A 72,089-nucleotide genomic window follows, 5' to 3' on the forward strand; every position below is an offset into this window, starting at 1 on the left:
GACCTTTTTTATCTAGGTAGAATATTTATATTGGTTTTTATCAAATTGCAAGCTCTTGAGACTATTTTGAATTTTAAGTTTGCTTTCTATCACAATATGTAATACTCACAATTTAATGGCATTTTCAGATTTGTTAAGCACTTATTCTAAATCTATATCCAAGTCATTAGTAAAAATGTTGGCCAACATAGCTCAAGGCATAATCCTTATGGGCTCTTTTATAACCCCTGTTCAGTATAATATGTGTGTGTGTGTGTGCATGTGTGTGTGTATACATATATATCAACCAAATTTTTGATATATATATATATATATATATATATATATATATATATATATATATGTAAAGTTACTTTTTGACTACAATTTCTCTTTGCCAAGTGGGCATATGACTCAGCAGCATAAAGACTCTGCCAAAGATTAAACATGCGAATTTAGAGCAGTATTGCTCAAAATGAAATGCTAAGGAAAGAGGGTCAGCATTGATTCTGGGGTATGGGAGAAACAAGATGGAAGACTAGACATTTTTCTCTGATACACAGAACCCCCCAAAACACCATAAAATAGAAATATATGCTAAAGATAAAGTAATATCATTTATTTTCTTCATCTGAGACACCAAGAATTCAAACAAATAGAAATATCAATTATTTATCAAATTTGAACTTATTTAGCATCCCTTCTACATTACCCACAGTGAGGCTTCACTAATAGAACCAAAGACACAACACAAACTTTCAAAGTCCACCCTTACCCCTGTTTCCTTTCCCTCTTTCCAGTGTTGTAGAGATCACTGGTTCTGGATTATTGAAATTTCCTTGGATCTCAACTGCCCTTCAGCTGTGGTCTCAGTTCTTTAGCAGCAAAACCCTACTGGGAGCTGCAACCAGGAAGCACCAATGCTGTAAAACTGCCTATAACTCTAAACCTCTAATATGGGAAATGCAATCCCTGAATTGCTAATCTTGAGCCAGAGGACTAAGAAACAGAGAGAATGAGATTGCTGAACAAGCTAGGACACTATGCATTATGCAACACAACCCAATTTGAAAGAAGAGCAAAACATATAGCTGGGGTCAGTTTTGAACATCCAAAAGTCATTTAAGAAAGAGATCCAGGTTGATGAATTGTGAATTTCCCAGTGTGGGGATATGCTGAGGCTTTTTGAGATTTAGTTTCCAAGGAAACCACAATTTTAGGGTAGGGATTCAAAAGTGAGTTATAAGCAAATAGGAAGAAAAAGAAGAATAAAAAAGTATCAATGATTCCAGAAGAAAAAAGTCCAAATAGATAAATCATTGAGAAAATCAATAACAGCAAAAAGGAACATGGACTCTAGATCTAGTAAATTAATTCTGACATCTATGAATAAATTCTTCAAAATGAAGTGAAATTATCAAACCCATGATAAAATAAGAAACTCTGCATAATTTGAGAACAACATGGAATCATACTGTTTCTGAATAGTTTTAAAGAGAAATGAGGATTATAGGAGCAGAAGCTATGGGCTGTAGAGCAAACTTGAATCTATAATGGCACATTTCATCAAAGAAATAAAAGACAATGATAGATTAAGATTTCAAACAAATAGAAGTGAAAGACAATAGAGAAGAAGAACAAGTACAAAGCAAAGCATTAAAATAAAACATGAAAGATATAAAAGCAAAATATGTGGCTCTTGAAGACAAGATGTATCGAGACAACCTAAATATCATATTTGTCCATCCCACAATGTGGCAGAAAAAAAAGCCTTAAGACCATATTAAAGGAAAAAATAGAAAAGAACTGCCTAGAACTTTTGAATCTGGAGAATGAAGTTCCATTTGATATAATCTACAAATATCTTCCAGAAAAAAAATAAATAAACAAACAAACAAACCAAAAACAAGGCTGCAAACCCCAAGAAAAACATTAGTTAAAATATAACATTTCAATCCAGACGCAACAAATTCTGTAAGCCATCAAAGAGAAAGACTTTCAAATACATAAGATTTTTATACCTACTAGAAGAAGGAGGAGGGAATGGAATGTTCCAAGGTCCATTGAATCCTAGGATGTAGTTCATTGTGATCTATCCCACTAAGCCTAAGCATATGGACAAAATATGGATGTTCAAAGATTAAGAAGAATGTGGAAAAAATTTTAGAAAAGAAACCAAAACAGAAGTGATAATTTACACCTTCACAACACTAGCCAAAAGAAATATACCACTGTGAATAATTGCAGACACAAGCAACAACAGTCTCAACAAAATGATAACCAAGTAGAGATAAATATGGATATCTGGGAGAAATGACAATGAAAATGTAGATAATTATAGAGACAGATCCTGGTATCACCTTATATATGGATGAATGTTGCTTTTGTCAAACTATGTAATAACTTGGGAAGATACATAAAAGGAAGGGAGGGAAGAAGAAAGATAAGGTGGAGGGAAAGATATCCTGAAATCAAGTCAAAGGCTATTATCAAGGGAATGATGACCTCTATGATCTAAGAAAGAGAAAAAACAACAAGAGAAAAGATGAGGAGGAAGAGGGAATGTTTGAAATGGGGAAGAAAGGACTGTAGTATTACTTTGGAGATGGGAGGTGGAAATGACTGCTCCAAGGTTGGAAGGGAAATGAGGACCTACACAGGATAAAGAATGAGGATGCCGGTAAAATCTGCATGTTTTCACTGGAAGGGAACTTGGAAACCCTGAAGGCAACTGAAACTTGGAGAATTAAGGAAGCAAGGATGTAGGGAGGAGATTTCTAAGCAAATGTGAGAGAGGGAAAGTCAGAGGAAAGTCAGTAAAAGAAGGTATAAATAAATGAGGAGGGAAGTGCTCTACCATGGAATAATGTCCTATTTGACACTTGAAATAATTAGGCTTTTTTTTTTTTTTTTTTCTGAAAGTGAGACACAATGGAAAAGGGGAAGTGATGAGATAAGGTTTACAGGGCAGTGGTAGAAAATACTTAGAGGATAGAGCTTAAAATTCATTATTTGGAAGTTTTGAATGAGGAATGTAGAGGAAAAAATGATTATTTGGGTCATGAATTTGATAATGAGGATCCAGAATAAACAGAAAGAAAACAAATGGACGATGAAGAGAGTGCAACTAATCATTTCGGGAACTCTGGTTTGAATCCTTTTTCAGACTTAGGTTAAGTAGGAGGAATTTAAACAAAAGATTGGATGGGAATGAGGAAAAGGACTAAATATTTAGATTGGATGGGTGCTAAAGGAAAGATCAAAAATAACTTCAACATTTTAATTCTATATGGCTGATGATGAATTCCATTAATAAAAACTCTATTTTCTGTCATTTTGAGCTGAAATAGGTTAAAGCTAAGCAATCAGATTAAAAGATAGTAAATCAATAAGGAAGCCAATGGGTGTGTGTGTGTGTGTGTGTGTGTGTGTGTGTACATATCCACACCCACTCAACTCACACATATGCATATGCAGAGGTAGAAAAACAAAGTAGGATTTAGGTAGGATCAAATGTCAAAGTTAGAAAAATTATATTTAGTGAAGACTTAAAGGTCTTTGAGGATGAAGGAAAGTTCCACAGGAACTGTTGCTAAAATGGGGAAGAGTTGATCATTTTATTTGGGGCAACTCAGGGCTATTTGGTCAACCCCATATCTTGCAGAGCACTTGAAATTCAGCATCATTATGATGATTTCATCTTTTTATAGCTTTTTATTTACAAGATATATGCATGGGTCATTTTTAAGCATTGACAATTGCAAAACCTTTTGTTCCAATTTTTCCCCTCCTTTCTCCCACCTCTCCCCCAGATAGCAGGTAGACCAATACATGTTAAATATATTAAAGTATAAGTTAAATGCAATATATGTATACATGTCCATATAGTTATTTTGCTGTACAAACAGAATTGAACTTTGAAATAGTGTACAATTAACCTGTGAAGGAAATAAAAAATGCAGGCAGACAAAAACAAAGGGACTGGAAATGCTATATAGTGATTCACACTCATTTCCCAGAGTTCTTTTGCTGAGTGTAGCTGGTTCTATTCATTATTGAACAAATAGAACTAATTTGGTTCATCTCATTGTTGGAGAGAGCCACGTCCATCAGATTTGATCATCATATGGTATTGTTGTTGAAGTATACAATGATCTCCTGATATGCTCATTTCACTCAGCATCGGTTCATGTAAGTCTCTCCAGGCCTTTCTGAAATCATCCTGCTAGTCATTTCTTACTGAACAATAATATTCCATAACATACCACAATTTATTCAGCCATTCTCCAATTGATGGACATCCACTCAGTTTCCAGTTTCTGGCCCACTACAAAGAGGGCTGCCTCAAACATTTTTGAACATACAGGTTCCTTTTTCTTCTTTAAGGTTTCTTTGGGAAACCTTTTTTTTGCCCACGTTTGCCCAGTAGTAACACTGCTGGGTCAAAGGGTATGCACAGTTTGATAACTTTTTGAGCATAGTTCCAAATTGTTCTCCAGAATGGCTGGATGAATTCACAATTCCACCAACAATGTATCAGTGTACCAGTTTTCCCACATCCCCTCCAACATTCAGCATTATCTTTTGCTGTCATCCTAGCCAATCTGAGAGGTTGATGATTTCATCTTGATCAGGAAGAAATAGAGAGAAACTTGTCTCCTCCAGAGGAAAACAGAAGAACTTGGCATTACCAAAAATTCACAGATTAATTTGTAATATCTTTCAGACTGAAAGAGCAATAAAGGTACATGTTTTCTTTTCAATAACTATTGATAGCTAATTCCTCCTTGTTCCTTAGAGCTACCCAACTCCTTAAGTGATTTATAAGTTTCTTGACTAAGAGAAGATATTTAAATACTTAAATTTTGTTCAAGAATTTTGAATGATTCTAAGGAGAAACTAGCCCTGATTTTCATTTTTCTTTGTCTCCTTGAAGTTCAATGTTATTTTCAACCTTGGGATAAGCATCTTTCTCTATGAATGAGAATGGTGCATAGAATAAAGTTTAATAAAAAGACAGTTCATCCAAAGTAAATGAGATGTCATAAAGCAATGAACAGGCTAAATAAAGATCTCTAGTAGAAATTGAGGAAAAATCCATAATGGGAAGAAATCAGGGTGATTAAATAAAGAATCATTTTCACATCATTAAACCTGTCCAACTCTCATGTTAATGGTAAAAAACAAAGGAAAATAGTTTGAAATTATTTGAAAAAATATAATATAAGCAAATTACAGGGTCCTTGCTATTACGGTATTTTCCATGCAATAGAATCTGATAGATGATCTAACTTGTCTTAGAAATTATTTTGAGAAATGTTAGATATAATGTGGATTTTTATTTTCCCCATTTTTTCTTAAACTGCCTCAACTTTAGTTTGAAGTAAAAGATTCATTGCAATTGGCTGTGTTTGCAGGAAGACACTTCTGGATCAAAATGTAGAAGTATGTGGCAAAATGTTCTTGGTTCAAAAACATTTCTCAAGATAATTTTGGTTTCTAGAAGCAATGAGAAAACTGGCAAATTCATCAAAAAGTTTCTCACTTTCTTCCTGTGATACTTGAATTTGTATGTAGCCAGTCTAACTACTCTTTTATCCAAGGCAACCTCCCAATTAGCTTATCTGAATTCAGCTCCTTCTCATTGTTCAAAACATCCAAAATAAAAGAATTGACAATTCTATTCCTTTGTGTGTGTGTGTGTGTGTGTGTGTGTGTGTGTGTGTGTGTGTGTGTATCCCCAAAGTTAATAACTGCTCCCTCCTCTCTTTCCTCTAAAAAGATTTGATATATATTAAAGTATTCAGGGAAACCTATATGTAAGCAAACAACTATAAGTAGATGCCCATCAATTAATGAAAAATTGCAAAATTTATAGCATATCATGACTATAATGAAATATAGTGAAGCAAGTAATGATGAATATAAGAAATTTAGAGAACTATGGAAAGATTTGCATATGTTAATGAGGAGTAAAATATGCAGAACTAAAAGAATCAAATTGCACGTCTACAAGAGAAAAAGGAATACGTTAATAAAAGAAAATTTAACTGTTTAACAAACTCATAAAGATACTACAAAATGGAGAACAAAACACATTCCCATACCTTTGTACAAAAAGAATATTTTATATACAGTCAGACAAAGATTCTGTATCATGTGCTTTTGTCTAATTGATTTTTTTTTTATCCTAAGTAAAAATCCGATTTAAAGCAATGTTGACTGATGTAAAACAAAAGGTGTCAATGAAATATCTTTTTAGGAAAACTACAAGAGTAAAAGATTAACTTGTCTTGAACATGTAAAAAAATGAAAATCTATTCATACAATTGAATATTTCAGGAGTCCTTACCCCCCTACAAATAGTAAAATATATGCTCTTTCCCAGATAAAACAACATTAAAAAAGAAATATATAATATTCTTGTAAATGTTTATAAAATTTCAAAATTTGCACCATCTGAAGTATCAAAAAGGTTTAAAAATGTATCTTCTCCACATAAAATTAAATCTCTCATCAGGAGATCTGAATATACCTGGATTTAATATAACGCAACTTGGCCATTATCTGGAAAGGAGAGTGTTGAAGTAGTTTAGTTTCAAGAATCCTTCCAGTTCAAAATGTCTAATTCTGTTATATCTAGTTTTTCCCTTAAGCAAGGGAAGGCTTTAACATTCAGACTCCTCTCATCCTCAAATATTGGGTTCTGTTCCTATTCCAAGGTTAACTGGCTTTTTTATATCCTTGGAGTAGCATGGTATTTTATAGTTTTCTCCTGTATATTTCAAATCACATATACCCAAATTAGTTTAGGAAACTGGAAAAAAATGAAAATTAAGACTTGAATGTTTCCCAAAAGGAGATGAAGAGAAACAGTAGCATTTGAATTAAGCAAATATAACCAAACAACTTCCTGAGAGTGTGAAATTCCATGTAGACTCTAATTTATATCCATTAATTCAGTAAAAAAATTATAAAAATCTATACAGAAATATATATTTTAGATGAAAACTTTGATTTCTTTGTCATAGGCCTTCTAATGAATAAACTTTATTAAAACTGATCAACACTAAATTTCTTTTTTTTAATTAAAGATTTTTATTTTCAAAACTTATACATATAGTTTTTCAACATTGACCCTTGCAAAACTTTGTGTTTCAATTTCTTCCCTCTCCCCTTACTCTTTTCCCTAGATGGCAAGTAGTTCATGGTAAAACATATATTCAACACTTAATTTCAATTGTTTTAGGAAGTTGACTGAATCACTGAAAAGTTATATGATTTACCAAGTCATCCAGTTAGCATGTTTCTTAGGCAGAACTTGAAATCCAGAGAATTCTGACTTTGAAGCTAGCTCTCTCCCATTATGCCACATATTACTATCCATATAACACATTATTCCCCCTTTTATTATTGTTATGAAAGAAATATATTTTTATATATAGGCTGACTATGCTTATATCCACAAGAAATTGGATTTCTGTAACAAAACTCACCTTTTATGTTGCTTTAATTCTTAAAATATAATTTTTCATATTAATCTTGTGAACTGCAACAATTTTCCATCGTTTTACTGATCAAGAAACTGGGGATCAGAAAGGTTAAGGAACTTATTTAATGATAGTCACATAGGCAGTAAGTTTCATAGTGATGAATGCAGTTACTAACCATGCTTCCAGTGTTCTAACAATTACCCATACTGCTTATATTTTTGTGTGAACAGTTTTATTTTAATAAGAAAATCAATTTAATCTATCATTAACCTGTTAAAGCCTTGGTTCCTCTTTGTTTATTGCTCACTTTCTAAACTTCTCTGAAATATAACTTTATTTTGTTTTAAAGGATAAAAGACTAAGTTTAGTTCAATACAAAAGAAAACCAAATCATATCAACTGTGATGGACTTGACTCTTCCCAACAATGTGATGATTAAGGCAATTCCAATAAATTTGCGACAGAAAATGACAATCACATCCAGACATAGAATAAGGAGATTGAATGTGGATGGAAGCATACTATTTTCACCATTTTTGTTTGTTTGTTTTTCTTTTTTGTGTTTTTTTTTCCCTTCTGACTTTTTTTTGGTGTAACATGACAAATATAGAAATATGTTTTAAAGGATTGAATATATTTAACCTATACCAGATTGCTTGCTGTCTTGGGGAGGCAGAAGGTAAGAGAGGAAGGGAGAAAAATTTAGAACACAAAGTTTTACAAAAAATGAATGTCACAAACTATTTTATATGTATTTGGAAAAATAAAATAGTATTGGAAAAAAAAGAGAATCATAGCTTTGAAAGTGGGAAAGATTTTATAGTGGCAGTTAGGTGACACAGAGGATAGAACAATCTATTTGAAATCAGGAAGACTCATCTTCATGGAATTCAAATTAAGCCTCCAAGGAAGCTGTGTGAACCTGGGCAAGCTTTTAATTTTGATTGTTTCATTGTCCTCATCTGTAAAATAATCTGGAGAAGATAATGGCAACTCATTCAGTATTTTTGTCAAGAAAATCATAAATGGATTAACAGAGCCAGATAGGACCAAAATGACTTAAAAGGTTACCTAGTTCACATCCCTCTGATTTATAAATGAAGAAATTGATGAACAAGGGGATGATTTTATCAAAGTCATCCAGGGGTCTAGAGAAAGAGTCAGAATTTTAAATCCTGGTTTTAGGCATAATGCTTGTCATACTTCAATATGCCATAAAGAATGTTTTTTTTTTTTTTTTTTTTTTAATTTTTTTTATTATATATATATATTTTATAATATTATCCCTTGTATTCATTTTTCCAAATTACCCCCCCTCCCTTATTCCTCCCCCGACGACAGGCAATACCATACATTTTACATGTGTTACAATATAGTCTAAGTACAATACATGTGTGTGAATATCATTTTCTTGTTGCACAATAAACATTAGAATCCAAAGGTACATGCAACCTGGGCAGACAGATATTAGTGCTAACAATGTTCATTCCCCTCCCAGTGTTTCTTCTCTGGGTGTATCTACCTCTGTCCATCATTGATCAACTGGAAGTGAGTTGGATCTTCTTTATGTTGAAGATTTCCACTTCCATCAGAATACATCCTCATACAGTATCGTTGTTGAAGTGTACAGTGATCTTCTGGTTCTGCTCATTTCACTCAGCATCAGTTGATTTAAGTCTCTCCAACCCTCTCTGTATTCCTCCTGCTGGTCATTTCTTACTGAGCAATAATATTCCATAACTTTCATATACCACAATTTACCCAACCATTCTCCAACTGATGGACATCCATTCATCTTCCAGTTTCTAGCTACAACAAAAAGAGCTGCCACAAACATTTTGGCACATATATGTCTCTTTCCGCTCTTTAGTATTTCTTTGGGATATAATCCCAGTAGTAGCGCTGCTGGGTCAAAGGGTATGCACAGTTTGATAACTTTTTGGGCATAATTCCAGATTGCTCTCCAGAATGGCTGGATTCTTTCACAACTCCACCAGCAATGTATTAGTGTCCCAATTTCCCCACATCCCCTCCAACATTTGTCATTATTTGTTCCTGTCATCTTAGCCAATCTGACAGGTGTGTAGTGGTATCTCAGAGTGGTCTTAATTTGCATTTCTCTGATCAGTAGTGATTTGGAACACTCTTTCATGTGAGTGGATATAGTTTCAATTTCTTCCTCTGAGAATTGTCTGTTCATATCCTTTGACCATTTATCAATTGGAGAATGGTTTGGTTTCTTATAAATTATGGTCAGTTCTCTATATATTTTGGAAATGAGACCTTTGTCAGAACCTTTGTTTTTAAAAATATTTTCCCAATTTGTTACTTCCCTTCTAATCTTGTTTGCATTAGTATTATTTGTACAGAAACTTTTTAGTTTGATGTAATCAAAATCTTCTATTTTGTGATCAATAATGATCTCTAGTTCTCCTCTGGTCATAAATTCCTTCCTCCTCCACAAGTCTGAGAGGTAGATTATCCTCTGTTCCTCTAATCTATTTATTATCTCCCTCTTTATGCCTAAATCATGGACCCATTTTGATCTTATCTTGGTATATGGTGTTAAGTGTGGATCCATATCTAATTTCTGCCATACTAATTTCCAGTTTTCCCAACAGTTTTTTCCGAATAATGAATTTTTATCCCTAATGTTGGAATCTTTGGGTTTGTCAAAGATTAGATTGCTATAGATGTACCCTTTTTTGTCCTTTGTATCTAATCTGTTCCACTGATCTACCGGTCTATTTCTTAGCCAATACCAAATGGTTTTGGTGACTGCTGCTATATAATATAGCTTTAGATCAGGTACACTTAGACCACCTTCCTCTGAGTTTTTTTTCATTAGTTCCCTTGCAATTCTTGACCTTTTATTCTTCCATATGAATTTTGTTGTTATTTTTTCTAGGTCATTAAAATAGTTTCTTGGGAGTCTGATTGGTATAGCACTAAATAAATAGATTAGTTTGGGGAGTATTGTCATCTTTATTATATTCGCTCGGCCTATCCAAGAGCACTGAATGTCTTTCCAATTATTTAAATCTGATTTTATTTTTGTGGCAAGTGTTTTGTAATTTTTCTCATATAATTCCTGACTTTTCTTTGGTAGATGGATTCCCAAATATTTTATACTATCAACATTTGTTTGGAATGGAATTTCTCTTTGTATCTCTTGCTGTTGCATTTTGTTAGTGATATATAAAAATGCCGAGGATTTATGTGGATTTATTTTGTATCCTGTCACTTTGCTGAAATTTTGAATTATTTCTAGTAGCTTTTTAGCAGAGTCTTTGGGGTTCTCTAAGTATACCATCATGTCATCTGCAAAAAGTGATAGTTTAATTTCCTCATTTCCTACTCTAATTCCTTGAATCTCTTTCTCGGCTCTTATTGCCGAGGCTAGCGTTTCTAGTACTATATTGAATAGTAATGGTGATAGTGGGCAACCTTGTTTCACTCCTGATCTTACTGGAAAGGTTGCAGTTTATTTCTATTGCATATTATGCTTACTGACGGTCTTAAATATATACTCCTGATTATTCTAAGGAATAATCCATTTATTCCTATACTCTCAAGAGTTTTTAGTAGGAATGGATGTTGGATTTTGTCAAATGCTTTTTCTGCATCTATTGAGATGATCATATGGTTCTTATTAATTTGATTATTAATATGGTCAATTATATTAATAGTTTTCCTAATATTAAACCAGCCCTGCATTCCTGGAATAAATCCTACTTGATCATAGTGTATTATCTTGGAGATGATTTTCTGAAGTCTTTTTGCTAATATCTTATTTAAGATTTTAGCATCAATATTCATTAAGGAGATTGGTCTATAATTTTCTTTCTCAGTTTTCGATCTACCAGGTTTAGGTATCAGTACCATGTCTGTGTCATAAAAGGAATTTGGTAGGACTCCTTCATCCCCTATTTTTTCAAATAATTTATATAACATTGGGGCTAATTGTTCTTTAAATGTTTGGTAGAATTCACATGTGAATCCATCTGGCCCTGGGGATTTTTTCCTGGGGAGTTGATTAATAGCTTGTTCTATTTCTTTTTCTGAAATGGGACTATTTAAGCAATTTATCTCCTCCTCTGTTAATCTAGGGAGCCTATATTTTTGGAGGAAGTCATCCATTTCACTTAAGTTATCAAATTTATTGGCATAAAGTTGGGCAAAGTAACTCCTTATTATTTCTCTAATTTCCTCTTCATTGGTGGAAAGATCCCCCTTTTCATTTGTAAGACTATCAATTTGATTTTCCTCTTTCTTTTTTTTGATCAAATTTACCAAAGGTTTATCTATTTTATTGGCTTTTTCATAAAACCAACTCTTGGTTTTATTTATTAATTCAATAGTTTTTTTACTTTCAATTTTATTGATTTCTCCTTTTAATTTTTGTATTTCGAGTTTAATTTTTGGTTGGGGGTTTATAATTTGGTCTTTTTCTAGCCTTTTAAGTTGTAAGCCCAATTCGTTAATCTTCTCTTTCTCAATTTTCTTCAAATAAGCCTCTAAAGATATAAAATTTCCCCTTATTACCGCTTTAGCTGCATCCCAAAGATTTTGATATGATGTCTCATCATTATCATTATCTTGGGTGAAATTGTTAATTGTTTCTATAATTTGCTCTTTCACCCAGTCATTCTTTAAGATGAGATTATTCAGTTTCCAATTACTTTTTGGTCTATTTACCCCTAACTTTTTACTGAATGTAGCTTTTATTGCATTGTGATCTGAGAAGAAGGCATTTATTATTTCTGCCTTCCTACATTTAATTTTGAGATCTTTATGTCCTAGTATATGGTCAATTTTTGTATAGGATCCATGAACTGCTGAGAAGAAAGTATATTCCTTCCTATTGCCATTCAGTTTTCTCCAAAGGTCTATCATACCTAGTTTTTCTAATGTTCTATTTACTTTTTTAATTTCTTTCTTGTTTGTTTTGTGGTTTGATTTGTCTAAATCTGAGAGTGCAAGGTTGAGATCTCCCACTATTATAGTTTTACTGTCTATTTCTTCTTGCAGTTCTCTTAACTTTTCCTTTAGAAAGTTAGATGCTATACCACTTGGTGCATATATGTTTAGTATTGATATGGCTTCATTATTTATGCTACCTTTCAGCAGGATATAGTTTCCTTCCTTATCTTTTTTAACGAGATCTACTTCTGCTTTTGCTTGATCTGAGATAAGGATAGCTACCCCTGCTTTTTTGGCTTTACCTGAAGCATAATAGGCTCTGTTCCAACCTTTTACCTTTACTCTGTATGTATCTCCCTGCTTTAAGTGTGTTTCCTGTAGGCAACATATTGTAGGGTTCTGCTTTTTGATCCAATCTACTATCCGTCTCCGTTTGATGGGATCGTTCATCCCATTTACATTTACAGTTAAAATTACTAATTCTGTATTTCCTGCCATCGTATTATCCCCAGATTATGCTTTTTTCCCTTGACCCCCCTGATCCCCCTCCCCGATATTTAATTTACAGACCCCCCTTGTGACGCGCAACCCTCCCTCTTTTTTTTTTTTTTTTTTTTTAGGATCCCTCCCCCCTCCCTCCAAGTCCCTTCACTTATTCCCCTTTTCCTTTTCCCTTTTCCTCTCCCCCCTTTTAATGAGGTGAGAGAAAATTCTCTGAAAAACAAATATGTTAATTATTTACTCTTTGAGCCTCTTCTGATGAGAGTAAGATTCACACAATGATTCTCCCCCTCACTAAGTTCCCTCAGATATGGTGTATTTTCTATGTCTCTTCCTGGGATGTAGTTTCCCTCTTTTTATCACTTCTTCCCCTTTTTCTGAACCGACCTCCTTCCCTTTACTACACCCCCCTTTTTTTCTTTTATATCAGTAAAATCAAATTATCCTTGAGTATTTTTTATATACCCACAACAGAGTTACAGTTCTCAAGGGTTCTGTGTACCTTTTTCTGTTTCTCTTCAGTCTTGTGGATGTAGATCAAATTTTTTGTTTAAGTCTGGTTTTTTTCTTAGAAACATATAGAATTCCTCTGTTTCACTGAATGACCATCTTCTTCCGTGGAAAAAGATGCTAAACTTAGCTGGGTAGTTCATTCTTGGTTGCAGTCCTTGATCTTTTGCCTTACGGAATATCAGGTTCCAGGCCCTTCTATCTTTTAATGTGGAGGCAGCCAGATCTTGGGTGACCCTTATTGTGGCACCTTGGTATTTAAATTGTTTTTTTCTAGCTGCTTGCAGGATTTTCTCCTTTGTGTGGTAATTCTGCAGCTTAGCTACAATATTCCGTGGTGTTCTTTTTTTAGGGTCTATTTCAGAAGGAGTTCGATGAATTCTTTCCACATCTACTTTCCCTTCTGTTTCTATTATCTCTGGACAGTTCTCTTTGATAATTTCCTGTAAAATAGAATCTAGGCTCTTTTTTTGGTCATAGTTTTCTGGAAGTCCAATAATCCGCAGATTATCTCTCCTAGATCTATTTTCCAGGTCTATAGATTTTCCCAGTAAGTATTTGACGTTGTTCTCCAGCTTCTCATTTTTTTTGTTTTGTTTGACTGATTCTTGGGTTCTCTGTGAATCATTCATTTCTATTTGTTCCATCCTGACTTTTAAGGAGTTATTTTCTTCTTTCACAGTTTTTAGTTCTTTTTGTAAATGCCCAATTTCGTTTTTAAATGAATTGTTTTGCTCTATTGAATTTTTTTCCATTTCCCTAATTTTTTTTTTTTGAGAATTATTTTCTTTTTCCAATTCAGAAATTCTATTTTCTTGAGACTTTTTTATCTTTTCCAATTCAGAAATCCTACTTTCCTGTGTTTTTTTAACCTTTTCTAATTCACTAATTTTGTTTCCCTGCATCTCCTGTGAATTCTTTATTTTTTCCAACTCCAATTTCAGGACGTTGTTATTCTCTATCATAACTTCCCTTTCCTTGCCCCATTTTTCTTCGATCTCCCTCAATTTCTTAAGAGCTTCTTCTAGGAGAGAGTTATGTGATGGGGGGCAGGAATCGTTCCCCTTTAGGTTGTTATCTTCTGAATCTTTGCTGTTAACTTCCTCGGGGTTGGATACCCGCTCTTTCTCTGTATAGAAGGAATCTATAGTTTTTCTAGCTTTTTTGCTCATACTTAAAAAATGTTTTGGGGTCTGTCCCTGGGGTAGGAAATTATTTACTTCTTTACCAGCTTCCTCCCAGACCGGATGGATGCAGCGGCCCCCGCGCCCGCGCTAAGAGAGAGCTCTGGGAGAGAGTTCCCCACCCCCTCCCTGGAAGTGCCTCAGAGGTGATTAGCACTGCTGTGCTTTGAGGGCGTAGAACAGTGAAGACAGCAAGAAGCTCAGCCTATGTGTCCGGGTGGGGAGTGGATGTCTGCAGCAGGTGACGTGAGAAGCCCCTGCGCTCAAACTGGAAGTGTCTGCCAGAAACCGCGGTCCCTAGTTCAAAGGTTCCGCTTCTCTGGGACTTCCTGGAGCTGAGTTCCACTCCCTCCAGCTAAGCTAGGCAGTGTGTGTTGCCTTGGGCCGTATCCACCCACTTGTCAGTCTCTTAACTATTCTCAGGAGGTAGCTGAGGCCACACCCCCTGGTGCTGAGTCTGCCGAGTCACCCCCAGGGTGGGTGGGTGGGGGGGAAATCTAATCTGAGTTTTAAAATATTTTGGCTTTCTCTTCTGAACTGCTAAATAATTAGCAGAGAAGAGCTAACAGCCTGTGCCAGATTCCTTTACCTCAGTGGCTTCTCTGATCCCAGAGCCCCTCCCAGCGCAATGGGCGCAGTGTGCCCCTACCCCACCGTCTGTGCTGGTCTTTCTTATTCCTCCCCTGAGAACTGACCTTTCCTGTTGAAACTCCAGATTCTCTTCAGCTGGTAAGTCGTGCTTCCAGTCCTTGTGGTATCTATCAGTCCTGAGCTAATTTTGAGACTTAATTTATCTAATTGGTTGTGAGGGAGTGAGGACGTTCACTGAGTCGTGTGTTTCTTCTCCGCCATCTTAAGAATGTTTTTTTTTAGGTAAAAAATGGATTAGATGAGAGGAAGGACAGAACTAAACAAGAAGCTATTAATTTTTACATCATTCTAGAGATTCTGTTATGCCTTAAAATATTAATTTGATCTTTAGAATAATTATAGGAAGTATAAACTATTTTTCCTATTTTACACTTGAGGAAATTTAGTCATACTGGCATTCCCAAAATCACAGAGCTAAGACATCTGAAAATATGAACATAGGTCTTCCTGATTCTAAAACCAATGCTCTATCCACTACACTAGCAAGCTGTCTTTAGAGATCCTTGCCAACTCTCATATGCCATGCCAACTCTTAGTTGTAGAAACTATATCAAGCTATTAATTATACCTAAAGTCTAAGAAACTAATGAATATCTTTTCTACTTGAGTAAAAATCTGAAATTCTGAAAAAATATATATATTGAAAGTTTCAATTTTGTATAAGAAAATTTATTACTTTATTTTAAAATTATTTATTATTATGCTCTCATTTAGATGTTCTTTTGGTGAATTGGGAAGACATGTCTGGATTGCATGGGTATTTATGTTCATCTCTAATATGTTTCAGAAACGCCTTGGCTTGGGGCAACTAGGTAGTGCAGTGGATAGGGCACCAGCCTTGAAGTCAGGAGGACCTGAGTTCAAATTTGACCTCAGACACTTAACATTTCCTAGCTGTGTGACCCTGGACAAGTTATTTAACCACAATTGACGCAGCCAAGAAAAAAAAAAAAAAAAGCCCTGGCATAAATACATCTTCCTTGATAAGAAAATGCAATCTTATTGCGTTCTTGTCATTTTTTTATTTTTACTTGGTGTAGGAAAATGCAGGCCTCCTTGGATTCAAAGTGCAAATACAAGGATTTTAGAACCATATATAATTTCATAATAGACTATGACATCATTTACTTAAAGAATATTATCTACCGTTTAATATTTTTGGGAGACTTCTGTTATGGGGCAGAACTTGAAACAAGGTGCTAAGTCAGTGGAATTGATAGAGACAATGATTATTTAGTATGGTATTTAACAGTTCTCTAGTTCAGTACATGTACTTATTACTTAATAGAGTTCTACAAGATTCACACCTTTAAGAGACCATATATAAGCTAGGAGCTTCAACCAGGATTCAGGCAGGGAGCCAGAACTCAAGCTCTTAGAAACAAGACTACAGAAGGCCTCTAAGAAAGCTAACCGGGAAAGGAGACATGACTTGGAAAGAGACAATAAAGAATGGAGAGGCTGGCAATATTTTTTCTTTCTTTTTTTAAATTAAAGCTCAATATTTACAAAACATATGCAAAGGTACTTTTTAAATACTGATCCTTGAAAAGCCTTCTGTTCTGATGTATCCCCTCCATCCCCCTACCACCTCCCCTAGATGGCAGGTAGTCCAATACATGTTAAAATATATGTTAAATCCAATATATGTATACATATTTATATAGCTATCTTGCTATACAAGAAAAATCGGATCAAGAAGGAAAACAAAATGCAAGCAAAGAATTATACTATGTGAGAATACTATGCTATGGTCCACACTCAGTTCCTACAGTCCTCTCTCTGGGTGTAGATGGTTCTCTTTATCACTGAACAATTGGATTTGGTTTGAATCATCTCATTGTTGGAGAGAGCCACATCCATAAGAATTTATCATCATATAGTCTTGTTGTAGGCTGGCAATCTTTTTTTTTTAATATTTTAATTTTTTAAAAAAATAGCACTATTTTTTCTAATTACATATAAAGATAATTTAGCATTCTTATTTGTTTTTATAAAACATTTTATTTTCAAAACATATACATGGATAGTTTTCAACATTCATTTTTTTTTCTGAGTCTGGGGTTAAGTGATTTGCCCAGGGTCACACAGCTAGGAAGTGTTAAGTGTCTGAGACCAGATTTGAACTCGGGTCCTCCTGAATTCAAGGCTGGTGCTCTATCCACTGTGCCACCTAGCTGCCCCTCAACATTCATTCTTTTTTTTTTTTTTTTTAATTTTTTATTTTATTTTATAATTATAACATTTTTGACAGTACATATGCATGGGTAATTTTTTACAACATTATCCCTTGCACTTACTTCTATTCAGATTTTTTCCCTTCATCCCTCAACCCCCTCCCCCAGATGGCAAGCAGTCTTATATGTTAAATATATTACAGTATAATTTAGATACAATATATGTGTGTAGAACCGAATTTTTTGTTGCACAGGAAGAATTGGATTCAGAAGGTAAAAATAACAGTTTACATTCATTTCCCAATGTTCCTTTTCTGGATGTAGCTGGTTCTGTCCATAATTAATCAATTGGAATTGGATTAGCTCTTCTCTATGTTGAAGAAATCCACTTCCATCAGCATACATCCTCATACAGTATCATTGTTGAAGTGTATAATGATCTTCTGGTTCTGCTCGTTTCACTCAGCATCAGTTGATGTAAGTCTCTCCAAGCCTCTCTGTATTTCTCCTGTTGGTCATTTCTTACAGAACAATAATATTCCATAACATTCATATACCATAATTTACCCAACCATTCTCCAATTGATGGACATCCATTCATCTTCCAGCTTCTAGCCACTATGAAAAGGGCTGCCACAAACATTTTGGCACATACAGGACCCTTTCCCTTCTCTAGTAGTTCCTTGGGGTATAAGCCCAGTAGTAGTATGGCTGGGTCAAAGGGAATGCACATTTTGATAACTTTTTGGGCATAATTCGAGATTGCTCTCCAGAATGGTTGGATTCTTTCACAACTCCACCAACAATGCATCAGTGTCCCAGTTTTCCCACAGCCCCTCCAACATTCATCATTATTTGTTCCTGTCATCTTAGCCAATCTGACAGGTGTGTAATGATACCTCAGAGTTGTCTTAATTTGCATTTCTCTGATCAATAGTGATTTGGAACACTCTTTCATATGAGTGGAAATAGTTTTAATTTCATCATCTGAAAATTGTCTGTTCATATCCTTTGACCATTTATCAATTGGAGAATGGCTTGATTTCTTATGAATTAAAGTCAATTCTCTGTATATTTTGGAGATGAGGCCTTTATCAGAACCTTTAACTGTAAAATTTTTTTCCCAATTTGTTACTTCCCTTCTAATCTTGTTTGCATTAGTTTTGTTTGTGCAGAAACTTTTTAATTTGGTGTAATCAAAATGTTCTATTTTGTGATCAATAATGGTCTCTAGTTCTCCCTTGGACACAAACTCCTTCCTCCTCCACAAGTCTGAGAGGTAAACCATCCCATGTTCCTCCAATTTATTTATGATTTCGTTCTTTATGCCTAAATCTTGGACCCATTTTGATCTAATCTTAGTATGTGGTGTTAAATGTGGGTCCATGCCTAGTTTCTGCCATACTAATTTCCAGTTTTCCCAGCAGTTTTTGTCAAATAATGAATTCTTATCCCAAAATTTGGGATCTTTGGGTTTGTCAAAGATTAGATTGCTATTTTTATTCACTATCTTGCCCTGTGAACCTAACCTATGCCACTGATCAACTAGTCTATTTCTTAGCCAATACCAAATGGTTTTGGTGACTGTTGCTTTATAAAATAGCTTTAAATCAGGTACACTTAGACCACCTTCCTCTGACTTTTTTTTCATTAGTTCCCTTGCAATTCTCGACCTTTTATTCTTCCATATGAATTTTGTTGTTATTTTTTCTAGGTCATTAAAATAGTTTCTTGGGGGTCTGATTGGTATAGCACTAAATAAATAGATTAGTTTGGGGAGTATTGTCATCTTTATTATATTCACTCGGCCTATCCAAGAACATTGAATGTCTTTCCAATTATTTAAATCTGACTTTATTTTTGTGGCAAGTGTTTTGTAATTTTGCTCATATAATTCCTGACTCTCCTTTGGTAGATATATTCCCAAATATTTGATACTATCGACTGTTATTTTGAATGGAATTTCTCTTTGTATCTCTTGCTGTTGGATTGTGTTGGTAATGTATAAAAATCCTGAGGATTTATGTGGATTTATTTTGTATCCTGCGACTTTGCTAAAATTCTGAATTATTTCTAATAGCTTTTTAGCAGAGTCTTTGGGGTTCTCTAAGTATACCATCATGTCATCTGCAAAAAGTGACAATTTGATTTCTTCATTTCCTACTCTAATTCCTTGGATCTTTTTCTCGGCTCTTATTGCCAAGGCTAGAGTTTCTAGTACTATATTGAATAGTAATGGTGATAGTGGGCAACCTTGTTTCACTCCTGATCTTACAGGGAAAGGTTCTAGTTTATCACCATTACATATGATGTTTACTGAAGGTTTTAAATATATGCTCCTTATTATTTTAAGGAATAGTCCATTTATTCCTATACTCTCAAGCGTTTTTAGTAGGAATGGATGTTGGATTTTATCAAATGCCTTTTCTGCATCTATTGAGATGATCATATGGTTTTTATTAATTTGATTATTAATATGGTCAATTATACTAATAGTTTTCCTAATATTAAACCAGCACTGCATTCCTGGTATAAATCCCACTTGGTCATAGTGTATTATCCTGGGGATGATTTTCTGAAGTCTATTTGCTAATATCTTATTTAAGATTTTAGCATCAATATTCATTAAGGAAATTGGTCTATAGTTTTCTTTCTCAGTTTTCGATCTACCTGGTTTAGGTATCAGTACCATGTCTATGTCATAGAAGGAATTTGGTAGGACTCCTTCAATCCCTATTTTTTCAAATAGTTTACATAGCATTGGAGTTAGTTGTTCTTTAAATGTTTGGTAGAATTCACCTGTAAATCCATCTGGTCCTGGGGACTTTTTCTTAGGAAGTTGGTTAATAGCTTGGTCTATTTCTTTTTCTGAGATGGGACTATTTAGACTACTTACTTCTTCCTCTGTTAATCTGGGCAAGCTATATTTTTGAAGGTATTCTTCCATTTCATTTAAGTTATCGAATTTATCGGCATAAAGTTGAGCAAAGTAGCTCCTAACTATTGTTCTGATTTCCTCTTCATTAGTGGTGAGTTCACCCTTTTCATTTTCAAGACTATCAATTTGCTTTTTCTCTTTCCTTTTTTTAATCAGGTTTACTAAGGGTTTGTCTATTTTGTTGGTTTTTTCATAAAACCAACTCTTAGTTTTATTAATTAATTCAATAGTTTTTTTACTTTCAATTTTATTAATCTCACCTTTTATTTTTTGAATTTCAAGTTTTGTGTTTGTCTGGGGGTTTTTAATTTGTTCCTTTTCTAGCAATTTTAGTTGTAAACCCAATTCGTTGGCCCTCTCTTTCTCTATTTTGTGCAAGTAGGCCTGTAGAGATATAAAACTTCCCCTAATTACTGCTTTGGCTGTATCCCACACATTTTGGTATGATGTCTCATTATTGTCATGTTCTTGGGTTAAGTTATTAATTATGTCTATGATTTGCTGTTTTACCCAATCATTCTTTAGTATAAGATTATTTAGTTTCCAATTATTTTTTGGTCTATTTTCCCCTGGCTTTTTATTAAATGTTATTTTGATTGCATTATGGTCTGAAAAGGATGCATTTACTATTTCTGCCTTACTGCATTTGATTTTGAGGTTTTTATGCCCTAGTATATGATCAATTTTTGTATAGGTTCCATGAACTGCTGAGAAGAAAGTATATTCCTTTCTGTCTCCATTTAGCTTTCGCCAAAGATCTATCATATCAAACTTTTCTAGTATTCTATTTACCTCTTTGACTTCTTTCTTATTTATTTTGTGGTTTGATTTATCTAATTCTGATAGTGCAAGGTTGAGATCTCCCGCTATTATAGTTTTGCTATCTATTTCCTCTTGCAGCTCTCTTAATTTCTCTTTTAAGAATTTAGATGCTGCACCACTTGGTGCATACATGTTTAATATTGATACTGCTTCACTATTGATGCTTCCCTTTAGCAGGATATAATGCCCTTCCTTATCTCTTTTAATTAGATCAATTTTTGTTTTTGCTTGATCTGAGATGAGGATGGCTACTCCTGCTTTTTTGGTTTTGCCTGAAGCATAATAGATTCTGCTCCACCCTTTTACTTTTAGTTTGAATGTCTCATCCTGTTTCAGGTGTGTTTCCTGTAAACAACATATAGTAGGACTCAACATTCATTCTTGCAAAATCTTGTGTTCCGAATTTTTTTTTCTCCTTCACTTCCCTTCATCCTTCCCCTAGATTCCAGTAATCCAATATGTTAAATATATGCAGTTCTTCTATACATATGTCTACAATTATACTGTGCAAGTAAAATAAGATCAAAAAGAAAAATATAAGAAAGAAAACAAAATGCAAACAAACAACAAAAAAGTGAAAATACTATGTTGTGATTTACACTCAACCCCCACAGTACTCTCTCTGGGTACAAAATCTCTCCATCACAAGAGTATTGGAACTGCCTTGAATTACCTTGCTGTTGAAAAGAGCCACATTCATCAGAATTCATATAATCTTGTTACTGTATACATTGTTCTCTTGATTCTACTCACTTCACTTAGCTTCAATTAAATTAACATTAATTTAAAAAAGAAAAAGACTTACTTTTCCAAATTTTTCCCCTTTCTCTTTTTCTCCTCTTTCTTCTCTCTAAGATGATGAGCAATCTAATACAAGTTGTAAATACTCATGTACAACATCATATTTCCACATTAGTCATTGAAAGAAGACTCAAGAAATTGGAAAAACACCTATAAAACATCCAAAATAAGAGAAAATTGTATTCTTTGATCTGTATTAAAACTTTATCAGATCTTTTGATGGATGTGAATAACATATTCCATCATGAGTCTTCTAGAATTATTTTGGATCATTGCATTGCTGAGAAAGGTTAATTCAATTGTAGTTGTTCATCACACAATGTTACAATTGCTGTGTTCAGTGTTCTCCTGTTCTGTGAACTTCACTCAGCATAACTTCAAAGAAGTCTTTCATATTTTTTTGAAATCAACTTGCTTATCATTTCTCATAGTAAAATAATATTCCATTATTTTTATATCACTACCTGTTTATCCATTCTCCAACTGATGAGCATCCCCTCAATTTTCAATTTTTTTTTGCCAACATAAAAAGAGCTATTATATACATACATCATTATCCATTTGTATATTTAATATTGGCATGGTCATTTATGCAACCTAGTATTAAGCGTGATTTTTTGAATGATTATGCTTTACTCACATATTTTAGAATTTCACTTTTGAATTTGGGGGTCAAAGATGAGGCAGTTTTTTCATAAAACCCACAGACATTCTTTGGTAATGGAGTTTTGGTCAATTTATGCACCTTGGCCATGAAACCAAATAACAATTCTTTACTTGAAATGAAAATGACAAAATTTACCCAGTCATCTGGTTCCTCCAATAGTGTTGTAACTTTATTTGGCTAAATATATTTCATGATTTTGGTTACCTCAATCAATATATTCACATGAGAAGATTGTATTATAACGTTCACACACGCACATAAACATGCTTTCCTTTGATTCTATAGTCTCAAACCCATCTTTTCCAATTGTGTATAGTACCCTCACAGTTGTAACTGTATGTAGGGAATCACAAAATTATAACATATTACCAGTATATATTTGATTTTTATATCTATTTTATATACTTATATACTTATGTTTTATATACCTATGTACCCAGGGTGATGTAAATATTTGTTCAGTGAAAAGGGGTTGTAAGTGGAAAAACTTTAAGAAGCCCTGGTCCTAAAATCCTTGAGCAAAGTGATGTAGGTTAAATATATTGTAACCACAAAGTGCTAAAACTTAATGTAACTAGAAATAATGTGAATATTGCTTAAAGCAGTCATCTAGGAACATCTAAACTATCTAAAATATAATAAAACCTTAAAGTCTTACATGATAATTGAAATCAAAGTTATTCTTCTATCCAGCCTAGAACAGATTCAATTATATTTAATTGATATCTAATATTATCACATACTTTTTCATGCTTTGGATATCATCCAAAGAAATGAATAACTTTCAATGAAGTACTGAAAATTAGGAAGTGAAAAAAATAAAAATAAAAACAACCAAAAATAAGCCATCTTAAGAAAATAATAACATCTATCTCACATTATTGTTGTGAAGTTCAATTTGTAAAATATTTAGCACAATGCTTTATATAAATATATATTTTATCCTTCTCCTCACTTTATAATTCCCAAATCTTATGTTATGCTGAATGACATCCATTTCATTGTTGGTCTGACCCAATTGTCAGAAAATTGTTATTCTCAGATTGAAATAAAAGCTACTTTCATGTAACTTCTATCCATTAGTCCTAATTTTGTTTTCTGAAGAAAGTTTAAAAATCTATTCCCACTTTTAAATGACAGTCTTTTACTTTACTATTTGAACACTATTATTTTGCCTCCCTCTAGATTTATCCTTTCCTGGCTGAAATCTTTGCACTTCTTTGGCTACTTTTTTTCAGATCATGACTTTCAGACCTCATGCTATTTTAAACTTCCTCCTATGTCATCTCATTGATCCATGGTTGTTTTTTAAAAGTTCTAAAACTCTGCAAGGCATGTAGGACATATTGTCTCTGCAAAATCAAGAGTGTTAATGACAAGTTTTTGTTTGTTTGTTTATTTTTAAAATTAGGACTATTGTCAATATATGCCTAAGATAACACATTATTTATTGGAAAGTATTATTTGTTGATTAAATTATATATCTATATGGAAGAAAAATGAAACTGGATTTTAATAAGTTTGTGTGGTTTGGATCATATTGCCATCTGAAGATTCTCTGTAAGACAATGGTAAACATGGCCACTTTCCCCTACATCATGATGTGCAAATGAACCAAACCAAACTAAATGAATTGAATGTTTCATTCTTGTCTATTTCATTAACCCTATTTTTATGATCAGAGAGTAAAATCTTTGAAGAAACTGATATCCAAACATAGTGATACATAGCTATGCCTGTAAACTATAATATAGTAAACAAATGTAAAAGGTTATTATCTTAACTCACTTTGCAAATGATCCAATAAGCATTTATTAAGTCCGTACTATCTGTCAGGCATTTTGCTAAAAACATTAAGGATAAATAAAAAGAAGTTCCTGATCTCAAGGAGTTTATAATCTAATGGGGGGGGGGGGGAGCAGAGGAGATAACAAAAAAGGAGGAAGCAAAGGAGGATTGAAGTGGGGAAAGGAAATAAACATAAAGGGAAGGCTTCTTATTCCATGGAGTTAAAATTAGGCAAAGTAGCAGATATAGAATGGAGTAGATAAAGAATTCAGTTTCTGTCTTACATAAAAGAAGTCATTGAAACAAGTTTGATCCTTTATCTTCCAGTCATCCAATCAAGGGAGAAAGTGGACAGAGAGACATCTTGTCAATCAAGGTTCACCTAGCAAGTGATAAGATTAAAAGTGATGAGCTTGTCACATACAAATATGTGTGACAGAGATAATTATCAACAACATAAATCAATAAATCAATATTTATTAAATGACTACTATGTGCCAGTATCAGTGCTATTAACTACTAGGGAAGCAAAAAAAAAAAAAAAAAGTAGAAAATAATTCCTGTCTTCAAGAAACTTATAGTGTAATAGGAAAGGCAACAGGTAAACAAATAGTTAAAAAAACAAGCTCTCTAAAGTATAAATAGAAAATAATTTGAGGGGTAAAGAACTGGAATGAAGAGAATTATGGAAGCTTTCTTGTAGAATATAAGATTTTAGTTAGAGTTTAAAGGAAATTAGAGGAATGAGTACTTGGAGTTGAGGAGAAAAAGTATTCCAAGCATGAAGGATGATTTTGGGACGGGAAGGGAAAAGCAAAAGGAGAGAGAAGAAATAAAAAAATAAAAAAAAAAAAAGAAATGTATAAGATAACCTTACTTGCCTATTAAAAAGGAATAGCAAGTTTAACATAATTGATTTGTAGTTTTAAGTTCAACTATCTTTTTAAAAAAAATATATGCTATGTTAAGGAAATTCTTATTTTATTCTAGAAATTAAAAATAAAACAATTGTCTGAATTTGAAAGATATATTCTTGTTTCTGATACATCCAGGAGTACAGTGTCACTGGGTCCAAAAGTATATGTTACAGAGTAAGATTTAAAATGATGGGAAAGATAGAAAAGGGTGAGTTGTGAATGACTTTGAATGCTAAACAGAGAATTTTCCTTTTGCTCCTAGAGACAAAAGGAAGCCCTGGAGTTTATAGAGTTGAGGGAAGGAAGGGAGAAATGGAATGATTCAGCCTACATTTTAGAAAAATCACTTTTAGTTGCTGAATGACAGATGGATTGGAGTTAGGAGAGATTTGAGGCAGGCAGACCTAATTGCAGATTATTGCAATCATCAATTCATAAGGTGATGGGAACCTGCAACAGAACAGCCATTTCATATTTATTTTTAGAAGTTTTTCATTTTACAGGGAATGCTATTTTCCTTAAAAATTAAAAGACTTTCTGTTTAAGGCTTAGCACAATATCTGTTTTTTCCTTGACTTAATTTGTTATAACTGTTTCTTGATTTGACCATCAAATCAATGACAGACAGGAAGAGTGTTGGTGAGCACAATTTATCTAGTCAGAGATTTAAGAAAGTAATAGTACTAGGAACAATGAAGGACAGGATAGGGTGTGAGGGTGTGATAGTAGGAAAGAAGAGAAGTTATCCACAGGGAAAACACAATGGAGAATTCAATCAGAGAAGTCTCAAAGTAATGGAGCTATTTTTAAAAATGGGGAAATGCTTGAGCTGAGTTTCTCTTTAAATAGAAGTTTGGCGTTTATGGTCCTACCTTCCAATAAGAAAGGACAGTGATGAGGTGAACTTCAAAGATGAGAAGATTTTGTGGGTTGATAGGAAGCTTCTTCCAAGACTGAGTTTCCCAGGGCTTGGTAGAGAAGTCAGTCAGAGAAGTCACAAAATCACGGAAGCAAGTGAAAAATGAGGAATATCCAAATCTATAGGTTTTCTTATGACATAAAATAATAGTACTAGTAATAGCAGTAGTAATAACATGTATATAGCATTTTAAAGTTTGCAAAACATTTTACATATGTTATTTCATTTCATCCTTATAAAGCCTCTTTCAGTTCTAAAATTCTAGAATCCTAAATCAGTGCAAGTAAACTACAACCATTCTACAAGAGTAAAATAATTAATGATGCTCAAATAAAACACTCAATTGAATGATTCTTAAAAGTCAAAAACATCTTTATGAAGTCAATGAAAGTAATAATTTATTTGAGAGTAAAACCAACTTTAGGGGAGATTGTTTCAGTCTTGAATTAATAATTTATCTCTTAGGGACTCTCTCCTTTCAGGCTATCATGGAAGTCAACCAATTGTAAATTCTGTGATTAATATCATGAAAAAAAAGTAAATCTTAAGAACTCCAGCTTAAAAAACTAAAGAAAATTATGTCCAGTATATCACCTTGTATAAGTTTATATTATGGCCAATATCACAAATGACCCATCTAATTAAAAAAAAACTTAGCATAAAGATGACTCTATGATATCACTTAAAGGTTATTGATCATAATCTCTTTCTCTCAAATCATTTAGCAATGTGTCTTGGACAAATGCTTATTGAATGATTTTTCTGCTAAAGTAGTAAATATATAGTAGCTAGTACTTAAGTGTTTTTTCTTCTCCAAGAGGTAAACAAGAGATAATGAACTCTGATTTTATACTTCACATAAATACACTCATAATTAAATAATAACAAGAAACACACTAATCTCTGACTCACTAACACTACTACATAACATTTTAATTGTATTTTCCAAAGAGAAGGAATACATATCTCCTGAGCCCCTGCCAAGTGGTTCACAAATAACAATAAAAAAAGAAACAAAGAAATAAAAAGAACTTTGGGGATTTAAAGGACAAAGAATCATCTATATAGTATTATTTGTATGGAGTACCCATACTGCTGCTATTGCTATTACTATAATAGCTACTATTCATTAAGTTTGTTAAGGTTTACAAAGCACTCTGAATATTATGTCATTTTTATTTTCTCATCATCCCTGTGAGGAAGGGGATAATCATTCTTTTACATGAGGATATAGCATTCAGTAGAGGTTAGGTGACTTTCTTCAGGTCACAGAGCTAGTAAATATCAGTGATAAGATTTGAACTGAGGTCTTCTTGAATCCAAGTGTGTAATTTCATTTCATTTTATTATTGTAGATCTTGAATGAAAAATTATGAACATTATTTGAGTGAGCCAATTAAAAATGTTTGTCCATGAGCAAAGAATATACTTCCACTTCTAGTCAAATATATGATAAATTCATTTTATTGTTCATGATGACAAGTATGTTTAGTTCAGTATATATATATGTGTGTGTGTGTGTGTGTGTGTGTGTGTGTGTGTGTGTGTGTGTGTGTATCTATATATCTATCTGTTCTGTGACTGATTGACTCTTCTCCTTCCCCAGGCAAATTGAGTAATTTTTTCCTTAAAGGTACTGAAGCACCACAATACTTGGTTAGCTTTGGGAATTAAACACTCAATATTATTTCCATCACTTCCTCATTCTCTAAGTACAAATTATCCTTTATGAACACCAACAGGCAGTTTCAGATTCTAGTCTCCACTCAAATAACTTAGCCCATAATGTTCTCATTATTTATCCCTATTGAATAGATTTCTTCTACTATGATTAAGTAAATTTTTCCTTTTTTTTTAACTGCTGAATTATTTGAAAGTGCTTCATTTTTGTTACACGCATATTAGTAATGCTTTGCTATTATTAATTTGTTCCTCACTATATCCCAGTGAGGTAGGAATGATTATTGTCTCTTTTTTACAATTAAGGAAGCTGAATTAAACAGAGCTTTGGCATGTCAGGAAATAGCCAAGATCACTTTCTATTAGGGAAAAACAAAACAAAACAACAAAACAAAACCAAGAACAAAAATAACATGCAGAAATTGCTATACAAGGGAAATTAAGTGACTTACCCTCTTTTGAAGGCTTCACATCACTATAAATAAGATGACTGAAAATTTAGATGGTTTGACTTTGTAATCAGATATTAATATCTGGGAAATATCAAAAGAAGCAGAAAGTCTCCATGGATAATATGGGGAAGGAATACGACAAGACATGTACAAGAATTATCCAACATAAGAATATATGAAGATGTAGCAATGTGGGTCAGTGGAAGAACTACCAAAATTAAAGAAACAAGAAATTAAAGTATTATTTCACTTATCCCTTCTTTGTTTGCAATAATTATTTTGCCAAGCTAAATTAACACAAAATCTGTCTCTGGCAAATATAGAGAATGTGCCTATGTGCATAATAGATTGATAAATTAGTTTCCTAGTTTTAAAAAGGAAGAAAAATTTTAAAACAACTTATCTTACAAAATTCTATAGGTCAAGTTATAATTAACTGGTATATAGCTAATAATTGGCAATACAGGGATTGCAGTCTAACTAATTTTATTTAAAGCAGGGGATTGATGAGGAGAATCCCTGATCAACTTGATAAATTCTCTTTTATCAACTTGATGATGAAAATTCAGGATATATGTCTTTTCCAGAAATTCACTTCCCATTGAGATAAATATACACATTTTCTTCTTGTTGAAATGTCAAAGAGAACCTCTCCTGATTGCTTTGCACTGTGATTTGAGTTGCCTTCAAATGTGACAGTTGAGAGTAAAGTGGTATAGAGTAGCCATTGGAGAAACCAACTTTTTCTCTTTAATTTGTTGAGATTGAACTTTAAAATGCTACACTCCTTGAACGAATACGTCAAAAGAGATTTTACTCTCCTGAACTTATAAACTTCAGCATAAATCTTTCTAACCTCACTGACTCCTTACCCACAATGTCACACTGGTAACTTTTAAGAGAAGCAAATGGTTAGTGGCTTCCTTTCATTCTGTGATTTCTGATAGGACCTTTGTTATATCACCAACATAGATGGATAACTTTGAAAATAATTGCCTCCACTTTCTCCTATTACTAGACTCTTGATCATACCTGATTGTTTTGCCCCACCCTTCTTTATCTCCTAACTATTAATTTCATAATTGTTCAGTTATTTTTAAGTCATGTACAACTCTTCTTGATCTCATTTAGTGTTTTCTTGACAAAAATACTAGAATAGTTTGCCATTTCTTCATCCAGCTCATTTTACAGATGAGGAAACTGAGGTAAACAGGATTAAGTGACTTGCCCAGAATCTCATAGCTAATAAATGCCTGAGGTCATATTTGTATTCAGGAAAATTACTCTTTCTGTCTCCAGGCCTGACATTTTATTTATCTTCTTTGTCACTTAGGTGCCTACTCAATTCAATAATACTACAGGTATCTATTAAACATCTACTGTACTAAGTGCTGGGGATATCACAAAACGTTTTAAAAAGACAGTCCCTATGATCCTATAGTTTTTAATCTTCTACACTATCTTGTTGACAACCAAGCACAAATAGTCTTTTCTCTATTCTGTTTAATCCACCTTAATTTGTTTTATGCCACAGATACATTGTCCAGTGCTATTTTTGTCAGTGACTTATATTATAGAATATTTTCCATCCTCATCTGTCTCCTGGCTTTTTTAACTTTCTTCAAATCTCTACTAAAATTTTAACTTTTACAGGAAACCCTCTTAATTCTAATACCTTCTCTCTGTTGATGATTTCCAATTTATGGTATATATAGCTTGTTTGTACTTTGTTTTTATATGTTGAATCTTCCATTTGATTGTAAATACAAAAGATTTAAGTCTTAAAAATGATTTCAACATAAATCCCTTGAAGATTTCTGACTTGGAATAGTTTGGAGAAAAGACAGATTTCAATGGGGAAAAAAAAAAAGAACAAAAAAAAATTTAGGTGAACTCAAATTTTACTTGATGAAAAATAAAAGGAGGCACAAAAGTCAAATTTCACTATTTTTACTTGTCATTTTGAACATAACATTTTGAAATTTTCAAACACAGTTCTTCATTATGTTGGAGATGCTTCTCTCCATTACCTTTGACCCTATCTTTTTTATTGAGAAAAACTCACAGGGTTATAGAGTAAGTGCATAATATTAAAACATAGAGAATAAAACCTGAAACATTTTGCCACATGTCAAATTGATCGGGGGTTTTTGTTTTGTTTTGCATGTTTTCCAAAGCAATACAAGTTGGCATCATTAGGATCCCAGGTTCAAGAACTTTGTACATATAGTTTTAACCTAACTTTATCTTACACTTTTCCTTAGACTTCCCATTTAGAAAGTCCGATGAAGATAATGAAATATTGCTCAATTCCTAATTCTACGCCACTAATTATTTGGATATCAGCAAATTAATAAATCCTTCAGATTTGCTGCAGGTTCCCAAAACTCAATGCCCTTGGATTGAATATAATTGTGGAAAACTTTTCTCCTAACTAAATTATTTTCACAAAATTAAGAAAGCACAAAATTAAGAAAGAATCACTTGATTGTTTCAACTTTCCACATGTAAAACATATAGCATGATTTAAGTTCTCCCTGTTCTAATTAATTATCTCTCCATTTGAAGTGCCATAATGGAAGGAGGTAACCAGTAAATAAGTTTTTTTTGAGTAAATGAAACAAAAATTGACTTCCTTGCCTAGTTGGCTTTTCTGTTTCCCTGTATATACCACACAATCCAGCCAAAGTAGCCTTCTTCCCGTTCTTCAAACTTAAACTCTTCCTTCCTCCGTTTGCCTAGGCTATTCTATCATTCTTGCAATGCATTCCCTCCAAATGTCCTACTCCTACAATTCTTGGTTTCTTTCAAAACTCAGTTCACATGCCACCTTTTACAGGAAATCTTCCTTCATCCTTTGTGTTGCCAATGCTTTATCCCTAAAAAATTTCTTCCATGTAATTTGTTTAGTACTTTATACATAGATGAAGAGAACCATCTGTACCCAGAGAGAAGACTGTGGGCAATGAATGTGGATCACAACATAGCTTTTTCACTTTTTTGTTGTTGTTTGCTTGCATTTTGTTTTATTTCTCTTTTTTTTTTTCCTTTTTGATCTGATTTTTCTTGTGCAGCATGGTAATTGTGAAAATATATAGGAACAACTGTACAGGTTCAACATAGATTAGTTACCATCTTGGGGGGAGAATGATAGGAAAAGAGAGAAAAAAAATTGGAATAAAAGGTGTTGCAAGGGTGGATGTAGAAATCTCTGTATATGTTTTGTTTTTTTTTTTAAAAAGCTTTAATTAAAAAAATATATACATAAATGCTATATGTCAGGAAAATGTAAACATTTTGAAGGGATTTTTTTCACTTTTGTTTTTTATATTCCCAGAAGCTAGTGCAGTGCTTGATAAGTAATCGGTGCTTAATAAATGTTTGTTGATCAATTTGTTGACTCCAATAGGTGACATTAAAAAAAAAAATGTTTGTTACATGTAGACAAAAACTAGCTGCTTACCAGGTTTATGCTTTAGAGCAATGAGTGGTTTCCTTTACAGTGAGAGGAAAATGCATTCATGATAATTTCTGGATTCTATTCAATGGATAAATAAAATAGAGAGTTGTTACTGTAGCAAACAATTGTCAAACTTCAAACATAAAGTTTAATCATGAAACAGAAATTTCACCTACCTTTATTCTTGTAATCAAATCTTTGGTTTTATCACTGCTAGTGAATTTGCTGTTCTTAATTTCTTGACACATCAAAGAACCTGGCATGAATTCTCCCTAGACTATACATACCATCAATACCTTATAAAGCAGGTTATTTAATCTTTCTCTCCTATCTTTCCTTCACATATGGGAATCTGCTGCTTCTCTCCTAATGAAGATGGGATAAACTTGCAAGGCTAAATTTCTCTTGACAACATCCAAATATTCCATCCAGATTTAAAGGAAGTTTTAGAGATAAGACCTCAAAATCAGAGAGGGGAACAAAACAAAATATGCTCGAAATTGTGAAAACATAAGGTTCAAGGCAAGTAGCAAGGCAGTGGCTAGTATATTTCTTCCCCAATATGGGATTAGGGATGATATTTTACTACTTTATTCTGAAAGAATATTAATTTTCTTTAGCAGTATTTTAGGAACAAGTATTTTAAAAATACTTGTTCCTAAATAAAATTATCTTCAATTTTAAAGCTTATCAACAGCATGTATAACTAGGTTTATTTGCATATGTATTTGATATTTGTACATATACGTATATGTATATCTTTGTGTATATATATATATATGTATATATATATATATATACTTCTATTATGCATTGTGTATGTATATACCAATATGCTTATATAAGTATATTTCTTCATATACTATCAATACTTTATATATGAATATATACATATTATTTATGTATACATAGATATATAGATAATTATATGTCAATAGCTATCTGTTATATATATGTATATATACAACTATAGTTTTAAAATATATTTATAATATACAAAAGCATAATAATATAGAAATAGATGTTTTATATAAATGCATGTAAGTAATGTGTTATATATATATATGCATCCATGTAACATATTTTATATATACCTTTATATAGATACAGCAATATATACATATATGACTATATTTACATATATTTGGAAGGACAATGTTATTCACTTTTTCACTAGATAATGGAAGCAGAATTATATGATAGACTGGGAAGAACAGTGAGCTTACATTCAGGCAATTTGTCTTCCATTTCTGGTTCAGATGCTTCTGAGATTTGTGATCAAGGGTAAGTTGTCCTCTTTATTTGGACATCAAATATGCAAAATGAAGATATTAGACTATGCTATACATATGACTCATTCAAGCTCTTATTAAGTCAACTATTATTTAAATCTAAGTTCTTCACAGAACTATATATACTACATTAGAACCACTATATATACATAGAGAGTTACACATATGTGCATATCTATATATCTATACCTATATCTATATCTGAAAGATTTATCCTTCAAAGATAAGAAAATATGATATATATGTATATAAAATTGATAGCTTTGATTTGTGTGTATTTGTATATATTTTTTATTTCTTTATTTTTAAGGTTAAATATTTCTCTTAACAGTGAGGTTTAAAGCTTTGAAATTGACTGAATTTTTATTTTTAAAATATTTAAATTATCATAAAATATATACACCAATATAAGTATTTCTCTGTGTACACATATCTCCACAAGAAACATTTTTATATATATATATATATATATATATATATATATATACACACACACACATATGTATATGTATGTGTGTGTGTGTGTGTGTGTGTATTCTTAAGTTTGTGCTGACCTAATCAGGTGGAAGCTTGCTAAAATTCAGTCAGTGACAATAGCTTTGTGATTTTTTTTCTTCCCCTCGTCCCATTATCTCCTTTAGTCCTCCTAAGGTTATTTTTTCTCATTCTATTCTCTTAGGCAATTAATAAAGGCTTTGCAAGTGACAAAAACTGAAATGTAGCATTTTTTTTGAATTATATTTTTAAAGGAATATATGAGTTGTGGAAGCCTCAAATATTCTGGAGATAGTGGTTGTCATATGTAAACTTCCCCTCTTTGAAAATCTTTATATATGGATAGTTGCATATACATGGATATCAGAAAGGAGAATAGGAATTGGTGCTTCTTGCCAAGGCAACAAGTCCAATCATTTATACGGTCACAATTGCTCTTTAGTGAAAAGGATGCTGAATTTGGAGATAGAAGTGTCCATTACTTATTTCCTGAATGGCTTTTGTAAATCATTTGACTTCTCTGGGCTTCAGCACCTCATGTGTAATGAAAGGGGTTGAATTTTATGATGAATTTTATGGCCCCATTTTAACTCTTCATCTAACAATCTTATGATCTTCAAAGCTCTTGTCAAATCCATTTGCTGCTTCAGACATGCAGGAATGATACTTATACCAAGTGTTTTGATGACAAAGTCAAGATACCTAGCAGAAGATGAAATTATGATGGAGATCAAAGCAAGATGAAGAAAAGGTAGGATCAGGTACTTTTAAGAGTGCCTCAGGAAAGAAAAAAAAAAAAACACCTCAGTACCAGCTGACAGACACTTTTGCACTGGAAGAGTGTGTGGGAGAAAACTACAGTAATGAGTGTGTGCAAGGCAAGAGCTGAAAAAGCCATTTGATCACTGGCTAACTCCAGCTATTTTTACGAAAATTGCTACTTTGATCTGTTCTTCTGAGATTTCCTCCCTGACTGTTTCCCTCGCTGGGAATTGACCTTAACTGAGAGCTGGGGAGGATAATATCCTTGAGAAAGTGAGAAAATGGAAAACAATGGAACTGAGCCACAGCAGGCTGAGGGGAGTGCCAGGAGAACTACACCCCTTCCCGAGATGCTCTATGGCAGGGTTGTACAAGTGGGCTGCTGCCCACCCACTAACTGCCGAAATGCATAGGCTAAAACCAGAGCTCAGCCTTTAATAACAGCTTGTATTTATAAAACACTTATCTCCAAGAAACTCAAAGCACTTCCCACTCATACTCATTAGTTCTCCCCACATATTTGTACCCCAAGAAGACATAGTTGACTCTCATGTTCAGGGTGAGAAGAATGAGGCAGAGGTTAAATTGCATCTCAAGAAGAATCCCACTGGTCAATAAGTAAGCTAAGGATGAAAGAGAGCTATGGCATCTTTCACACTTATTACTTAAGTATACTTTTTCTTGGGGATCTAGCGTAGAACAGTAAGGGAATTGCAGGACTATAATGTAGCTTTTCAATTCAATTCTTCCTTACTTTTTTCAGAAAAAATATATATTTGTATAACCTTTTATTTCCTTTACAAAATTTGATACTCTTTCCAGATTCTGCCAGGATTCAGTGGATAGGATATTGTATTTGAAGTTTGAAAGACCTAAGTTCAAACCTTATCTCACAATGCTAGCTGTTTTGTCTGGACAAGTTGTTTAATTTTTTTTCAGTCTTAGTTTCCTCATCAATAAAATGGGGACCCTGATAGCACCTGACATAGTGTTGTTGTGAGTATCAAATGACATATGTAAAGCATCCAGCAATTTTTAAAGTGCCACATAAATGTTAGCAATTGAAGAGGTTAGTTAAAGGGCAATGACATTAATAATTATGTCCTCATCAATAATTTAAATGGAAAGCCAAATTAAATTGGCTTTTAAAATTTCATTCCACCTACAATTTAAACTCATACCTTCATTTCATTAATGAGTCTAATATTTCCTTTTTCCGTAAAATCAATCTAAGAGACAGCCTTATTTGTCTTAAATACAAATATGTTTCATCTAGAAAATTATTCCATCCATTGTCTTTTTATACATTATCCATTGAGCAAAAATATTTACAATATATATTTATCCTGTCTTTTGAGTCTCCCATTTGTTAATACTAATTGGCTATTTTTATGGATGGAAAAACCACATCATTGTTTTCTATCTTGAAGGTAAATTTCTTAAAAGTAGGGATGGTCCTGTTTTTGCCTCAGCACCTAGCATAGTGTCTTGCCCATGGTGGGTGCATCATGATTATTTTTATTGATCTTCATATAAACATAGCAATAAAATGTATATACTACTCCCATGCATGATTATAAGTACACACAGAAAAATTCACATTTGACTTGCCTATGGGCACTCAACCCCACAAAAAGACAAAGCTCTTGATATATTTTCACTAAGCTACTGCTACTATATTTTATTTAAATATTAAACAGCTCTAATGTTGAAAAAATTGAAAGCAACAAAAGTAGAAAAAATATTTCTATTCTTCATTTACTAAAAATGTGTTCTGAGGTAAAGTGTAGATGTTTTTGATTATGTCATAATTATCATCAAGTAAAAATAAATCAATAAATTTTATTTATTTTATTTATATTGTCTGATGTATGAATTTAGTTAATAAAATTTTGGATGACCTGGTATGTTTTTGCCTTGCATTTTCAAGGCTAAACTAAGTGGAAATTTAGAGAAATGATGAGTATCATTCATAATGTTTCCTTTCTGAGTTCAGAGTAAAGAAGTCCATGGAAATTGAATTTAACAGAAAACATTTTTATTGTTAAAGGTTCTGATAAAGGACTCATTTCCAAAATATACAGAGAATTGACTTTAATTTATAAGAAATCAAGCCATTCTCCAATTGATAAATGGTCAAAGGATATGAACAGACAATTTTCAGATGATGACATTGAAACTATTTCCACTCATATGAGTGAGTGTTCCAAATCACTACTGATCAGAGAAATGCAAATTAAGACAACTCTGAGATACCACTACACACCTGTCAGATTGGCTAAGATGACAGGGACAAATGATGATGAATGTTGGAGGGGATGTGGGAAAACTGGGATACTGATGCATTGTTGGTGGAGTTGTGAAAGAATCTAACCATTCTGGAGAACAATCTGGAATTATGACCCCAAAGTTATCAAACTGTGCATTCCCTTTGATCCAGCAGTGCTTCTACTGGGCTTATATCCCAAAAAGATATTAAAGAAGGGAAAGGGACCTATATGTGCCAAAATGTTTGTGGCAGCCCTTTTCATAGTGGCTAGAAACTGGAAAATGAATGGATGCCCATCAATTAGAGAATGGTTGGGTAAATTATGGTATATTAATGTTATGGAATATTATTGTTCTGTAAGAAATGACCAGCAGGATGAATATAGAGAGGCTTGGAGAGACTTACATCAACTGATGCTGAGTGAAATGAGCAGAACTAGGAGATCATTATACACTTCAACAACAATACTGTATGAGGATGTATTCTGATGGAAGTGGATATCTTCAACAAAGAGAAGAGCTAATCCAATTCCAATTGATCAATGATGGACAGAATTAGCTACACCCAGAGAAGAAACACTGGGAAATGAGTATAACTTTTAGCATTTTTTGTTTCTCTTCCCAGATTATTTTTACCTTCTGAATCCAATTCTTCCTTTGCAATAATAACAAGAACAAAATTCGGTTCTGCACATATATACTGTATCTAGGCTATATTATAACATATTTAATATGTATGGGAATGCCTGACATCTAGGGGAAGGAGTGGAAGGAAGGAGGGGAAAATTCGAACAGAAGGGAGTAGAATGGATAATGTTGTAAAAAATTACCTATGCATATGTACTGTCAAAAAAAAAGTTATAATTATAAAATTAATTAAAAAAAAGAATTTAACAAGAGAAGAAAAATAAGAGATACAAGGCATTAACTCATGTTTCTTGCTTTCTTCCACTCCTAGAAGATACATATATTATATATGCATATTACTTGTCATTTATGATTTATTTCAGGCCATGGTCTTATTATTGAGGTTGCTTCCTTCATCAACCAATTTAATAAAACAAAGAGAAGAAATAAAATACATTTCTTTGCTTTCATTATATCCTTAAATGCTTTAATGTCTCTTTGATCCTACTGATGTTAACTATCAATTGATGCAATTACGAAGCCAATCACTTGTTTGGTATTTATCTCTTGCCCATATACTCCCATAAAACTTCAATAGCAACTAAACAGCATACCAGAGATCTTCTAGGCCTCTTAACTTTCCATGTGTATTAGTGCAATGGTATAGCTTTTTCACAATTTGGCCATCCTGGACAATGAGGCAGAAAAAAATGATTCATTTTCTGAACATGTAGTGCTAGACACTGTGGATGTTACAAAGATGAATAAGACAAAGCCTCTGACCTCTGGGAATTTTCAATTTGTTAGGGGAGAAAAGGCATCTATCTAGATAACTAAAACCAATCTCCTAAGTGGATAAAAGTTGAAGAATTACTCATGGACCTGAACACATTGGAATATAGGCGATAAAACCTGCAACTTTAATAATTCTTTAATAAAGAGTTTGCAAAATATTTGATACATTTTTGTTGATAAATTTTTCACAACCCAACCCCCATATTCAGTTATGTGATCCTATATGAAGTCACAAGCTACAGTTTAAGAAGCTTTAATATATAGTAAAATCTGACCAAGTGTTGAAGTGTTTGTTTTGTCTTTTTTCAGTATTTTAAAGTCATTTATGATCATAATGTTCCTTATGATTGTATGTGTTTTGGTATTAGTACCAGAAACTAAAGTAGTAATCACTGTTGGAGTGATCCTTGTGGCAATTGTGTTTACCATTGCAAATGCTGCTTTCATATACAAAAAACTTATGTGTAATCTAAATATTCTCTATGAGAAAAGGCACAGTCATGAAAAAGACACCTCTTTCAACATTTTTATCATTATCACAATAATTATTACACTCATTTCTCTGAGACAAAAAAAGAGGAAATTTTAAATTTTGTTTATTCTAAATTAAAGTATATTTTGTAGTCTTTCAAGTTTTCTCTAAAGTCTGAAATTGGGAAAAGTAAAATAGGATTTCCAGTATGTATATTCTAAAAACAGAAAGACTGGTAGCATTTTTGCTTTGGAGGGTGAAGAACAGGATTAACTCTTAGTTCTGTCTGAATGGCAGATAACTTGGTCTTGATACTTAGCTTATTTCTTCTATTAAAGCAGGGATTTGAATGAATTAAGCACTAAGGTTCCCACCTGCTCTGAAACTCTTAATTAAAAGTGTCCAGTTTTCTTCCAGCCCAAGATATTAGGTTGTCTGAAAGTTGAAAACCAGAATCTGCGTAAGGCATGGTTTAAGAATTGCATTCCTGCCTGTATTCATAACAAGTCTGAACTTGGCAATTCATCCATCATCCCTGGCATTCTATTATGCATTGGGGTTACAAAGAGAAAATTAAAAACAGCTCCTTAAGATTTGTATGAATTGATGCAGAGTGAAGACAGCTGAACCAAACAAGCAATTAATGCAGCAACTATATTATCACTAAGGAAAACAATTTAGAAATATTTAGAAAACTCTAATGAATGCAGTGCTGAATCATCAATCCAGAACATTGATGGTGAAGCATTTTTGCCACTTCTTAGATCTAGAAAGATATATATTTTACAACCAAGATGGGAATTTGTTTTGGTTCACTATTTTTAAGCAGGGAAGATTTTTGATGGGATGGGAAGAAGGAAGTGAGGATGTTGGGTAAAAAAAATAGAAGCATAAATGAAATATTTAAACATATACAGAAGATGAGAAGGTGTCCAAAAGGGACAGATGAGCAAGGAAGAAGTGGGGCTGCTATGTTAAATTTGGTAAGTCTTTTAAAAATAAGCTGAACATAATAGAAATACATGCTTTCATAAATAATCAGTCTCTGTTGTTCTTTTTCTAGAAGCACATAGGATTGCTTTGGATAAAAGAAGCACTGAGAAGAACCAAATCTTTTACAGTTGATCACCGCACATTCTTACTATTATTGTGTACAATGCTTTTCTGGTTCTACTTGATTCCCTCAACATGAGTTCTTGTAAATTTTTGCAGGCTTTTCTAAAATTAGCTTGTTCATCATTTTTATAGAATAATATTATTCCATTATCTTCATATAACACAACTTGTTCAGCCATTCCCCAATTGATGGCTATCTACCCATTTTCCAATTCTTTCCTACCACAAAAAGTGCTGCTACAAACATTTTTGCACATGTAGATTCTTTTTCTCTCCTTTCCTTGGAATACAGACCCAGGGATGGCACATCTGGGTCAAAGGGTATGCATAGTTTTATAATCCTTTGCACATAGTTCCAAATTACTCTCCAGAATTGTTGGATCATTTCACACCTCTATCAATAATGCATTAGTATCCCAGTTTTCCCATATCACCGCTTTTCTTATCTTCTTAGACAATCTGAGAAGTGTGAGGTGATACCTCACAGTTGTTTTAATTTGCACTTCTCTAATCAATAGTGATTTAGAATATTTTTTTCATATAACTATAGATGGCTTTAGTTTTGTCTTCTGAAAATTGTCTTTATATCATTTGACCATTTATCAATTGGGAGAAACATATACATGTGACACAATTCTTAATATAATTTAGAAATGAGACATTTGTCAGAAAGACTGGGTATAAAGAATTTTCCCCAACTTTGTACTTCCATTTTAATCTTGTTTTTATTGGTTTTGTTTGTACAAAATCTTTTAAATTTGATATAACCAAAGTTGTGTATTTATTTTTTCATAATGTTCTCTATTCTTCTTTGGTCATAAATTCCTCTATTCCTCAAAGATCTGATAGGTAAATTATCCCTTACTCTCCTAATTTATTTATGGTATCGGCCTTCATGCCCAAATCATATCAAAATTTGTATCATGTGTGAGATATAGCTTTAGGCTGAGATTCTGATATGTTAATTTCCAGTTTTCCCAGGAAAATTGTGTCATTTAATGAGTTCTTGTTTTAGAAGCTGGAGTTTGAGGATTTGTCAAATATTAGATTACTATAATTATTGATTATTGTGTTGTGTGTATCCAATCTATTCCACTGAGATCCATCATACTATTTCATGGTCAGTACAAAATGGTTTTGATGACTGCTGCTTTATAATGTAGTTTTAGATTTGGTTCTGCTAAGCCACAATCCTTAGTATTTTTTCCATTGATTCCCCTTTTATTATTGACCTTTTGTTCTTCCAGATTGCATAAACTGATGCTAAGTGAAGTGAGTAAAACCAGGAGAGCATTGTACACAACAACAACAAAATTGTTGTGTTGATCAATTCTGATGGACTTCGTTCTTTTCAACAATGAGCTAATTCAGGCCAGTTTCAATTCTTTTGTGAAGAAGAGAGCCATCTATACCAGGAGAGAGGACTGTGGATCATGAAATAGTATTTTCACTTTTTTGTTGTTGTTTGCTTACATTTTGTTTCCTTTCTCATTTTTTTCTTTTTTGATTTTATATTTCTTGTGAAGCGTGATAATTGTGGCTATGTATATATACATACATACATACATATATATATATATATATATATGTATGTATGTATGTATAAGAATTCCACTTGTTTAAAATATATTGGATTACTTGCCATCTAGGGGAAGGAGTAGGAGGAAGAAAACATTTCAGAACACAAGGTTTTGCAAGGGTGAATGTCGAAAATTATTTGTGCATGTGTTTTGAAAATAAAAAAAAAAAAACTTTTAAAAAAAGAAAAGAAAAAGAATTGCTATCTTTACTTTTTTTTTTTACACTTTTTTACACTTTTTTTTACTTCACTTTTTACTTCACTCTGTATATGTCTCTCTGTGTGGTAGTATTATTATTCTCATTTTATAGATGAAGCTGACAATAGGTCTAAGTTCACATAGAGCCAGCAATTGTCTGAGGTTGGATTTAAACTCATCTTGCTGACTGCAGCTCCAGTGTCCCATTTGTGGAGTCATCTGTCTCAAAAGAGGCCTGAACATTTCCAATACCTATTTCATTATAGCCTGTTAGAAAATTGATTCCTTAATAATCCCAATGTGCTCCTTTCATCTTCATGCATGGCACAAATTTTTCCAAAATTGACTTTCACTTCTCATTTGTTTTCCTTCCTATAAAAGTCCCTTTATGCTTCCAAGCCTTGCTGTTTCTTTCCATTAGCCATCCACTGATAAAATCTGTCCAATGTTTTATATTCCAATAAAAACGAGTCCATTGAGGTTGTCATAAAAATCATTTTATAATTTAGGGAGTTGAAGAGAATGATTTTATTTCTGTCTTCATTGGTATGCTATTTAAGTCCAGAAATGTCTTTGATTTTTCCTTCACAGATGCATCACCAAAGAAGGAGAAATACATTGATGTAAGCCTTATTTCATAATGTGAACTTATTGTCCTTGTTATAACTGCAGATTCCTTGTAATCAGATTTGACTTTCCAAGTGGTTTCTCATAATTCTTCCTTTTGTATAAAACATATTAACAAATAAAGAATTGAATAACCAAAAACAAAAAAATGATAAAATAAAAAAAAAAATCCAGGCTGAAAATTAGCTTTGATTCCCCAAAAAACAACATGTCCCACTTTTTGAAGGCACTGCCTTTTGGTCCAGCAAAACCACTATTAAATCTCTTTTCCAAGATTATCAAAGAAAAGAATCCATATGTACTAAAATATTTATAGCAACTCTCTTTTTGGTGTCAAAAAACTGCAAATTGAAGGAGTGCTCTTCAAGTGAGGAGTAACTAAACAAGTTGTGGTATATGATTATAATGAAGCACTATTGTGCTATAATAAAATCTGGTTGATTTTAGAAAAACATGGATATATTTGCATGCATAATGAAAAGTAAAATGAATAGGACTAAAAGAGTAGTGTATATGGTAAAATTAATATAGTTCAAAGAATAATTGCAAACCACCAAGATATTATGAATATTATATGTACTCAAATCAACTACAAATTGCCTATTAAGAAAGATGCCATCCACTTCAGGGAAAAATGATAAAAAGAAGCATGCATAATATTATGTTGCAAATGTTTACAAATTTGTGTTAAATGGTGACCCTTTTTAGTGCAGGGTAGGCAAGGAGAAACACAGTTCTAAAATTAAAAGGTCTCAAAAAATAAATTTAATTTTCAAAAGAGAATGATAAGTAGCAAGGTCATCTAATCCAACATCATCATTTTACAGATTAAGTAACTGAGGTCCAGAGAGGTAAAGTGACATGTCCAGACAATTCACACATGCAGTAGAAAGAACTGGGTCATAAGTCTGATTAATTGAACTCCAAATCAAATATTCATTTCACTCTATTTTCCTGCTTCCATTATATGCCATTATAATGTTAAATCGTTTTTCAAAAATTTAAAAATGCAGAATTTTAAAAGAATCTCAATTTAATTAAAATATCTGAATATGAATTGTGATTTTAGGTTTGTGAAAGAATTTGAGGGACAGAAATGCTCATATCTTTGCATGTTAAAAAAATTGGGTAAGATCTAATAAGGTGAAATTTAATGAAGATAAATATATTCTTATATATTTTTAAAAATCTACTTTGATACTATAATGTGGACAAGGAATAGGCAGATAAATAGACTAATCTGAAGAAGATCTGAGAGGCTGTTTAAAATGAATATTTAGTTTGAATCAAGGGTAAGATATAACTGAAGTAATGAGATTGTGGATTGTATGAGGAAAGTAGGTTTCTTGATGTCTAAGATAGAAGAAATAATGATCCTATCATGTACATCATGGTCAAACCATTTCTAGAGTGCTGTTAAGGTTGGGGCACAGGGTTTTAGAATGCATCAGAATTAGTTTTATAAGGATAATGAAGGCCTTCTAGTTTGTGCTTTATGAGAATCATTTGAAAAAAAAAAAAGAAAAGGGATGTTTTCTTTAACTATGGAAGGAAGAATGGAAGCAAAAAAGGAAGGAGGAGGGGAGGGAAAGATGAAAAGAAGAAAGGGAGAATGGGGAAGAAAAGGGAGTGAGGGAAAGAAGCAGAGAAGAAGAAGGATAGGAAGAAAGAAAAGGAGGAAAAAAGGAAGGGAAGAGAGGAAAGAAAAAGCATTTATTAAGTAACTCCTATCAGTCACTTTGCTTAGTACTTCACAAAAACATTCTCTCATAAAACTTGGGAGGTAGGTGCTATCATTATCTCCCTTTAACAATTAAGAAAACATGCAGCCAGAGGACTGGCCCAGAGTCACATAGCTAGTGTTTGAGGTCAGATTTGAATTCAAAATCTTCCTAACTCCACACCTAGTTCACTGTTCCACTAATAATTAAGCGGGATGTTATATTGGTTTTCAAGTATCAAAAAGGAGGATTAACTGTGCTTTCCTTTATTCCAAGGACAGAACTAAAGAAATCAATGGAAATTAAAAAAAAAAAAAAAAAAAAAAAAAAAGGTTTTTAGGGAAGTAATAAATTTCTCTTCATTGGAAATTCCCAAGGAAAGCCTGAAATAAGATCTTTTTTTAGCTACCTTTTTGTGGAGGAGATTTTGTTAGAGAAAAGAGGTTATTAAGGTATTTTTTACTCTGAAATCCTGAGCTGCTTTGTTCTTTAACTCTAAAAAACAGTATTTTGGTTCCTTTTTTTTGGTTGTTTTTAGATGTGAGATGAAAATACTCCAGAAAAATTTCACATCAAAAGTATATGAATTTTTTGTTATTTTGTAGATTTTTTTTAAAGTTCAATCTCAGTTGTAGAAAAATTAGCTCTCCTTTCTGATTATACTGTTGCATCAATTTAATAAATCAATTTTTTTGTTGTAAATTATATTTATTTATGTTTTTTGCAATTGATTTGTTTACTCAAATTCAGAAATTAAGTTTTGCCTCAATTAAAATGATTCTCAAAATCTAATTTTTACTTGCACATCACCATGATGAAGTCAAATAACTAGGTTGGTTTGTGTGTTCATTTGTCTCTGTTGATTTGCATGAGCTAACTTTCATATCTATAATGTTTATATCTGAATCTTTGCTTATTTATATTTGCTATAATTTCAAGTGCCAGCATTAATTTTTTGGCTAGAAACTTCAAAGTATAGTTTATAATAAATAAAAATGAGCTTGTGTTGGCCAAAAGTAATGGACGATGTCATTGGAAAACTTTTTAACATTTCCCAAAGTGACTCCACAATTTTTCAGATTGCTTCAATTATCAGTTGTAGCATAAAACGTTTATTAAATGTAATGTGGCTTACAAAAAAAATGGAGTATGGCATTATGCTAGTAGTTTTCTGTTCCATATAGTAAAATAATTAAAAGATATAAAATCAGGTACAGTACAATGCAACAATGTGTTTTACCTTTTTCTGTCTTTATTCTTTCACCAACTTAGCATTGCTGATCTCCTGGGCATATTTATATTTATTATGGTTTTCACATCATGGATAATTTCCTTCCATGACTTTATCTCATGTCTAATCTAAAACCACTCCAAAGCATTGGGCACTGATAATCACTCCTCTCCTTGAAACTCCCTCCTGCCTTGACTTTTATGACAGTGGACTTCTCAGATGTTTGCTTACTTGTTTATTTTATCTTTTTACTCTGCCTGATCCTTCCTATTCTCTTGTATTGGAGTCCTTCCACTTTTTAATAGGGACAATAATAAAACTGGCTTCCAATAGTTGTTCAGAAAATAAAATCAAATAGTGTGTTTAAAGTGATCTGCTAATCTGAAAACACTATATAGATACTTTTATAATGAGATGATGATAAAATTGATCTTGATAATAGCAATGATGATGAGGAAATAATATCCTGAAAATGATGAATGAAAAAGGGTGCTATATTTTGGGCATTTATCTCATTTTCCCTTACATTCTATCTTTTAACACTTTTATATATCCTCATGTCTTTAATTATTACCTCTATGTGATTGAAAACTCATCTGAGTTTATGTTGGATTATAGTATCACTTTACTCCCAATTTATGGACTAAAATTTCTTCTGGGAATCTGTCACAAATATATCCCTTGACACACAATAACCTTTATCATTTCAAATTCTGTAATTCTGTAAAAAGCTGAATTTCCAGTAGAATTGACTCTAGGTGGAAGGGATTGAAAAGGCAATGAAAATGAAGAGAGAAGACTACATTGCAAAGGACTTTAGTACTGAAATTGCATAAATGGCAGACAAAGCATAGACAGACAGATAGATAGATAGATAGATAGATAGATAGATAGATAGATAGATAAGTTTTCACAATCAATGTTAGTCCTGGAATCCTGTGCTGATGGAAGAAAAAGTCCTAAATAGTAGCCACAAGAAGGGGAAAGATAAAAAGTAGAAGAGAAGTGAGATTAGACAGTAGAAAAGGAAGATACTTCCCATAGTCAAGGTTGTTTCTCTATGGACATTTGCATGGAAGGGATTATATGTGAGCCTGTCAGATGTTAAGTTAACATCACCTATATAGCAAAATTATACAGAAACACAGCAAGAGTATTTAAAATAATCTGTACATTAAAATAATTAAATTATTATAATGGTAAATGTGTAAAGAACTTCAAAATTTATTTCTAGGATTTTTCTCAAAAAGCTAGGTAATAAGACAATGGGAGATGGAGTCTGGAAAACATAACTTTAAATCCTTCCTTGTACCCTGTTCTGGGTAAATCATTTAATCCATCAGTGTCTGTTTCTTTATCTGTAAAATGGGGATAAAGAATAGTATCTTCTTCATAGGATTATTATGAGGATCACAGGAGATAATACATAAAGCATTTTTGCAAACACAAAGTTCTATAAATACCAGTATTTAATACTATCATGGAGGTTATTATTATTATTATTATTATTATAGTCCTGGAAATAAGTTTGAAATATTTATTTTTTTAGCTTCATATATGCTTATATATATATATATATATATATATATATAGTTAAGCAATTTAAAAATACCTTGGCAAACCACTTTATAATTAATCTTCTTTGGATCCCCAAAATGAGTATTTTCCATAAGAAAAGAAGAAAGCTAGATAGCACCTAAAATTTATTCACACTCAGTTATTTAGTTTTTATAATTAGCATATTGTTGCTACCACAAATAAGTACCTTCAGGAAATATGGTGTATATTCTCCTGAGTTTAGTCTTTATGCTCATTTGATTGAATAAATATTGGTTAAATGACTGCTATGTTCAGGGCATTTTACTAGGCACTTGGTATTCAAATATGAAAAATGACAAAATACTTAAATACTTTTCCTCGAGGAGTATACTATCTAATAAATGGGTGATTTTTTTTTAATGAATAAGCATAATTTCTGCTAGAACAAGGGCAGGGAGATAAGATCTTGACAAAATGTTCTTTTTTTAAATAAGTTTTTTATATTCAAAACTTATGCTCAGAAAATTTTCAATATTCACCTTTGCAAAAGTTTGTGTTCCAATTTTTTTTTCCTTTCCTTTCTTCCACCCTCTTCCCTAGATGGGAAGTAAACCAATATATGTTAAACATGTGCAATTCTTCTATACATATTTCCACAATTGTCATGATGTACAAGAAAAATCAAAAAGGGAAAAAATGAGAAAGAAAATAAATTGTAAGCAAATAACAATAAAAAGGTGAAAATACTATGTTGGGATCTACACTTAGTCCCCACAGTCCTCTCACTGGGTGCAGATGGCTTTCTTCATCAAAAGTCCATTGGAACTTGCCTAATCACCTTATTGGTGAAAGGAGCCACGTTGATTAGAATTGATTATCAGATAATCTTGCTGTTGCCATGTTTACAATGACCTCCTGGGTTCTGCTCATTTCAGTTAGTATCACTTCATGTAAGTCACTTTAGGGCTCTCTGAAATCATCCTGTTGATTCAGGCTAAAAGTAGATTGTCTCCAGAGGAATCCCCTAAAGGAAATATGATCTGCTTCTCAATACATAACACTCTCATAGAGGAAATCAAAAAGGCTCTCACAAGAGAGCTAGAAGAGAAATGGGAAAAGGAAAGGGAAGCTTGGCAAGAGAGTCTGGAGAAGTCATCCCATGCATTTAAAGACAGAGTGGATAAAGAAATCAAATCATTGAAAAACAAAATTAGTGAGTTGGAAAAAGAAAACAGCTCTCTAAAAAATGAAATGGATAAAATGAAAAAAAAATTCCATAGAAGATAAAAACTCAATTGGACAATTACAATTACAAAAAGATATAAAAAAAGTGAGTGAAGAAAATACATCATTGAAAATTAGACTCGAACAAGTAGAAATGAATGACTCAAGGAGAAACCAAGAAGTAGTCAAGCAAAACCAGAAAAATGAAATAATTGTAAAGTACCTTATTGGAAAGACAACAGACCTGGAAAACAGATCCAGAGGAGACAATTTGAGAATAATCGGACTCCCTGAAAAATGTGAGGAAAAAAAGAGCTTGGACACTATTTTCCATGAAATTATCAAAGAGAACTGCCCAGATATTTTGGAAACAGAGGGTAAAATAGACATTGAAAAAATTCATCAATCACCTACTGAAAGGGACCCTAAAATCAAAACGCCAAGAAATATAGTGGCCAAGTTCAAGAACCACCAGACAAAGGAAAAAAATATTGGAAGCTAGAAAAAAGCAATTCAGATATGGAGGAGCTACAATAAGGATAACCAAGGATCTAGCAGCATCCACATTAAAAGAACAAAGGGCCTGGAATATGATATTCCAAAAGGCTAAGGAACTTGGTATGCAGCCAAGAATAACTTACCCAGCAAAAATGAGCATCGTTTTCCAGGGAAGAAGATGGACATTTAATGAAATAAATGAATTCCATCTACTCTTGATGAAAAACAAACAAACAAACAAACAAAAAAAAAAACAGATCTACACAAAAGGTTTGATTGTCAAATACAGAACTCAAGAGATTTCTAAAAAGGTAAAAAGAAATCTTGAGAACTATATTTCTGCCATAAAGATATGTACAGAACATGTGTATAATTTATCCTAGAAATTAGAAGTGGAAAGGAAATTATACCATAAAAAAGGGTAAAGTGAAGAGGCAAAGGTAACCTATTATATTTGAGAGAAAGAAAGGAGGGGGATGAGCATAATGTGTATCAATAGACATATTTGATTTATGGGGAAACTTCTTCCACTTCATTGAAAAGTGAGAGGGAAGGAGTAAGCTAAAAGAAAGGGAGTACAGAAATTATGAGAAAATGGGGTAAAATAGGAAGAGAAACTTTAAGGTGGGGGAGAGATACTAAAAAGGGAAAGCTGTGAAAAGCAAGTGGTATTCAAAAGTTTAATACTGGGTAGGGGGATAAGAGGGAAGGAAAGGAGAAAAGCATAAGCAGGGGTTAACAGGATGACAAGTAATATAGAATTAGTCATTCTAACCATAAAAGTGAATGGGGTAAACTACATCATAAAGAGGAAGCAGTTAGCAGACTGGATTAAAAGCCAGAATCCTACTATATGTTGTTTACAGGAAACACAGCTGAAACAGGGGATACATTCAAAATAAAAGTAAAAGGGTGGAGCAGAATCTACTGTGCTTCAAGTGAAGCCAAAAAAGCAGGGGTAGCCATCCTCATATCAGATCAAGCAAAAACAAAAATTAATCTAATTAAAAGAGATAAGAAAGGGCATTATATCCTGCTAAAAGGTAGCATAAATAATGAAGCAGTATCAATATTAAACATATATGCACCAAGTGGTGCAGCATCTAAATTCTTAAAAGAGAAATTAAGAGAGCTGCAAAAAGAAATAGATAGCAAAACTATAATAGTGGGAGATCTCAACCTTGCACTCTTAGAACTAGATAAATCAAAACACAAAATAAATAAAAAAGAAGTCAAAAAGGTAAATAAAATATTAGAAAAGTTTGATATGATAGATCTTAAGTGAAAGCTAAATGGAGACAGAAAGGAGTATACTTTCTTCTCAGTAGTTTATGAAACCTATACAAAAATTGATCATATACTAGGAAATCAAAACCTCAAAATCAAATGCAGTAAGGCAGAAATAGTAAATGCATCCTTTTGAGACCACATAGCAATGAAAATTACATTTAATAAAAATCCAGGGGAAAATAGACCAAAAAATAATTTAAAAGTAAATAATATTATACTAAAGAATGATTGGGTGAAACAGCAAATCATAGACATAATTAATAACTTCACCCAAGAAAAAGACAATAATGAGACATTATACCAAAATGTGTGGGATACAGCCAAAGCAGTAATAAGGGGAAGTTTTATATCTCTAGAGGCCTACTTGCATAAAATAGAGAAAGAGAAGGTCAACGAATTGGGCTTACAACTAAAAATGCTAGAAAAGGAAGAAATTAAAAACCCCCAGACAGACAAGAAACTTGAAATTCTAAAAATAAAAGGTGAGATTAATAAAATTGAAAGTAAAAAAAACAAAAACAAAAAAAAAAAAACTATTGAATTAATAAAACTAAGAGTTGGTTCTATGAAAAAAAAAAACAACAAAAACAAAATAGACAAACCCTTAGTAAATCTGATTAAAAATAGGAAAGAAGAAAAGCAAATTGTTAGTCTTAAAAATGAAATGGGAGAACTCACCACTAGTGAAGAGGAAATTAAAACAATAGTTAGGAGCTACTTTGCTCAACTTTATGCAAATAAATTTGATAACTTAAATGAAATGGAAGTATACCTTCAAAAATATAGCTTGCCCAGATTAACAGAGGAAGAAGTAAATAGTCTAAATAGTCCGATTTCAGAAAAAAGAAATAGAACAAGCTATGAACCAACTCCCTAAGAAAAAATCCCCAGGACCAGATGGATATACATGTGAATTCTACCAAACATTTAAAGAACAACTAACTCCAATGCTATATAAACTATTTGAAAAAATAGGGATTGAAGGAGTCCTATCAAACTCCTTTTATGACACAGACGTGTCACTGATACCTAAACTGGGTAGGCTGAAAACAGAGAAAGAAAATTATAGACCAATCTCCCTAAAGAATATTGATGCTAAAATCTTAAATAAAATATTAGCAAAGTGATGACAGAAAATCATCCCCAGGATAATACACTCTGACCAAGTGGGATTTATACCAGGAATGCAGGGCTGGTTCAATATTAGGAAAACTATTAGCATAATCAACTAAATCAATAACCGAATTAACAAAAAACATATGATCATCTCAATAGATGCAGAAAAAAACAATTGATAAAATCCAACATCCATTCCTACTAAAAACACTTGAGAGTAAAGGAAGAAATGGACTATTCCTTAAAATAATAAGGAGCATATATTTAAAACCATCACTAAACATCATATGTAATGGCGATAAACTGGAACCTTTCTCTGTAAGATCAGGAGTGAAACAAGGTTGCCCACTATCACCATTACTATTCAATATAGTACTAGAAATGCTAACCTCGGCAATAAGAGCCAAGAAAGAGATTCAAGGAATTAGAGTAGGAAATGAAGAAATCAAACTATCACTCTTTGCAGATGACATGATGGTATACTTAGACAATCCCAAAGACTCTGCTAAAAAGCTATTAGAAATAATTCAGAATGTTAGCAAAGTGGCAAGATACAAAATAAATCCACATAAATCCTCAGCATTCTTATATATCACCAACAAAATGCAACAGCAAGAGATACAAAGAGAAATTCCATTCCAAACAAATGTAGAGAGTATAAAATATTTGAGAATCCATCTACCAAAGAATAGTCAGGAATTATATGAGAAAAATTACAAAACACTTGCCACAAAAATAAAGTCAGATTTAAATAATTGGAAAGACCTTCAGTGCTCTTGGATAGGCCGAGCGAATATAATAAAGATGACAATACTCCCCAAACTAATCTATTTATTTAGTGCTATACCAATCAGACTCCCAAGAAACGATTTTAATGGCCTAGAAAAAATAACAACAAAATTCATATGGAAGAATAAAAGGTCGAGAATTGCAAGGGAACTAATAAAAAAAAAAGTCAGATGAAGGTGGTCTAGGTGTACCTGATCTAAAGCTATATTATATAGCAGCAGTCACCAAAACCATTTGGTACTGGCTAAGAAATAGAAAGGTATATCAGTGGAACAGATTAGATACAAAGGACAAAAATGGGTACATCTATAGCAATCTAGTCTTTGACAAACCCAAAGATACCAACATTAGGGATAAAAATTCATTATTTGGAAAAACCTGTTGAGAAAACTGGAAATTAGTATGGCAGAAATTAGATATGGACCCACACTTAACACCATATACTAAGATAAGATCAAAATGGGTCCATGATTTAGGCATAAAAAATGAGATCATAAATAGATTAGAGGAACCGAGAATAGTTTACCTCTCAGACCTGTGGAGGAGTAAGGAATTTATGACCAGAGGAGAACTAGAGATCATTATTGATCGTAAAATAGAAGATTTTGATTACATCAAACTAAAAAGTTTCTGTACAAACAATACTAATGCAAACAAGATTAGAAGGGAAGTAACAATTGGGAAAATATTTTTAAAGTTAAAGTTTTAACGTCTGATAAAGGTCTCATTTCCAAAATATATAGAGAATTGACTCTAACTTATAAGAAATCAAACCATTCTCCAATTGATAAATGGTCAAAGGATATGAACAGATAATTCTCAGATGATGAAATTGAAACTATATCCACTCATGTGAAAGAGTGTTCCAAATCACTACTGATCAGAGAAATACAAATTAAGACAACTCTGAGATACCACTACACACCTGTCAGATTGGCTAAGATGACAGGAACAAATAATGATGAATATTGGAGGGGATGTGGGAAAACTGGGACACTAATACATTGTTGGTGGAGTTGTGAAAGAATCCAGCCATTCTGGAGAGGAATCTGGAATTATGCTCAAAAAGTTATGAAACTGTGCATACCCTTTGATCCAGCATTGCTGCTATTGGGCTTATATCCCAAAGAAATACTGAGGAGGGGAAAGGGCCCTGTATGTGCCAAAATGTTTGTGGCAGCTCTTTTCATAGTGGCTAGAAACTGGAAGATGAATGGATGTCCATCAATTGGAGAATGGTTGGGTAAATTATGGTATATATCCATGACTCGCTACTTCACATAATTTTTATTGCATTATGACCTGAAAAGGATATATTTGTATTTCTACCTTTCTGCATTTGATTGTGAGGTTTTTGTGCCCTAATATGTGGTCAATTTTTGCATGATTTTTATATACCATGGAGAAAGAATGTACTCCTTTCTATACTCATTCATATTTCTCTAGAGGCTTTTCATGACTAATTTTTCTAAAATTCTATTCAACTCCTTAACTTCTTATTTATTTTGTGGTTGGAGTTACCTAGTTGTGATAGAGGAAGATTGAGATGCTCCATTACTATAATTTTGTTACCTTTTTTCTTAACTTCTTCTCCAGGGATTTGAATGCTAAGTCATTTGGTTCATATGTTTAGTTGATATATTTATCATACTAATGATAGTATTGCGTTATTTATAAGACCCTTTGGAAAGATGTAGTTTCTTTCTTTATGTCTTTTAATTGCATCTTTTGGTTATCTTGATCTAAATAGATGCCCCTGCCTTTTTTTTTTACTTTAGCATAATATATTCTGCTCTATTCTTTTGCCTTTATTCCACATAGTATCTCTTTGTTTCAGATATGTTTCTTGTAAACAATATGTTGTAGGATTCTGTCTTTTAATCCATTCTATTATGGTTCTACCTTATGGGAGAGTTCATTCCAATCACATTCACAGTTAAGATTATTAACTCTGTATTTCCTGCCATTGTATTTTTCCAAGTTATACTTTTCTTCTCCTTTTAGCTTTTTTCTCCTCACAAGTGTTTTGCTTCTCACCATCACCTCCCTCAATGTCTTCCCTTTTTTCAGCCCTTTCCTTTGTTATCCCTTTCCTCTTTTACTTCTAATCTTTCTCATAGGGTAAACACAATTCTATACCCAAGTATGTATGTTATTCCTTCTTTGAGCCAAAACCAATGAAATTGTTTCAAACTATGTTCATGTCCTTCTCTTCATTCTCTTAGGTGTACTGTCTTTTTTGCCTTTTCTTTTGATATAATATAACCTATTTAACTCCATTTTCCTCTTCTTCCAGTACAATTCCTTTTCCACTCCTAATTTCTTTTTTATATCATCACATTAAATTCAACTTATACCCACACCCTCTAAGTATGGCCCTTATAAGTGTCCTGACAAAGCAATAGTTCTCAAGAGTTGCATGTATCACATTCCCATGTAGGGATGTAAATATTTTACCCTTTAACACAGACACACACACACACACACACATACACACACACACATATATTTGTTTCATTTAGCTTTTTATGCTTCTCTTAAGTCTTTTATTTGCAGATCAAATTTTCTGTTCAGCTCTGTTCTTCTTATCAAAAATGATTCATTGTTTTAATGAATGTCCTTCTTTTCTCCCCAAAGATAAATTTTCTTTTAGAGTCTTTCTTTGCTATGTAGTTGGTAGATTTGTTATAAACATTCTACTATTATTACCACCAAAATAATAAAGTAACAATTTGAAGTTGGGGAATCACTTTTTTTTAATTTTTCATTAAAATGCTAGTCTAATATATGAATATCCACAGGACAATGGATCTGGAGTCAGAATACCTGAGTTCTAATTCTTGCTCTGAGGTTCATTACACATGTTAAAGGGGCACAAAGGATAAGTTGTTTCATTTCTATGGGACTTACATAGTAAATTCCTTTCTAGGGTTCCTTTCAGCTATTGATTTGTAAACATACAGATCACTAGATTCCTCTTCTGAGGTGGAGTTCTACCATTTCAAAAATGAATCATTTTTTGCTTTTACTTTTTTACATAGTTGTTGAACATTGGATATTAAATAAAAAACTGGGTGTCTTCCAAGAACACTAGGAAAATAAGATAGTAAAGGAAGACAATATCTTAAAGACAAATTGTTGACTTCAAAAGTTTGACAAAGTTTGGACTTTCTGCAAAGTATTATGTTTGAAAAAACAAGGTAAAAAATTAAGAAATAAAGGAGTTGAGTTAATTTTATTTAGAGTTTAGTAGTGAACACCTGGTCTGAAGACCCATGTGTTTATTACCAAACTCCTTACCTCTCAGCTATCCATCAGCTTGGCTCAGCTACCCTAGGTTAGGGAGCCAGGTTAAAGAGAGCGACTGCTATCTGCAGTGGGCTTATAAAGGGCCTGTGAGGTCTCTCACACACAGCCAACCAGTGAGAGAGCCATCACCCATTACAAAGCTATCTTAATACGGCCAGGATCCCACCCACAGGGCAGTCCTATATCCACAGAGATTACTTCTGGGCCACTCAAATCTTCTGTTGTGCTGTGGTGCCGCCCATTTAAATGACCCTTACAATTCCCTTCTCTTGTTTTGCGGAACTGTATCCTTGCACATTTCATAGTATGTTTTGTTATCTCATATTATAAAGTATTAATGATAAAATTGAGCTCAACATCTCTTGAAAAGTATGAACAAATCAAGAAGCTCTAAATGTAACCCCCAAGTAATTCATATTATATCCATATACTTTAATATTTGATTATTTCAATCAAAGAATTTATTAAGTATTTTTTAAATGGCAGCTACTGTGCTACATGCTAGGAATTCAAAGACATAAATGATGTCCTGATACTCTGGAAGCTGTCATTCTATCAAAAAGAAAATATGCACATTAATACAATAATCAGTTACAAAATGAATACAAGATAATTTTTGTGGATTTGGTTCTAGTAGCTAAGGAAATAAGAAAGAATCTTTTTTTGACATTTGTACTTCATCTAAGCTGTAAAGAAAATTAACAATTAAAAGAGGCAAAGATGCAGAGTTATAGAGACAAAAGTAGAACATCCCATGACAGAAACACCCAGGCCATTTGCACACAGTACAAAAGACAGACAAAAAATGTGTAATAAGAATAGATACATAGTTTGGACCCAGATTGTATTTAGGGCAATAAAAGACAAAAATAAATCTTTCTTTGACATTTGGGATAACAGAATACCACTAGATTTTACAAACCAAAGGAATGATATGATCAGACTTCTATTTTGGAGAAATCCATCTGTTGGTTCTTTGGAGTGAAATGGGAGAAGACTTGAGGAATTAAAATCAATTAGGAAAATATTTCAACAAAAGAAGGTAGAACTGAAAAAACCTAAACTATGATGGTGGACATGTATGTAGAGAGAAGGGAACAGAATCATCAGATGCTTTGGAGTTCAAAATGATAAATCTGACAGATGAATGGAATGGATATGCATCTGTAGAGGAGATTGAAAAGTTGAGTATGACTCCAAGGTCAAGAATCTGAGTAGCTGAAAAAAAATGATGTTGTCCTTGACAATAATAAAAAGTGTAAAAAGAGGGAAAAGTACCCACATGTGCAAAAATATTTCTAGCAGCTCTTTTTGTGATACCAAAGAATTGGAAAATGAGTAGATGCCCATCAGTTGGGGAATGGGTAAATAAATTATTGTATATAAAAGTAATGTAATATTATTGATTAAAAAACTGATGAACAAGCTGCTTTTAGATAGGCCTGGAAAGATTTAATGAATTAACATTGAGGGAAACAAGTAGAACCAGGAATACATTGCCCACAATAACACCAAGACTGTGCAATAATCAACTATGATAGAAATACCTTTTCTCAGTGTTTTAGTGATCTAAAGCAATCACAATAAGCATTTTCAATGGAAAATGCTATTCAAATACAAAGAGAGAATATGGAGACTGAATGTATATCAATATTCAGTTTTTTCCTTTTTCTTTTGTTTTATTCTCATTTTTTTTTCCTTTTGTTCTAATTTTTCTCTCTCAATATTATTCATAAAGAAATATATAAATAATGTTCATGTATAACCAAAAATGTTATTTTTACAGTAACTGAGAAAAATTAAAATTAAAATAAAGAATAAAAAATAATTACTATTATTTTATTATTTATTATTTAGGAAAGGATCTTTGTTGGAAGAAAATAACGTTATATTTTGGAAATATTGAATTTGAGGTACTTATGGGGAATAAGTTCAAACCCCCATAAACATCTTGCAAACCCCCCTTTCCTAGAAGTATATATCAAAAAGGAAGGAGAAGTAACTTGTCTGATCTCAATACCTTACAGACTGTCTTTGGGCAAAAGCCATCAGTATATGGAAAATCAGAAAGACAATTTGGAAATTGTCAAACTAACACTTAAGGTGTTTTATTTCAGGCAAGATTCCCATTCAGATTAATCAGATTCAAAGTTAAAAATCATAATATTGTGACATTCTCATGCTCTACTTGGTGCTTAAAATCATTTCAAGAAAAGAAGAAAATCATTGTGGGAAACAAATGTCCATTTGCTATAGTTTGGTATCTGGACAGTTTTCTGAACATATTGACTATGTATAATTGGAATTCTGATATGCTTTTAATTATGCTTTTCTCCTCTGGCTTTAAAACCTATCAGTCTTATATGATCAAGTCTATAAGCATTTATTTGAATGATTCTTATATGCCCAGGGGCTAATTATCTGGAATAGTTCCTTGTCATCAATAAACACTCATGCCAAAACAAAGTCTTAGTGCATTCAACAAGAAACCAAGAACATAGTTCTCTCCTAATTGATAACTATCAGATTCAGTTCTAAAACTAAGCTTTTCTGTGTGTGTGTGTGTGTGTGTGTGTGTGTGTGTGTGTGTGTTTAAGAGCTGGGGGAAGGATAAAGGAACTATGAGGGACAAAGAAAAAAAAATTCAAAGATTTGTTCTAATAGTTCTCTGGGAAGATTTTCATATTGAACTTGGCCTTTTAACTTTTGAAGTTTCTAAAACTCATAACTTTTAAAATAACTGTACCTTTCCAAGGTAGAAGTTTATAAATGTTAATGCTAACAATTCTTTCTGTTATAGTCCAGAACTCTGTACTTGAAAGAAGACTTCTTACAAGATGTTAACTCAGTGGAATTGATAAGATAATTGGTTATATAATTTAGCATGGTGATCAACAGTTCTCTAGTTCAGTACATGTACTTAGTACTTAATAGAGTTCTACAAGAATGATACCTATGATAATGTAATTATAATAGAATATATAAACTGGGGAAAATTCAGGCAGAGACATTCCATCTTTGGTCAGGCTCCTGGTGGCTCTCCTGAGAGACTGGTTCAGACTCAGAAGGGCTAGAGACAGATTCAGAGAAGGTCTCAGAGGCAGACTCAGAAGGGCCAGGGTCAGACTCGGGAGGGCTCAGAGACAGACTGGAGGAAGACAGTGGTTGAAGCTGGAGTACAAGCTCTTGGACTGAGAAATAATTCAAGACAGAGACTGTGGTGGTAGTCCTCCTGCTTCCTCCACAGAAACCAAGACACATTCCAGAGGACCTCAAGAAAGCTGGTCCAGTCCCCAGGGAAGAAAACTAGATTGTGAAGGTGATAATAAAGAATTTGGATTTTATCCCTGGCTATTCTACTAGTGATTACTCTGCTGAAATGAATGATGGCTAGTCTAGAAACCTCCAGAAAAACAACCAGAACACTACACTTTCTTTTGAGGCAGCTAGGTGGTGTAGTCATTAGAATTGTTCTGGGTGTGTAATCAGGAACATGTTCAAATCCAGGGTCTAACATTTATCAGCTATGTGACACTGGGCAAATTACTTGTTTCAGTTTATTCATCTATAAAATGGGAATAATAATAGCACCTAATTCTCAGGATTTTTGTAAGTAGAGATCCAATGAGATAATAATTGTCAAGTACTTACAAAACCTAACAAAGAAGAGGCTTTAATAAATATTTACTGATTTATTTAGTTAACAAAAAAGTGTTTATTGAAATGAATCAAATCTTAATTTATTTTACTTAAAAATTTAATTCCATTAAAACTTTGTAAGGAAGGTTAAAGGTAAAATGGGATTTGCTTTTAAAATATTTATTTATATCCATAAAAATAGCTTCATGGTAAAGTAGAAAAAAGCCTGGATTAGGAATCAGAAGACACAAATTTGAATGATGTCTCTGAAAGGCCTGGGATGTGTCACTTTCTGGGCCTTAGTCTCTTTACACCATAAAATCCAAATGGTCAAACTTCCATCCTAGCAGTCTGGTTATGTAATGGATAAAAGCTGCACTTATAGATTGGAAAATTTAAATTTCAATCTTCCTCAATTAATTAGATGAGTGACCCAGGAAAAGTCCCTTAATCACTCTCATCCTGAATTTGTCCTGAGGATGAAATGAGATGATTTATAAATCACTTTGTAAACTTGAAGTGCTGCATAATTGTTGTTATAATTATTATTAGTATCAGTTGGTTGTAAGATCCTATTATTTGCCCATAAAATACCTGCTTAGAAATTCTGTAAGATTGATGCAGTTTAATAGTAAAGGAAAAAAAAAACTTAGAGCCAATATGCTTAGGATTATAGGTAAATGTGGAAACTAAGAAAGTCTATTTTCTTTTGATGATTATAGAATAGTAATACAGAAAAAAATAAAAAAGACATATTCTTCATTTTTTCTTCTGGATTATGATTATGCTGAGAGATCTGACTGACTTTGAGATTGCATCTTGAAAAAATTCTGACTTATCATTATACACTTCAACAACAATACTATTTGAGGATGTATTCTGATGGAAGTGGATATCTTCAACAAAGAGAAGAGCTAATTTAGTTCCAATTGATCAATGATGGGCAGAATCAGCTACACCCAGAGAAGGAACACTGGGAAATTTGTTTCTGCACACATATATTGTATCTAGGATATTCTATAAAATATTTGACATGTATGGGACTGCCTGCTATCTAGGGGAGGGGGTGGAGGGAAGGAGGGGAAAATTCAGAGCAGAAGTAAGTACAAGGGATAATGTTGTAAAAAAAAAAAATTACCCATGCATATGTACTGTCAAAAAAAAGTTATAATTATAAAATTAATAAAAAATAAAGTAAAACAAATAAAAAATTCTGACTCTTAAAATGATTTGAATATCTCATAGTATCAGTAAACAGATAAGAATCAGTATAGTAATTTTATTGTTGCAAGACTCCAAATAGTCAATAGTAAATAGAGAATTAAATTTAAGGTTATAAAACGTGAATGAATCCTCTATTTCCTACTTGCTATCACTTTGGCAATGAGATCACTTAACCTTTTGTTATCAGTTTCTCCATTTTCAGAATACTTGGCTTACTATTTGTAATACCTAAAGTTCAAAATGTATTTTTAATAATCTCTATAACATGAAATTATGAAAAAATCAAGATAATATAAACTAGAAATCCACTAGAGTATCTCCTGGCATAAATATACAAAGTACCCATTTTCAGAGATTAGAATAGATTTTGTATGTGATTTGTGTGTGTATATGTGTGCATGCATTTCCAAATGGAAGCATGAATTTGACTAACAGACTTCAGTGATTTCTTATAGAAAATTTTAGTGATATATTTTATTGGTAAATTAAATAGCAACACATGCCTTTTTTAACCTACCATTGTTGTCAGCACATTTAATCAAAGATCAGCAAATCTTAATTCTCATTGTCTTTTTTTATTATAGTTTACAGAAAGTCAGAGATTAATACTTGACAAATGAACCAAATTGGATCTGCAATAGCTTTCCAAGTTTGTGGAAGAAGGGTAGAATGTGAAGCAAGTGGGATTGATGAAATGCAATTTTTTCCCCTCAGATATAAAACCCTGTCAGTAGAGTTTTTTAATCAAAAAATTTTTTTAATCAAAATCCATTTAATCTTCATCTCTACAATCTTCCTTTCAAAGGAAAATAGCATGGGTTTTCTGTTCTAACTGTTCTGTATCGCATCCCAATTGCTGGCATATCACAGTGAAAGCTACATTATCAAAGAAAATGGGAAAGTAAGTAAAAGGGACAAAGCTCAAAGGCCTTTGCTCTTCTTCCTGAAGGGAGGAAGGAGGAAAAATCTATAAAAGGATACCAATTTTCCATTCAAGAAGACTGAAATGCAAATGAATATTACTGCAATAGAATATTTCTCTTTCCTTGATATTGTTAAGGTTTTTATGTTATTAAGTGCATATTAAACTCAGTGTAATCTATAACATTTTCATTTTATCATAGACTTATGGTGAAAATGACCCCAGGAGGAAAAAAAAAAAAAAAAAAAAAAGGAAACCAATTTTCTTCTACCACACCCTTACATACATCATCCTTTCCAGCTCAATACAATTGTCAATAGTTCAATGAGTCTATGATCTCATTGATATGGAAATTAAATATAGTCATGCATATTGCAGCCCATTCCTGCTTGCTCACACTATGAAATTAGAATACATATCTTCTCATTAGTTTAACAGAAGGGGTTAACTCAACATGTCAGAGTCCTTTCTTAAATAAACTTGAGATCCCTAGCATATGATCAGGCAATTGGGTTGCTTGTCAGTTATTCTCATCCTCATCCTATGTGTTTAGTCTATTTTCTTTTTTCCCTTCACACATTGTCTTGATGAAATCTTTTAAGCCATTTCTTTTGTATGAATCATTGTTGTATGTTGCATCTAGAGTATGCCATTGTATCTCTCTAGTGCCCTTTCTCAGAATCTAATGTTCAATGACTCACCATCCACATATATTGCTGGAAGAATATTGCTGCTACAAGAAAAAAAAAATCTTACCAAGAGCTCCACTGACTCACTGATAAGTGCAGGAAATATTTATTTTGCATTCTTCCAAGTTTGGGTGCCTGGGTGAGCAGACACACTTTTGAAACTCCAAAGAAAACATTTTACTTCCTATCCTGAAAAACAAGTCCCTCCCCTGATTCAGCATTAATTGGATGTTACAGAAGTTACCTGCCATGAATCAACGTCCCTCATTACATAGTCAGACTCGTTCCCAAAGAGCTTACATTCAAAAAGGGTGAAGATAACAGTGAAGAGTTAGAGACAAAAAACTAAAGATTATTTTCAAAACTCAGGCTAACAGCCCTAATTACTAAAGTCAGTCCCTGCCCTCAAGGAGTTACATTCTTTTGGTGGGAAAATAACCTCTATCCTTGATTATTTCTTGATGTCCTTGTGGGTTTCAATTTTCTAATTAAAGTTTCATTTTGCCAATTTGATATTCATAACTATGGAAAGTCAAAATGCCCATCAATTTCTCACACTATTCAAAAGACAGATCCCTATTTCAGAGAAAAGAGCAAACAAACAAACAAACAAAAAAAACTTTTCTAAAAAACTTGATCAGTTCTCAGAGCAACTGATTCTGTTCTCTTGTGCAAATTTAAAGTTGAATCTAGTTACTGCAATCACAAGGGATAAATTAACTGGCATTGAAAAGGAATGAAACTGGATACTTTTTAAATAATGGGACATCTACTTGTAATAGAACATATACTCATTGATACTAGCATTGGAAAGGAATGAAACTGGGTACTTTTAAAAATAATAAGTCATCTACCTCTAATAGAACATATGCTCATTGGTACAATGGAATCTACTTTGGGATGTAGTAAGCTGCCTTCTATAATTCCCTTGATAAAAATCATATATTTTTGTGAAATTAGCTTTTAAGAGAAACTGTCTGAAATAAAGCATGTTTCTCTGGAAGAAACTTACAATCTACCATTTATATTAATAGGGACTCTAAGAATTCTATTAGATGCAAGTTGTGCTATACTGTGAGCTTGACATCCTTTTTGGAAAGTGTATATTTTCGGGGACTTCATCCTTGTTAAAGTTGTTTTGTGAGCCACTTCTGAGAGTTCTAATAGTCTATTTTCTTCAGATAAAAGTGAATTTGGTGCATAGTACCCTGCAGCATCTGTTAAGAAAATTCTCCTCCTACATCCATCCCCTTTTTTGTTTTGTTTTGTTTTGCTACATCTCCTGTGCTTAGATAATGAAAAGAAATGGTTACCTGCAGTTTATTCTCAAGAATTTTCGTACTAATTGGTCTTATAGATCTGCAAGGTGGACTCAACACACTTAGATGATAGGGAAAGATGCCTCCAGACATGGCTAATCTCAGAAACAGTTATTCTTAAGCAATCCCATAAAATTATCACTGGAATAACCATTTTTGGGCCCATCGTCTAGCCCCTCTTGTCTCTTCACAAAGAAGGGATACAAAACTAGAATGGTATTATTCTGCTTTCTTAAATATTGTTAGTCTGGTGGAAGTAAATTTGAGATACAAACTGAATTCCAGATTGCTATCCCTTAACAGTGCAGGGGTGGGGGGAGAACTAGATAGCCAAAGTCCTGACTTCTTTTCCACCAGATGCCAGTTCCACAATGAACACATATAGGAAATAGCAAATAAATAATTTTATCAAGTTGATACCAAAACTAAAGTCAAAGAAAGTATACATAGCAAAAGTGTCAAATTCATGGCCATAATGCTAAACTCCCTGGTAAAACTCAGACTAGATTAAAATATAATTGGGACATGTTTAACAAAATAAATAAAAATACAATACAGTATGGATATTATTTTTATAAGTCAATATGTGGCCTGAAGAGACCCATTTCTTAAACTGCAACCTTTCCCAGTAAGATCAGGAGTGAAACAAGGTTGCCCACTATCACCATTACTATTCAATATAGTACTAGAAACGCTAGCCTCGGCAATAAGGGCCGAGAAAGAGATTCAAGGAATTAGAGTAGGAAATGAGGAAATCAAACTATCACTCTTTGCAGATGACATGATGGTATACTTAGAGAATCCCAAAGACTCTGTTAAAAAGCTATTAGAAATAATTCAGAATTTTAGCAAAGTGGCAGGATACAAAATAAATGCATATAAATCCTCAGCATTCTTATATATCACCAACAAAATGCAACAGCAAGAGATACAAAGATAAATTCCATTCCAAACAAATGTAGAGAGTATAAAGTATTTGGGAATCCATCTACCAAAGAATAGTCAGGAATTATATGAGAAAAATTACAAAACACTTGCCAAAAAAATAAAGTCAGATTTAAATAATTGGAAAGACCTTCAGTGCTCGTGGATAGGCCGAGCTAATATAATAAAGATGACAATACTCCCCAAACTAATCTATTTATTTAGTGCTATACCAATCAGACTCCCAAGAAATGATTTTAATGACCTAGAAAAAATAACAACAAAATTCATATGGAAGAATAAAAGGTCGAGAATTGCAAGGGAACTAGTGAAAAAAAAAGTCAGATGAAGGTGGTCTAGGTGTACCTGATCTAAAGCTATATTATATAGCAGCAGTCACCAAAACCATTTGGTACTGGCTAAGAAATAGAAAGGTATATCAGTGGAACAGATTAGATACAAAGGACAAAAAAGGGTACATCTATAGCAATCTAATCTTTGACAAACCCAAAGATACCAACATTAGGGACAAAAATGCATTATTTGGAAGAAACTGTTGGGAAAACTGGAAATTAGTATGGCAGAAATTAGATATGGACCCACACTTAACACCATATACCTTCAAGATAAGATCAAAATGGGTCCATGATTTAGGCATAAAAAATGAGATCATAAATAGATTAGAGGAACAGAGAATAATCTACCTCTCAGACCTGTGGAGGAGTAAGGAATTTATGACCAGAGGAGAACTAGAGATCATTATTGATCATAAAATAGAAGATTTTGATTGCACCAAACTAAAAAGTTTCTGTACAAACAATACTAATGCAAACAAGATTAGAAGGGAAGTAACAAATTGGGAAAATATTTTTAAAAGTAAAGGTTCTGACAAAGGTCTCATTTCCAAAATATATAGAGAACTGACCCTGATTTATAGGAAACCAAACCATTCTCCAATTGATAAATGGTCAAGGGATATGAACAGACAATTCTCAGATGATGAAATTAAAACTATTTCCACTAATATGAAAGAGTGTTCCAAATCACTACTGATCAGAGAAATGCAAATTAAGACCACTCTGAGATACCACTACACACCTGTCAGATTGGCTAAGATGACAGGAACAAATAATGATGAATGTTGGAGGGGATGTGGGAAAACTGGGACACTAATACATTGTTGGTGGAGTTGTGAAAGAATCCAGCCATTCTGGAGAGCAATTTGGAACTATGCCCAAAAAGTTATCAAACTGTGCATACCCTTTGACCCAGCATTGCTGCTGTTGGGCTTATATCCCAAAGAAATACTAAAGAGCAGAAAGGGACCTGTATGTGCCAAAATGTTTGTGGCAGCTCTTTTTGTTGTAGCTAGAAACTGGAAGTTGAATGGATGTCCATCAATTGGAGAATGGTTGGGTAAATTATGGTATATGAAGGTTATGGAATATTATTGCTCTGTAAGAAATGACCAGGAATACAGAGAGGCTTGGAGAGATTTACATCAACTGTTGCTGAGTGAAATGAGCAGAACCAGAAGATTACTATACACTTCAACAACAATACTGTATGAGGATGTATTCTGATGGAAGTAGATATCTTCAACATAAAGAAGATCCAACTCACTTCCAGTTGATCAGATGGACAGAAATAACTACACCCAGAGAAGGAACACTGGGAAGTGAATGTAAATTGTTAGCACTACTGTCTATCTACCCAGGTTACTTATACCTTCGGAAGTTAATAATTAATGTGCAACCAAAAAATGGTATTTATACACATATATTGTGTCTAGGTTGTATTGTAACACATGTAGAATGTATGGGATTGCCTGTCATGGGGGGGAGGGAGTGGAGGGAGGGAGGGGATAATTTGGAAAAATGAATAAAAAAAATAAAAAATAAATAAAAGATTATATAGGCAAAAAAAAAAAAAAAAAGACACATTTCTGTTTGAGTTTGACACCATTGCATAGGGACATTTTTATTGGATAATTACAAAGAATAAATTTGCATTTCCTTTGGGGAGCTCAATAATTCAGCTCCACAAAGAGAGTCTTAGAACTCACTCAAAGTGAAATCACCTAAAGTCTCTAGTGTAGAAAGCTGGGAATATTGACATGATTGAAATGCCAGATCCTTTCCAAGTCAACTTCTTACCAGTATTTCTTTCCTTTGAGGCTGAAGGAAGGATGGAAGCAGATACTTTTTTTCCTTGAGATTAGAAGTCAGAGGACAAGTATCTCTCTCTCTCTCTCTCTCTCTCTCTCTCTCTCTCTCTCTCTCTCTCTCTCTCTCTTCAATCCTCATGTAAGTAAGGAACATTGAATAATCAAATCTATACAAATAAGGAGTGTCTTTGAGCCATGAGGTATGTATATTCATACATATAAATATAGAGATACAGAAAAAGATATAACTATATGTGTTTCAGTATGGATTTAGTCTCTAATCAGTTTTATGTCCAAGGAAATCAACATGTGATGGATAACTGCACCATGAAGTACAGTAATCAATTAAAAGGCATTAAAAATGGTCGGGAAAAAAGGGGTCTTCACTTATTTATGGGAGAATTTCTGTGGAATATTTTATTTTAAAATGAAAAATAATGTGTCCATTCATGCCTATTGAACAATATTATTACTTGTGTATAAGGACAGTTTATATATGTATGTGTGTATGTATGTGTGTGTGTAAATAGAGAGACAGTATGTGTGTATCTATACATATCTCCCACAGATAGCATTCAATATATCTATGTATACATAGATATAGATATAAATATGTGTGTCTGAATGTTTATTCTACTTTATATCATAACATAAATGGTTTAAACATAAATGTGAAAATAGAATGTTCTGTATTTGTTAGTTTCTTCGTTTTCATGCTTCAAATTATAGGAAGTTGTATCAGTTTTCTAAATTGTTTATTATTTAAAAAAAAAAACTGTAGTTTTTTGAAGGAGCCAAGCAACCATGATTTTTATGGTCTGAAAAAATATCCATTCATTTTAGTAGTATTCAAGGCACAGTATATTTGTACTTAAAGATGCTTCATTGAACAAATAAAAATCATAACAACTGATAATTGTACTGTACTTTAAAATTTCAAAATGCTTTACATGTACAGAATATCTCACTAAGGCCATTACCTTACTCACATTCTCCTACATAGGTGGGAGTCCTCAGGAGACAATAAGTAATCTTGAGTGGTTGAATTTTTGAAAGTCTTGATGATCAGCCCCTACCTGTATAATTCCCATTAAAAGCCAATTCAATTCATTCTATTAGATTACAACAAGTAAGTTTAGTGAGAATCATAGAATTTAGAGAAGACAAACGAGCAGCCATCTCATCCATTTCATATATTCAAAGAGCTTACATTATAAGGGATCCAAAAAGTGAGCATTCAGACTTTGGTTAAGCATCTTCAAGGAGGTACAATCTGCTAACTTTTTTTTTTTTACATTATCCCTTGTATTCATTTTTCCAAAATTTCCCCTCCCTCCCTTTACTCCCTCCCCTAGATGACAGGCAATCCCATACATATTAAATGTGTTACAGTATAACCTAGATACAATATATGTGAGTAAATCCAATTTTCTTGTTGCACGGTAAGAATTTAATCCCGAAGGTTTAAGTAACCTGGGTAAAAAGACAGTAGTGCAAACAGTTTACATTCAATTCCCAGTGTTCCTTCTCAGAGTGTAGCTGTTTCTATCCATCATTGATCAACTGGAAGTGAATTGGATCTTCTTTATGTTGAAGATATCTACTTCAATCAGAATATGTCTTCATACAATATTGTTGTTGAAGTGTTTAGTAATCTCCTGGTTCTGCTCATTTCATTCAGCATCAGTTCATGCAAGTCTCTCCAAACGTCTCTGTATTCATCCTGCTAGTCATTTCTTACACAGCCATAATATTCCATAACATTCATATACCAAAATTTACCCAACCATTCTCCAATTGACGGACATCCATTCTAGCCACTACAAAAAGAGCTGCCACAAACATTTTGGCACATAAAGGTCCCTTTCCCTTCTTTAATATCTTTTGGGATATAAGCCCAGTAGTAGCACTGCTGAATCAAAGGATATGCACAGTTTAATAACTTTTTGGGCATGGTTCTAAATTGCTCTTCAGAATGGCTGGATTATTTCACAACTTCACCAACAATGCATCAGTGTCCCAGTTTTCCCAAATCCCCTCCAGCATTCATCATTATTTATTCCTGTCATCTTAGCCAATCTGATAGGTGTGTAGTGGTGTATCAGAGTTGTTTTAATTTGCATTTGTCTGATCAGTAGTGATTTGGAACACTCTTTCATATGAGTGGATATAGTTTCAATTTCATCATCTGAAAATTGTCTGTTCATATCCTTTGACCATTTATCAATTGGAGAATGGTTTGATTTCTTATAAATTAGAGTTAATTTGCTATATATTTTGGAAATGAGACCTTTGTCAGAACTTTTAACTTTAAAAATATTTTCCCAATTTGTTACTTCCCTTCTAATCTTGTTTGCATTAGTTTTGTTTGTTCAAAAGCTTTTTAATTTGATGTAATCAAAATGTTCTATTTTGTGATCAATAATGATCTCTAGTCCTCCTTTGGTTATAAATTCCTTCCTCCTCCACAGGTCTGAGAGGTAGACTATCCTCTGTTCCTCTAATTTATTTATGATTTCATTCTTTATGCCTAAATCATGGACCCAATTTGATCTTATCTTGGTATATGATGTTAAGTGTGGGTCCATATGTAATTTCTGCCATACTAATTTCCAGTTTTCCCAACAGCTTTTTTCAAATAATGAATTCTTATCCCAAAATGTTGGCATCTTTGGGTTTCTCAAATACTAGATTGCTTTAGTTGTACCCTATTTTGTCCTGTGTACCTAATCTGTTCCACTGATCGACTAGTCTATTTCTTAACCAACATCAAATATTTTTGGTGACTGCTTCTTTATAATATAGCTTTAGATCAGGTACCATCTTCATCTGACTCTTTTTTTTATTAATTCCCTTGAAATTTTTGACCTTTTATTCTTCCATATGAATTTTGTTGTTACTTTTTTCTCGGTCATTAAAATAGTTTCTTGGGAGTCTGATTGGTATAGCACTAAATAAATAGATTAGTTTGGGGAGTATTGCCATCTTTACTATATTCGCTCGGCCTATCCAAGAGCAATTAATGTCTTTCCAATTATTTAAATCTGACTTTATTTTTGTGGAAAATGTTTTGAATTTTGCTCATATAATTCCTGACTTTTCTTTGGTAGATGGATTCCCAAATATTTTATACTCTTGATAGTTGTTTTGAATGGAATTTCTCTTTGTATCTCTTGCTGTTGCATTTTGTTGGTGATGTATAAAAATGCTGAGGATTTATGTGGATCTATTTTGTATCCAGCAACTTTGCTAAAGTTGTGAATTATTTCTAATAACTTTTTATTAGAATCTCTGGGGTTCTCTAAGTATACTATCATATCATCTGCAAAGAGTGAATCTTCTAACTTTTAAGAAATACATTCCACTTTTGAATATTATTGATTGTTAATAAGTTTTACCTGACAATGAACTTAAATGCACCTCTTTTCTACTTCTTTCCATTGAATCTAATTCTACTCTCTGGATCCAATCTCAATAAATTGTTTTCTTTTGGTGAGCTTTTTATTTTAATTCAAGCTATTGTCATCACCTTCTAAAATTTGGTATCTTGGAGGAACTATATAATTACCTCATCCTCATTACAACCCTCTTTCTGTTTTCTTCATTTTTCTTAATGGTTACTCTCTCAATATTCTATATTTGGACAAATACAATCATTAATTATTTCCAAAATTTTCATTCTTTTTTTTAGCCCAATCCTTTTCCAGCTTGCAAATGAAATCAGTCTGGACAGTTGTTCTTTTCATGCCACTGAATGAAAACATGACTGTGAAATTAGAAATTGATTCTGGAAAGGAAGAAATTGGCCTGGTCAAACTTAGTTTGGTATCAATGAACCAGCCAAATAAGAGTATGCCAGAGCAGCTTAGAGTTTTTCCTTTAATAATTAAGATATAGATCTTATTTACAGATTGCCAAGGAAGAATTTTTGCTGAGCAAGAATTGTCATTTCCCACTCTGAATTATTATTTTTATGTCTTTCATATTTTGATTACTAAATTTAAGATAAAAATTTTCTTTGCTTAATGAATAATTGCATTTCAGCAAAGTTTTCTTGAAAGTGCATATTCATTTAATAAATGTTCTTTAATTTTTTACTTCATTTGCAAATTCCTAATTGAAAACACACATGTCATATTTATGCATATGTACCTACATAAACAGTCACACACATATATATGTATGTATGTATGTGTGTGTGTGTATATATATATATATATGTGTATATATATATATATATATATATATATATATATATATATATGAATTTTTGCTTTTCAAAAAGGAAGTTTTGAACGTGTAATCTTCTTTGTATTTTGTTTTTTCATTAAAGCTTTTTATTTTAAAAACATATGCATGGATAATTTTTCAACATTGACTTTTGCAAAAGGGCTCCAAATTTTCCCATAATATATCTTTTGAAGCATTCAATTTTTCCCTTTTAAATATATATTTAAATTATCCTGCAATTTTCTTTTTTCCCATTCTTTTTCTTCCCCAACTCTAGAGATTCTACTATTAGACACAATTATAGATTGGGTGTTTATAAAATCGTTCTCTACATATTTTTATTTATCACTTATTTCTTTGGATGCAGATAGCATCTTCCTTTACATGAACTTTGTTGTTAATTTAGATATTTATAGTAGTCAAAATGACAGCCTCTCAGAATTGTTCTTAAAAATATTGCTATTATTATATATAATGTTCTCAGTTCTGCTCATTTTATTTTTCATTTTTTAATACAAATCTATTAATGATTTTCTAAGATCATTAAGCTCATAATTTCTTATAGGACAGTAATATTACATTATAATCATATACCACACCTTGTTCACCCATTTCCCAATTGATGAGCATCTCCACAATTTTTGTTCTTTGCCACTACAAAGAAACTCTGATAGAATATATAGGATAAAAAAAGGCACTTTTCAGATGAAGAAATCAAAACAACAAAACAATATATAGTAATATTAAAAAATGCTCTAAATCATTATTTATTAGAGAAATGCAAATTAAAACAACATTGAATCAGACAGGCTAAAATGATTCAAGGGGAAAGTAATAAATCTTGGAGAGGATGCAGAAAAATTTGGAACATATTAATTTTTGGTGGAATTGTGAACTGATTCAACCATTTTGGAGAATAATTTCAAATTATGGCCAATTAATCGTTAAGTTGCCTATATCATTTAACCCAGCAACACAACTACTAGGTCTGTTTCCGAGAGATAATTAGGGAAAAAAGAAAAGAAGATATATATATATATATATATATATATATATATATATATATATATATATATATATATACACACACACATACACACACACATATATATATATATATAACATTTTAAAATATAATCTTCTACAAAAACATTAGCAATAAGATAATTCTGTTAAAAAGCTAATGATGTCCACAATTTTAATAATAATACAGAAAATCAAAAGATCACTCTCTTTCCCACTGACTACAGTTTCTTGGTATGATTACTTCCTGATGTATATACTTTGGTTAATGTAGATCAGATATTCATATAAATTATAGTTACCTTGGGGATGTTAAGAGATTCAGTGCCTTATAATAAGTAGGCATTAGGGGAAGAATATGAACCAAGATCTTCCTAACTTCATGACTATTACTTTTTCTACAAGGTGACATTTTCCTTCCCTCTCTCTCTTCTTCCTTTCTCTCTTCCTCTCCTTCCCTCTCTCTTTCTCTCTCTCTCTCTCTCTCTCTCTCTCTCTCTCTCTCTCTCTCTCTCTCTCTTGCTCTGTCTTGCTCTGTCTTTCTGTTTCTGTGACTCTCTTTGTCTCTGTTTCTGTCTCTCTTTCAATAAATATAATGAAGTATTTAAAATATATTTATTAAAAAAAACAAATATTAAAAATATTTAACTTTAAATAGCTTACCATTCTAGTTACTTGCTTCACTACACCAATCATATTTTACATGACTGCCAATATGGTAATTAGCAAATATAAAGTTTTGGGGGCATCCAACAATGAATGTCAGAAACAAGATTCTTTTATAGGGTAACAAGAACAATGACATAATGGGGGAGGTACCTGGATGGGGATGACTTAATAGGGAGACTAACCTAGAATGAGGACAACATAATGGAGGCAGGTATCTAGGAGCAGGCATCTGAAGAGGCTCCTGATAGTCTAATAATGTCTAAAATGGATAAAGACCTTTATCCCATCAAATATTAATAGGGAATAACTATAGCCTAAGGTCTAAGATATAAGACCTTATTAAGACAGAATGGTTATAACCTGAGGCAGAGTAACTGAATAGGACAATTAGGGAAACTAGGTCAGGACACTAAAAGAGAACTGTGGCACAACAGTATGGGTATATATGTATATTCTTTGTTCTCTAACAATT

The sequence above is a fragment of the Sminthopsis crassicaudata genome, chromosome 2, assembly GCF_048593235.1.
Source record: "Sminthopsis crassicaudata isolate SCR6 chromosome 2, ASM4859323v1, whole genome shotgun sequence".
In the NCBI taxonomy this organism is placed as follows: Eukaryota; Metazoa; Chordata; class Mammalia; order Dasyuromorphia; family Dasyuridae; genus Sminthopsis; species Sminthopsis crassicaudata.